We start from the raw sequence: 71,263 nt of genomic DNA on the forward strand, positions 1-71,263 counted from the left end.
TCGAAGTGGACAAAAACAAGTCTAAAGCCATTTTTGAAGCAACACATCCTGGATACAAGAAAAAAATTCCAACATTTTGATGTTCAGTAAACTTTCTAAAAGATTCATTACCAACTTGGCTGGGAAGATTGAAAGTTTTTCTCCCATATTGAGATTGAAGATAAAAGAGCATTTTATATGGAAAGGCTAACATAAGTGATCTTTTCATCAAATCAAAGGCTAATTGTCAAAATTGCCTCTTTTAGTTCCATCTAGGAAAGAGAAACCTCGACTCTTGTACATTTCTATCATAGAAGAATCTGTAAGATGTTTTGACAACATGAACTATATGTCTGCTGCAATTTTCCTAGAAATCTAGTCAAGTTATGAAATATATAAGTATCTTTAAATCAATGAGAGAATATCTTAAGAAGAACATTTCCTTAGGTAATTTTTTTCTTTTTTCTTTACTTATACTTCAAGGAATTCTAGGGTTAGAATACTTCCTTATTTGCTATTTAGTTGCACACCAAGTAAATTTAGATTTAGTTGGCTATTATAAATATCCCTTAAGGTAGATTTTTATTTTTATCAAGCAAATAAACAAATTAGCTATCTAGCAATTTTGTTATTTTCTTATATCGTAGGCATTTCTACATGGTATTAGAATAGTTCTAATCCTAAAAGAACTCTCTAACATGAATCAAATCTCGTATTGTAGAGCTTGTACTCTAAATATCACCATCAAAATTTTTTTCTCTTTTGTTCATCTGAAACTACATGGCAGAAACCAATTTCATTGTTCCAATCATACCAAACAACCCAATGCCACCAATTATTGTCCACAAAGACAATTCTGTGTTTCTTACCAATATCACACTAGATATGACAAATTACTTATTATAGTCTCAACTCATGGAGATGCGTATTGGCACTTGCAACAAAGCTGGATATCTCACCAAAGAAGCAAAACAACCTGCACCTAGAGATCTTAATCTTCAAACATGGATTATTGAAAATCACAAAGTAAAAAGCTAGCTTATTGACTCAATGAGTTTGTTGTTGATGTAGAGATTTATTCATTTCCCCACAACTAATGAGATATGGGAAGTTGTATTGAAAACCTTTTATGATAGATTGGCTGATACTGGTATTTTTGAATTTAACTTGAGATCTTTTTTTATCAAACAAAATGGTCAACCATTATCAACATACTATAATGAACTTATGGCTATTTTTCAAGAAATTGATCACAAGATATTCTCAAAGGAAAAAACAGTTAAAAATGTAGTCTAATTGCATTCTGAGATGCCTAAGCTTCAAGTTCATACTTTTTTAAGTGGACTTGATTCTGAATTTGATTAGGTCCATAGAGAAATCTTACTAAAAGATCTAAAATTTGATTTAGAGAGCATGTATGCATATGTCACAAAAGAATATCAACAAAGATAGAAAATAGGAGGCTTTCGTCTAAATCTTAAAAGCACAACTATGTTGGCCAACCAAACTTGATAAGGACCATCGTTTAGCTCTTTGAAGAATTGAAGGAATTAATTAGCTAAAAAATTTGACAGTCTTTTACGCACTAATTATGGTGAAACTGGTCCTTTGAAACAACGATGTTATGAAATCATTATCATCTTGAGTGATGGGACTTCACAAAGAAACCAAGAAAGAAAATTGCTAGGAAAGCCATGGTGACATCCATGGAAAAAGACCAATTGAAGCCTACAGTAAATGTTACGAATGAATATTTAGCTAGGCAAATTTAACTAATAGTGAAGACATGGCTTGAGGGACCATATGGTTATGGCCTCGAAGATTGAGACATCTTTTTTTCAGTTATCTTAAAAAGTCACAAACGCATCTATTTTTAGTTTTGAATGATTTGGATTTTTATTGTGACATTTACGAACTAGTTAACTGTTATTGCATTTTTTTTACCAAGTTTGAATAAAAGTTTAGAACGTTTTATGGTAACTCACTTTGACGTTTAGGGTTTTACAAAAATTCCTTTTATTTCTAAAGCTCGTTATTTTGTTACATTTATTGATGAATGCACTTGAATGACTAAGGTATCTCTGCTTCACAAGAAAAGTGATGAATGCACAGCATTTTAAGAATTTTATACTATTGTGGGCAATTAGTACCAAAAGCAAATTTGTGTTCTACAATTTGACAATGGACTACACTTGTAGATGCATCCTTTGACAAATTTTTAAGCCATCATGGGATTCGTCATCAGACTTCTTGTACCTATGCTCTGCAGCAGAATGGATTGACGAAGAGGAAGAATAGACATTTATTGGACATGGTTCATGCCACTTCTTTTGGTATGAACATGCCTTTGTTTTATTGAGAAGAAGTTGTAAAATTCGTTGCCTATCTTATTAATCGAATTCCTTCTTGAGTAATAGACTTTCGAATCCCCCAACAAAAAATGCAATCTTTACTTTCAATTCCCCACCTTCCTAATCTTGAACAATGAGTTTTCAGTTGCATTGTATATGTTCACATTCCAAAAACCTTGCAACATAAACTTGACCCATGTGCAAAACAATGTGTCTTTGTTGGTTATTTTGATTTTAAAAAAGGATATAGGTGATATGACCTTCAAACCCATAAATTACATGTAACCTTGGATTTTTCTTTCATGATTAAAGCCTTATAATTTAAAGGGAGTCTCTGGACTTTCTCTTCAGGGGAAGAACTCTAGTGAAGATAATGAGTTACAACAAAGTGGTGGAGACGAGAAGTTTATAGAGTTAGAATAAATGAATGAATGTTTTAGGAAAAGTGTTTAATAACATTGTGATAGTATTTTTGAAATCTAGAGTGAGTTGTTAGTTCTTCCTAAAAGTGAATCAGGTGTTTCTGACATAGAATCCTCAAAATTGCCCATGCTTTCTCCATTAACTAAAGAATCAACCTAGAATGTTCTCCGTTAGGTAATCTTGAATCCCATGTCTAATAAGTCCCATAAAGCACATGTTCCTACAGAAAATATAGTTCCTAAATATCCATAGAGAGCGAATAAGGCTAAAGAAACAACATAAACCTGATCCTAAAGCTAAGGTCATATACTTAATTAGCAATTGTGTTTCCTCCCATAAACTGTTCGAATCATATGCACTTAATAATTAGTTTCTTTCTCTACTTTTGTGTTTCTTTTATTTTCTTTAATTAGCTTGTAATGTATAGCTAGGGTTAAGATTAGACATGGGATAATGTATAACTCAAATCACCCTAAGCACATAGTCAATCTAGAACCTATTCAGAGCTTTATTTACCTTTACCTAGTATATCCATTTTCCATCAACCTTTGTCTTTTGTTTAACACTTCATTCTGTCTTCTCCTTTTTCTTTTTCTCAATTTCATACCCCTAAACTTATTTTTGTTTATTAGGTAATGGGATGAATACAATCATATCTTTGAACTTTTCATCTTTTTTTTTATCTTGACTACCTCTTTCACTATGTGGCTCCTAACACATCCTAAATTGACTTATGACCGTAAGAATGAGAAATGCAAGAATTGTTAGAAATATTAATATGACGGTCTAAGCTAAAAATTAAGTGATCAAATAAAGAAAGGTGTCATTAGACTCAAAGGGGGAAACTAAAGATAATTTATGTAAAGGAAGGCTATAAAAGGCTCAATCAATTCCAAATTAGCCTAAATCATCTCCTTAACTAAGTATAGCCTAGGATTTTGCCTCAAGAGAGAATCAAACAAATTCTAGAACTTAATGCATAATTCAAAATTTTCATATTCACATAAACCTTCTCTAAATAAGTACAATGAATCTAAGTAAAAGACCTGGTACTCAAAATGTAGAAATTTTAACCTAACAATAAAGCTTCGCATGAGAATTTTCATAACACTCAAATAATATTCACATGTTTCAAAGAATCAAGAAGGAATATAATTGAGTTCTCATCATTAGATAGGTAATTTAAACGAAATTGGCACAATTAAATCTAGTTTAATGCAAATGTACATGTATAAAAAAAATTTTAACAAAAATAAACTAACTTAAACTATCACAAAAACTAATAACAATAAAACCCTTCCCCAAACTTAAATTGCACATTGTCCTCAATGTGAAAAGCTAAAAAGAATGAGAAAAAGAAACTCCCCTATTAATGGTGACAGTGCATTGAAAACTCTAATTTTCTTTCACATTATCTTCATGTTTTCCAAACTTGTGGACTCAACAAACAAGCTAGAGAGAGGTTATTACTATGTATTTAAATAAAAAAACAAAAACTATCTAACAGAACAATTAAAACGAAAAAGATATAGCTTAGGTTGCCTCCCAAGAAGCGCTTCTTTATAGTCATTAACTTGACTATGATATCCCATTTTTGTTGTATATGAAAGTACATGAGGATATTTGGCAATCTAATTCACCTCCCAAGTAATGCTGGCGACATTGCCCATTCACTTTGAATGTTCTAGTAGCTTCACTACAAATATCTATTGCACCACATGAATAGACTTAACCAGCTTGTAAGGACCTGACCACTTTGATTTTTGTTTCCATGGAAGGAGCTTGACTGATTTGGTTGGTAACACTGATTGTCCCACTTTAAAATCAAGATTAATTGAAGGTAATGGATCATGCTTATCATAACACTATTTAGTTTTGAGCTTTAGTGGCGGTGACTCTGATTCAAGAATTGATGTTTGCTTACTTGTAAGTGGTGGAGTAGGATTACTTTGATATTTATCAGCTAAATCTACTCTATAGTAATGGGATATGGTTAAAGGACTCTTAGTTGCATTGAAAATAGTAAATTTCACTATCTCTTCTCTAACTTTCAAAGTTATTTTACCTTCCCTTACATCTATTAGTGCACCTGCAGTGGCTAAGAATGGACGTCCTAGTATGATCGGAACCTTTTGATCCTCCTCCATCTCGAGTACTATAAAGTCTACTGGAAAGAACAGTTTCCCAATTTTAAGCAAAACATCCTCTATCACCCTGCGGAGGTGCATTATCGTTCTGTCAGCTAGTTACAAGGTGACTGTAGTGGGTTAAATTTCCTTCAATCCAATTTTTTTAGCAACAGACAAAGACATAATTGAGACACTAGCATCTAAATCATGCAAAGATTTTAAAAAATTAAAATTACTAATTGAGCAAGAGATAGAAAAACTCTTTAGGTCTTTAAACTTTGGTGGAAGCTTATTCTGGATTATTGCACTACACTTTTCAGTGAGTGCAATTATCTCAAAGTCCTTCATTTTCCTCTTCTTTGTCAATATGTCCTTTAAAAACTTCACATATAATGGCATTTGCTCTAAAGCTTCTGCAAAAGGAATGTTGATGTGAAGCTTTTTGAATACCTCAATAAATTTTTGGAAATGGTTATCAAGTTTTTGTTTCTAAAGGCACTGAGGAAAGGGTGGTAGTGGTAAAGTTGCCTTTGCTTCCTTCTCTTGACTTTGCTTATCAGATATCTCAATCACCATTTTATTCTCAACAAGCTCATCTTGAAAATTAGCTTAGCTAACACTATGTTCAACCCTTTTTCCACTCCTCAAGGTGATTGCCATCTTTACCTTCTCTCCTTAGATTCACCTTTGTATCACTAGGCAATGTTCCTTGAGGTCGATTGTTTAATAAATTAGCAAGTTGACCAACTTGAGTCTCAAGGTTTCGAATTGATACTGCTTGCCTCTGAATGGGAGTTGTTTGACTTTGTTTAATGTTTTCATTTTGTGTCATGTATTGCCTTAGCAAATTTTCCACAGTTAGCTTTTTTTTTGAAATAGCTGCTTCGGCTTGCTGGTGAAATGTTGGAGGTGCATTTGGCCTTAGAGTTAAGGATGAACCTTGATTATTAGCTAGGAGAAATTGAATGACTCCTTAACCTTGGGTTGTAAGTGTTGGAATAGAGGTTATTTTGTTGTCTATTACCCATAAATTGCACTACCTCTATTGAGCTTGGACACTAATGACTTGCATGATTATCTCCATATAACTCACAAGCTGCAAAAGGACTTTACAAACTATTAGTACCAAAAGATTCAAGAGTTTTAGTTAAGGTTGCTATCTGAGCTGACAATGTTGTCATAACATCAACATCATGAATTTCAACTAGTCTCCTATGCATTGTCCACTCTGTTGGCCATTGGTAGTTGTTTGTAGCCATCTCCTCTAAAAAATCATATGCCTCATTGATCGAATTAGGCATTAAAGCTCTTTCCGTAGGAACATCAATTGTAGTTTGAACATGCCCACTCAAACCATTATAAAAAGTTTACACTTGAAGCCACTTTGAGAGCCCATGATGGGAATAACGCCTAAGCAATTCTTTGTATCTTTCCAAGCTTCATACAATGATTCTGAATCTTATTACATGAATGATTTGATGTCATTTCACATTTTGGCAGTCTTAATCGGAAAGAAGAATTGGGTAAGAAATTTCTGAGCAAGATCATCCCATGTTGTTATGGAACCAGTAAGAAGTGCATTTAGCCACACCTTCGCCTTAATAGAATTGCATCATCTGTGACACACTTGTGCTTGAATGTGTCATAAATCTCGAAGAAGTTTGCTATATGGCCATTGGGATCATCAGTTGGAAGACCCCCAAATTGAACCGATGTTTGAATCATGGTGAAGAAATCTGGCTTGATTTCAAAATTGTTATCTTGAATAGCTAGCCTTCAAATGCTCGACGAAATTCCTTGTACCAAAAGAATAGCATAATCCATTAAGCAACGATTGTCAGTTATTATGCATTCTTGGATTTGCTATCCACCTTGTTGATTAGCCATTATATTTATTGGAACAACACCTTATTGATTTTCTCATCAAAGTCTGCAAAATGTTCTTTCAATTTTTGGATCACATGGGATAGTCTCCAACCTATTTGCTTTTCTCATACCATGACTAAACTTAACTGCAAAACAAAAATAAAACTTAAATTAAGACTAATCTGTAAAATTTTAATATTAGCAAATAACAAAGAAAACAAAATTCTAGGTAGAGGCGTCAAAAACTTGTTGTCAATTTTGCACATGTAAGAATACATATCGAGCAAGTAATATAGTGATGAAGTAGAGTATTGTTCCCATGGAGATTTGTTTCTAAATTTTTACTAAGTACTAAAATCTTATAACAAATCAATCTTATTTAAGTAATTAAAATTTGTAGAAATTTAATTAAAATAAAATTAAAATAAATACTAAATTAGCTAACAATCTGAAGAAGTTGAGAAGAGCATATATTAAAGACCTAAGATTATGGGTTTATTCAACATTTCATCTGAGACCAGTTTTCTTGTTATTTAGATTTCTTGGGTATTTTTACTAACCTAGAATCCAAAGCTATGGACAAGTCTCCATCGAGTTGCTTGTACTAATACCTAACTTAATTAGTTCACTATATATATATATATATATATAAGAATCAATTAAATTAAGTTCATTAAGCAGTGTCCTAATGTGGCTATGTATGGCAATTGGTGTATGTCTACTTGAATTGTAAATCAGATCACATAAGTGACGTAAACATACACTATTCAAACCTTAGTCCAATTTAAAATCTCTTTTTCGAGTCTCAATTAGATTCATAAATCAATTAATTGTTGGCCAGACAATCAAAAGTATTAAGAATAAATTTGAATAAGCAAAACTACGCCCATTCATGATAATAAAAAAAAAACTAATATTCATACTACATGTTGAAATCCATCATGATTTAGCTCATAATAACTAATAGAAACAACATCCAAAGAAATTTAGCCATGAATCCAAGTCAAAGAAAATAAAAGAAACATAAAAGTAGAGGAAGAAACTAAGTATTAAAGCCTTATGATCTCAATTCTTTCTCAAATTCTCTTATTTTTTTGCTTTGTTCTTGGCTCCCAATCTTTAGAATAGTTGGTTTCTAGCTCCCCTTTAAAACCTTTGAAAAAGGTCCCTTAAATAGGCTCTAAGAAACCTAATTTTCAAAATCCCATCAAATTTTTATTTTTGGAAAATCACCCAGCATTACGGTCTTGATTTCTTGGAGTTGTGGCACTGCTTTTGTGCTACAGTATCGCTACAACACTACTTCTCTAGCATTGCAGTGCTCAACTCTCAGGAAAATTGTATGGTGAGCTTCTTTTCACCAATGTTGTAGCCTTGTTTTCCTAGTGCTATGGCAGTCTATCAACTTCAAACATAATTTTCACCTTGATTTGTTTTGAATTGGGCAGACTGATAGATATAAAAGTTTTATCCCTGTTTCTTAAATTTCCAATGGCTTAAAAATCACATCAATTGGACTTCTAGATTGAATGATATGCTCCAAATATCGCATCATGTTTAGTCCACGCATACTACTGTAGTGATCCGAATTAGACAAATATTTTTACCATGATCCAATTAAAATTGGGTGAAGTCGTGAACATAAAAATTGTAACCCTTTTCTTAGAATTCTATTGGTTTGAGAATCACCTCATTTGGAGTTTTTTAGATAGATATATGATCAAAAAAACAAAATATATACAAATAATGTCATCACCATACTTACACAAATTTTCATCAAATGAGCCTTTTTCATCAAATTTCTTATAAAAGCAGTAAGAGAAATTACCAATACTGCTCTTAAAGTAATTTAAAACAAAATAACATAAAATATAATAAAAATAAGTTAAATTAACTACTCACCACATAATCAAACTTAAACTAGAAAAACACTCAAAATACTAAAATTCAAACCTAAAATCTCAAAGATCTAACTATTTAAGGCCTCAAAATATGTCAAAATAAGTCTATATTATAGAGTTATCACAAATACTCAATTAGCAACTATGTGTCTGATAATTCTATTTTATAGAATTATTTTAGTACAATTTTGTTATTAAATATTAGCTAAGTCTTCAATTTTTAGTTATAATTTACTTATTTTTAGTTGTTTCCATAGTTTGTTTATTTTTAAGTGAGTTGTTTTAATTTTATGTTATTTCTTTTAATTTGATTGTTATTTTTTAGTTTTTATATTTTTCGTTGGAGCTAAAAGAATTAAGCTTAATTTTGGAAAGTAAGGTGTTGGTAAACCTAAAAGTCTGCTTGCATATGCTTCAATATTTTGGCCATATCTCATGCTACAGAACTTCAAATGATACGATTCTTAGACCATTGGAAGGCTAAGAGATAGAGTTATAACTTTTATGTACTTTACCCAGTTTTGCATTGAAGATAGAGAAAATCATGCTGAAAAATTATTGTATGTACTATACCAGGAATGAAAATATGTAAAGACTAACAATTGATTTTTTGGGCCGCTCAATACACTTTTAAGCCCAATTGAACTATAGGTCAACTTAGGGAATTATAGGTTAAGTCTATTAGTATGAATAGGATAGTTTTTTCAAAATAAGGGGAGACAATTTTTGGAGATTCGAGAAGCAAGAAGTTGAGGCTGAAACTTGGAGATCAAAGTGACAATTATTGTTTTGTTTTCTTCCTTGGCTTTTATTTTTCTCGTAACTTTCAATGGTTGAATTTATTATAATGTTATTTGTTTTTGCAATCATGAGTGGCTAATTTTCTTTTTCTAGGATTGCAATTGAATTCTCATGTAATCTAAACTTTTGATCTCTTTCTTGCTTATCTTTAATGGAACTTGAATTGTTTATTCTAATTTGTTCTTAATGCTTTTAATTGCTTGGTCACCAATTAAATTGATTTTGGAACCTAAACAAATTTAGGAAAGAGAGTTTAATGTAGACTAAAATTGAGATAGTATATGATCATATTAATTGATTTACTTATAGGATAGGGATATACCTATAAGCCATATGTAACCAGATTAGAGCCTAAACTTAATGAGTCTATTTTAATTTCAATTTACATAGGGATATAGTGTTTTGATTAAAATAAATATTTTTATAAGATGAGTCGAGAAACCCTTATAAATAAATTAGGACTCTAGGTTAGCAATTCAACCTATTGAAATAAGTTAAGAAATAAAGGTAAGATTTTGATGAAGTATGAGGGATATTGTAATCCTAGGCTTGTTTGATTTGATATTTATTTGAGGATTTATTATTTTGATTTTTCTTAGTTTAAATTTTGGTTAAGTATTTTTAGTTAATTAATTTAGTTATTTGATGTTGATTGTTTGGATAAGATTAATTTGTTATAATTTTAGTACTTAGTAAACTTTTAGATTAATTCTCTGTGGGATCGATACTCTGCTTGCTAATATACTGTCTATTCGATATAGATACTTATGTAGTAAAATTTTAACTGACAAGTTTTCCATAAACTATTAAAATCGTATGCACTTATTATTAATCAATTATCAGTGTATTTAGTCCTAGTAGTTTACAAGATGTATTAATAGATCTAAAATGGACAAAGACAATAAACGAAGAAATAAAGGCTTTTCAAAAGAATGCCTCTTGGGAATTGATTCCTTTACCTGAAAGAAAGAAGACGATTAGATGTAGATGGGTATTCATAGTGAAACTCAAAGCAGACGGTGGCATTGATAAATTTAAAGTAAGGTTAGTTGCAAAGGGATATACGTAGAAGTATAGGGTGGATTATTAAGAGACTTTTGCATCGGTAGGCAAGATTAATACAGTTCGCATTCCCCATATCTATAGCAATAATTCGAGATTGGACTTTACAACAATTTGATGTTAAAAATGCTTTCCTCAATGGAAATTTAGAGGAAGAGGTCTACATGGAGTTACTACCAAGACTTAAACATAGTTTTTTTATGCAGAAGGAAATTTTGTAAATTGAAGAAGTCTTTATATGGGCTAAAACAGTAACTTAAAGCTTGGTTTGGGAGGTTCACTTTTACAACGAAAGCATTTGGTTATAAGCAAAGTAACTCAAAGCATACTCTGTTTATAAAACACCAAAAAGGGGAAAGATAATATTTTTAATCATGTATGTTGATGATATGGTCTTAACAAGAGATGACTCATGCAAAATGAAAGCATTGCGATAATATTTGATTGCCAAATTCAAAATGAAAGATCTAAGGTAACTCAGATATTTTATAAGGATCAAGGTAAGATCAAACTAGGGGATTTTCCTTTTACAATGAAAATATGTGCTAGATCTTTTAACCAAAACTAGAGTGCTTGCTTGCAAACCAGTAGACACACCCATAGAAATGAATCATAAGCTTAGAATTGTTCTAGATCAAGTTTCAATAAACAAAGGTTGTTATTAGCAATTAGTTGAGAGATTAATTTATTTGTCACAGATAAGACCAAATATAGCTTATGCTGTAATGGTCATAAGTTAGTTTATGCATACACCAAGTGAAGAACATATGAATGTAGCATATCGAATCTTAAGATACTTGAAGAATGCTTTGGGCAAAGGTTTGTTGTTATAAAAAAATGTTGTCTCTAACATTGAAGGGTTTATGGATTTTGATTGGGCAAGTGATTAAACAACCAGAAGATTAACATTTGGTTATTTTACTTTCATGGAAGGTAATCTTATCACTTGGAGAAGCAAAGAACAGAAGGTTATGGCAAGATGAAGTGCAGAAGTTGAATTTTGAGGTATGGCTTATGGTGTGTGCGAATTATTATGGATTGAGAGTATATTAAAAAAGATTTAGGAATTGAATATGCAAAACTTATGAATCTTTATTACGATAATAAGGTAGTCATTGACATTGCACAGAATCCTTTAGACACGATTGCACCAAACATGTTAAAGTTGATCAAGATTTCATTAAGGAAAAACTCGACCAAAAAATTATACAATTCCCATTTGTTTAGTTTCAAAGTTAGTTAATTGATATTCTCATGAAAGCAGTTTCAAGGAAGGTGTTCCATGGTATAATCGACAAGTTGGGCATGATTGATATTTATGCTTCAACTTGAGGGGGAGTGTCAACATGAGCTGTATGTGTGGTGTAATTACTTTAAAAAACTGATCATGTTACAAAAATGTGAGTATCCTCAAATCAAGGATATAATATCTTTGGGAAAATATTTCCTTACGTGATCTTTTCTTTTTTTTTTCTTTACTTATACTCCAAAGAAGTCTAGTGTTAGAATACTTCCTTATTTGCTATTTACTTTAACTGAACATAAAGTAGGTTTATGTCTAGTTGGCTATTATAAATAACCCCCAAGCTATTTTTTATTTTTATCATGCAATCAAACAAATTAGCTCTCAAGCAATTTAGTTCTTTGCTTAGATTCTAGATATTTTCTACATGTTTGCTAGCACAAGAGATAAAAAAAGTGTAAGAAGAAGGTATGTATCACCTTAGTAAAATTTTGACTAACATAGAAGAAGGATATTAACTTTTGAAAAATTATGTCTAGCACTTTCTTTGCAATAATAAAACTAAGCATTAAACACTTTATTCTTCTGTGTATTTTATTTTAAGACATAGATGATTAATATACGTTGTCTAAACCCATTTTATGGGTGGAATTGGTAACTAGTGCTTGGCCTCTATTAGGTTCATGAAATATGTCTGATAAAAAGGCATAAAAAATCAATCATCGGTCAATTTATGGCTAACCATCCATGCATTAAGATAAAATTTGATGAAGCTCAAGGTTTAAATTTATTCATAGCTTTTCTTACTCTTGGAATTTGATTTATTATGGCTCTAGCACAATGGAATCTTCAACTGTAGGTATCATGACTTCACATCCCATTTCTAGGGATGTGATCGAGGCAAGAAATTATATGGGTATGATCAATTAGGACCAAGCAATCCTCTTACTCGTCATTCATACATTGTCCATATATATCAAGCATACATTATCATTTAAAATATCAACATTCAATCCTGAGTGGAGGAACCACCTAAACTTCTCATGAGGTAGCAATTAAGGACCACCTAAACCCTAAATCTTAAACTCCAAACCCTAAATCTTACCTAATGATATAGAGGTAAATTCGAGAAAGAAGGGTAAGGAACATGCCAAAGCCATTACCATGAGAAGTGGTAAGGAAGTTGAAAGTAACCTAAAGCAAGATGAATGAAAGTGAGACACAAATTGCAAGTTCTAGTGAGCAATGTCAAGAGAAGGAAGCTAAAAAAACTCTAGCACCACCACCTTTTCCAGCACTTTAAAAACCAACAAAAAGAGAACTAGTTTTGGAAATTTATGGAGGTGTTTCAAAAGTTTCACATCAACATCCCATTTGCTGAGGCTTTAGAGCAAATGCCTTCATATGTAAAATTTTTAAAAGATATCTTGTCCAAAAAGAGGCGATTGGGTGAATTTGATATAGTGGCACTCATAAAGGAATGCATCGCAATCATACAGAATAAGCTTCTTCAAGAGCTTAAGGACCTTGGTAGTTTTACTATCTTTTGCACCATTAGTGCATTATTTTTCGCTTAGGCCTTGAGTGATTTTGGAGTAAGTATTAATTTGATGCCTTTGTTTATCAAAAACAAGTTGGGTTTAGAGGAGATTAAGCCCACTACCGTGACTTAACAATTGGCAGATAGAACCTTTAGATATTCGAAAGGTAGAGTGGAAGATGTGCTTGTAAAAGTGGATAAATTCATCTTCCTAGCGAATTCCATAGTACTCAATATGGAGGAAGATAGAAAGGTTCTTATTATTCTTGAAAGACTTTTCTTACACATTGCTAGAATACTCATTAATTTGGAGAAAGGAGAGCTTTACTTTGTAAATGTAAGATTAGGAGGTAACATTTAACATTTTCAGAACTCTAAAGTTTACTAACGATCATGATAAGTATTTTGTAGTTAATGTGGTGGATAGGGTCAGAAGTGACGTTTTCAAGGAAAGTCATCCTATTGACCCACTTGAGGCATCATTGGTTGCTGAGTCTGAGACAAGTAATGAGGCTATCATAGAATGTGTGAATGTGTTAAATGCACCATCCCGCGTCTTGAAAACAAAATTTGAGTCTTTAGATTTCTCTTTTTCTTCATTCTCACTAGTGAAGCTTTCTATTGAAAACCTCTTAAGTTGAACCTTAAACCATTGTCGAATTTTCCATGGTATACATATCTTGGTGACTTGTTTACTTTTCCTATTTAACGAGGAGGAAGATAAGTTGTTGAAAGTTATAAGAAAGCACAAGAAAGCATTGGGGTGGACAATTACAAACATAAAAAAGGAGAAGTCCTTCAATATACATGTATAAAATTTTGTTGGAGGATAATCATAAAGCCACTATTAAGCATCAAAGAAGATGAAATATAATCATGAGGGAGGTGGTGAAGAAAAAGATCATTAACTGTTTAGATGCGAGCATTATTTATCCTATTTCAGATAGTGCGTTAGTAAATCTAGTGTAATGCATAGCAAAGAAAGGTAGGATTATGGTGGTTGCAATTGAAAACAATAAGCTTATTCCCACAAGGACACCAACATGATGGAGAGTTTGCTTGGATTACCAGAAGCTCAACAAAGCCATAAGGAAAGATCACTTTTGTTTACCATTTATTAATAAAATGTTGGATAAGCTAGTTGGTAAGGAGTACTATTCTTTCTTGGATGGGCATTCAAAATATAATGAAAATGCAATAGCTCCAGAGGATCAAGAAAAGACAACCATCATTTGTCTTTATGGCATTTTCACCTTTAGAATGATGCCATTTGGACTTTGCAATGCTCTAGCCGCATTCCAATGACGTATGATGGCAAGTTTTTTTAGATATGGTAGAGAAAACACTAAAGTTATTCATGGATGAGTATTTACTTTTGGAAGTAATTATGATGAGTGTTTGTTGAATCTTAACAAGGTTTTGAAAAGATGTGAAGAAACAAACCTGGTTCTAAATTGGGAAAAGTGCAATTGTATGCTATAAGAAGGTATCATTCTTGGTTACAAGGTTTCGAGCAAAGGATTAAGGTTGACAAAGCAAAGGTAGAGACAATCAAAAAGCTTCCATCCCTACTCTTGATAGAAGGTATAGAAGTTTCCTTGGATACATTGGTTGTTATCGACTATTCATCAAAGATTTTTCTAAAATTGCTAAGCCTTTATGTAATCTTTTAGAAAAAATATCCTTTTTAAATTTGATGATGCATGTTATGCTGCACTTATCATATTGAAAGAAAAATTAAAATCTGCACCTATTATTGTAGTTCTTGATTGGTCGCTTCCATTGGAGCCTATGTGTGATGTTAGCAACTATGTCGTAGGTCCAATACTAGGAAAAAGAAAAGATAAAGTTTTTCATTCTATATATTATGCTAGCAAAACCTTGAACAAAACTCAGATGCATTATATTACTACTGAAAATGAATTATTAACTGTTATGTTTGCATTTGACAAGTTTCGCTTATGCTTGATTAGCACTAAAGTTATTGTTTATACTGACCACTTTTTAATTAAGTATTTGATTACTATGAAAGATGTCAAGCCAAGGTTGATAAGATGGATTTTACTGTTACAAGAATTTGATTTGGAAATTAGAGACAAGAAAGGCTCATGAAATCAAGTAGAAAACCAACTATTGAGGTTGGAGAACGATAGCCAAAGTAAGGACTTAACTTTGATCAATGAGACCTTCCTTGATGAACAATTGTTATAAGTTGGTAAAAAGAATTTACCATGGTATGCTAACTATGTCAATTATTTAGTAAGTAAGCTTTTTCCTCCAAATTTAAATTTTCATAAAAAAAATTCTTCGTGATATTAAATTTTATATGTGGGATGAACCATTTTTGTTTAAGCAATGCACTGATAAAATGTTAAGAAAGTGCATTCTAAAGGAGGAAGTTGAATGTGTATTGAGGCATTATCACTCTTCATAGTATGAGGACCACTTTAGAGTAAGTAGAATGACAGCTAAAGTTTTTCAATCATGTTTATATTGGCCAACACTTTGTAGGAATGCTTACAATTTTGTTATACATTATGATAGGTGCCAAAGATAGGGGAACATTTCAAGAACACATGAGAAGTTGCTCAATGGCATTCTTGAAATGAAGATTTCGATATCTAGGGAATTGATATCATGGGACCATTTAGTTCTTTTTTCAACAATCCCTATGTCTTGGTGACTATTGACTATGTGCCGAAGTGGGTGGAAGCCTCAACTTTACCTACAAATGATGTTAAGGTTGTCCTAAAATTTCTGAAGAAAAACATTTTCACTAAATTTTGAACATTAAAGGATATAGTGAGTAACGAAGGGAGTCACTTTTGTAATAAATATTTTACAGCTTTTCTTGCAAATTATGGAGTGACACACAAAGTGGCCACAACTTATCACCTTTAGAAAAGTGGACAAGTTAAAGTGTCAAATTGAAAAATTAAGAGAATTTTAGAGAAAATGGTATCTACATCAAGGAAGGATTAGGCCAATAGACTTGATGATTCACTATGGGCATGTAGGGTCGCTTATACAACTCCAATAAGTATTTTCCCATATCAATTGGTATTTTGGAAAAGCATGTCACCTTCTAGTGGAGGTGGAGCATAGTGCCTTTTGAGCCATCAAGAAACTAAATTTTGACTTAGAAGCAACTAATGAAAAGCATTTGCTTCAATTAAATAAGATGGATGAACTCTGCTTAGATGCTTATAAAAATGCCAAAGTTTAGAAAGAAAAGACAAAGAGATAGCATGATCAAAAGATTGTTAAGCATCATTTAAAGACAAGTCAACATGTGTGTTGTTTAACTTGTGCCTAAAGCTATTTCCAGGCAAGTTCAAATCCAAATGTTCGAGGCCTTTTATTGTATCAAAGGTGTTTCCATATGGACCAAGAGAAATAATAGATGGGTTAAAAAATGAAATGTTGAAGATGAATGGGCACCAATTGAAGCATTATTGGAGACGCAACATTGATAGTCAACAATCTACCATTGATCTTTCCCATCCCAAATGAGCTTACAAGAGAGTCCAAGTAATGATTATAAAGAAAGCACTTCTTGAGAGGCAACCTAAATTTCTAAACTTATTTTATTTTTGTGTTTATTTTATTTAGCATATTTTGATTTTTATTTTACTGATAATTACTTTCATATTTTATGTTTTCTTCCATGAGTTTAATTTTCTTTCTATTTTGCAAGGTTTTTGTAATAAAAATAAAAATAAATTGAAACGACGTCTTGTCGCCAAATAGGGTAGCTTTACATGCTAGTTTAATGCCTGTCCCATATAAGGACTTAAGGCTAGAGCATATATCATTAAAAACATGATCAATTCAGTGCAATTTAGATTTCATTAGCATCAGTCATTCCTAGATCTCTCATAATTCTACAAAATTGATCTTCACTCAATGGATTTGTGAAAATGTTAGCCAATTGATGCAAGATGTCTACAAAATCTATTTCAATATCTCTTTTTAGCACGTGATCTCTAATGAAGTGATGTCTAATTTCTATGTTCTTTGTTCTAGAGTGTTAGACTAGATTTTTGGAGATATTTATGGCATTCATATTATCACAATAAATGGGAACGTATGCATAGCCATTCCAAAATCTTTTAATTGCTGCCTAATCCATAGTATTTGTGCACAACTACCTATTGATACATACTCAGCTTCAATAGTTGATAGAGCAATAGAATTTTGTTCTTGTAAGACCAAACACAAGCATGTTTCCAATTGACAAATACCACTAGTGCTTTTCTAATCAGTTTTGCTACTAGAAAAATCAACATCGAAATAGCTAAAAAGATTAAAATATGAACCTTTTGGATACCATAAGCCTAAGATTTGATCCAAGAGATATCTAAAAATTCTTTTCACTACATTCAATTGTGATTCCTTGGGACATGATTAGAATTTGCACATAGGCAAACACTAAATAAAATATTAGGTGTACTTGTAGTTAGATAAAGGAGTGAACCGATTATACCTCTATAGAGTTTTTGATCCACATTTTTCCCTTTATCATCTTTATCAAGCTTGGTGGAGGGGCTCATAGGAGGTTTAATCAATTTCATATTCATCATACCAAATTTTTTTAGCATTTATTTGGTATACTTTTATTGGTTGATGAATATTCCATCCTCACATCGTTTGATTTGTAGACCAAGGAAAAACTTTAGCTCTCCCATCATATTCATTTCAAATTCTTTCTACATTTTCTTAGCAAAATTCTCACACAACCTTTCATTAGTAGCACTAAATATTATATCATCAACATAAATCTGAACTATAATCAAATCAGTCTCAATTTTCTTGATGAACAAAGTATTATCTACACTCCCCCTAGAATATCCTTTTACAATTAGAAACTTAGACAATCTTTCATACCAAGCTTTAAGAGCTTGTTTTAATCCATATAGGGCTTTATGCAATTTATATACTTGATCAATTTTTTAAAAACTTCAGAACTAGGGGGCTATTCAACATATACCTCTTCTTGTATAAAGCCATTTAGGGATGCACTTTTAACATCCATTTAAAATAGTTTCAAGTTCATAAAGCATGCATAGGCAAGTAAGATTCTATTAGCTTCTAATCTAGCTATTAAGGCAAAGGTTTCATCATAATCAATATATTCTTCTTGATTGTACCTTTAAGCAACTACCCTTTGCTTGTTTCTTACCACATTTCCTAACTTATCCATCTTGTTCTTGAATACCCATTTTGTACCAATAATTAGATGGTTGGTTGGCCTTGGAACTACGATCTAAACCTTGTTCCTTTCAAATTGGCCTAGGTCTTCTTACATAACTATTGTTGAACTCTCTTCTTTTTCTGCTTCCTCAAAATTTTTTTGTTCTACTTGTGAGATGAATGTAAGATATTCACAAGCTTTTCTTAATCTTTTTCTAGTTTTGACACTTTTAAAGGGATCACCAATGATTAGTTCTTAAGGATAATTTCTTACAAATCTTTAGCTTCTAGGATGATTGTTGTGCTATTTTTCAATACTTTGTAAGTCTTGTAATGAAGGTTTTTCATCATCTTTCTCATTCGAGTTCTTTCCATGATCTTCTTTGTCATCCAAGCTCATCTTCTCTATTTTTTACTCAATGCCATCTACATCATCATCATCAAACACTATTTTTCTTTATGCAGCATTAGTTTTATAAAAAACAATGTGAATTGACTCTTCTATAACTAAAGTCCTTTTGTTAAATACTCTATATGCTTTTGAGTTCAATGCATAGCCTAAGAAAATTACTTTATCACTCATAGCATCAAACTTTCTCAAGGTGTGTTTTTCATTATTTAAAACAAAACATTTACATCCAAAACTCCTTAAATGAGAAATATTTGGTTTTCTTCTTTAGAAAAGCTCATAAAGGGTTTTAGAAATCATGGCTCTAATGAAAATTCTATTTAAAATGTAAGTTACAGCATTAATAGTTTCAGCCCAAAAATAATTTGACAAGTTATTTTCACAAAGCATTATTCTTGCCATTTTCATTACAAAAAATTTCAAATTGGTCATTTTCAAATTCACTAGCATGATCACTTCTAACATTAACAATGGTGAGGCATTTTTCATTTTGAACACTTTTACAATGCCTAACAAAAATTAGCAATGCATCATCTTTTATGACCAAGAAAATATACCTATGTATATCTAGAGTAATTATCTACAATAATAAAACCATATGACTTGCCTCTTAGATTAATAACAGTGATTGGTCCAAACAAGTCAACATATAAGAATTCAAGTGGCCTACAAGTTGATATGACTTTCTTATATTTAAATAAACTTCTAACTTCTTGCCTAAATTGACATACATTGCAAATCTTGTCATTTTTAAATGATATCTTTGAAAGTCTAATGATTAAGTCTTTTCTCAAGAGTTTTGAAATAATGTGCATACTAGTATGTCCTAATCTTCTATACCATAACCAATTATCACATACATCATTGCCAATAAAGTAAGATTCAATATACTTAATTTCATCAAGAAAATAACATAAATATTCTTAATTATTTTGCCAATGAATGATACTTTGTTAGTGTTAACATCAATCACTTGACATTCATGGGAATCAAAGCATACTCTAAAACCTCTATCACAAAGCTGACTAATGCTTAGTAAAGTATGTTTTAAACCTTTAGCAAATAAAACATGCTTGATTTGAGTATGAGATGTATTACTAATGGTTCCAATTTCTTAGATAATACCCTTGAAGTCATCACTAAAGGAAACATTACCACTCTTGTTTCTATCAAGCTTAGCAAACAAGTTCTTAGTACTGATCATGTGCCTTGAGTAACCACTGTCCAAATGCCAAGGCTACTTTTCCTTTAGTTGAGCTACAAAACATGATCTTTTTGTCCTTGCTCAACCTACAAAATAAATTTTCAGTTTTTTTTAAAAGTGCCCATACCTTGATGGATCTTTGGTGGTTAGCAATCACATGGGATACTTTAGGAACCCATGCAAATTTATATTTAAGAAAATTCTTACAATTATGATAATAATCATGTGATTTGTGACTTTTCTTACCACATACACAACAATGACATGAGAATGCATTAGCTTTCCTCCTAAGGTTAGTATTTCTTTTAAGATCTTCTTCAATTTTTAATTTCTCCTTCATTAAAACTTTAAGTGTAGTATTCATCTACTACATTTTGCGATTCGAAATTTTTACTTTCCAATTCTAACTTCAAGAGTTCAAAATCAATTTTGCACTGTTCAAGTTCAATTTAAAGCATATTCTTTTGATAAACGACAGAGTTATATTCATGGTTAATTTTTTTAACTTATTATCCAATAATATGGCCCTTTTCTTCATGGTTTTATACTTTAATGGAAGTTTTTCAAATTCAGCATATAAACAATCATATTCATCTTGAAGTTCATCATAAGAGGTATAACATGAGTTAGGACTTACCTCAATTTCTTCTTCTTTTCCCATCAAGCAAACGTTTGCTCTTTCTTTCAAATTTTCTTTTTCTTCTTATGAACTTGATGAATCACTATCAAATCATATGATGCTGCCGCCATTGCTTTTTTTGGTTTCTTCATTTTTTTTTAGACTTCTTATTTGAGTAATAGGCATATCATCTTTCTTGTTGAAATTACCCTTGTGCTTGTTTTTCCAAGTGAAACCATGATCCTCTTGTAATTTTTTCATCCAAACTTTCTGCCTTTTTGTCCCATTAACTTTTTAAATCTTTTGGCCATCATGGCTAATTCTCCATCATCATCACTTGATAGCCCTTCTAATTCCTCCTCAATAGTGTTAATCTTAAATGCTAAATTTTTCCTTTTTCTTTGGCTTATTTCTTTTCCTCCTCTTTGTCTTCTTTCATTTCAAGTTCATGTGTGAGGAATAAGTCACAAATTTTATCAAGTGTGACCACATTCAGATCTTTAGCCCCTTTAATGGCTATGACTTTAGGTTTTCAGCGCTTTGGGAGGCATCTAAGTAATCTCTTCACTAACTCATGTTCAGAATGGTTTTTCCAAGTTAATTAAGTTTGTTTGTAATATTGGTAAACCTATCGAACATAGTAAAAATGTCTTCACCCAGTTCCATTTTAAACATTTTATAGTTATGGGTGAGTAAGGCAATTTTGGACTTCTTAACTTGTGAAGTCCCTTCTTGGATGACTTTAAGTTTTTCTCAAATTTCCTTAACTATGGTATAGCCAGAAATTTTACGAAACTCAATATGAGTTAATGCACAATGGAGGGTATTAGTAGTTTTAAAGTTAGTTTGAACCTTTTTTACTTTAGCCTTAGTCCACTCAGCTCTTAGTTTGGGCATTCTGTCACTTGTGACCAAACTAGATGAAGTGGGAACATAAAGTCCTTTCGTAATTACATCCCACATTTCATAGTTAAAAGCTTTAATATATATAGACATCTGAGTACTTCAATAAGCATAATTTGATCCATCAAATAGAGGAGGCTTATGATTTTCAGTAACAATAGACTTTTGTAAAGTCATGTGAATCTCCTCTAAAGATGTTAAGCCTTAAATTTAAGGGTGTGACTTTGATAGTATTTGTTGGTCCCATTAGAGTGCTAGAGGGGGTGAATAGCAATTAAAAATTTTTAGATTAGCCCATTTCAAATTGTTGAGCTTCTAATCAATTGGAAGGAAAAAGATTTAATACTTGTGGTAGCTAGAAGACACCTAGTAAGGAAGGGTAGAGAGGAGTAGACAATACAAAAGTATTTATAGTGGTTTGGTCCTCCTGACCTACATCCACTACCTTGATCTGCCAATCAAGGATTTTTAATCCAATTTTAGTATACTAGTAGAATTAATAGCTTCCACCAAACTTTTACCAGGCAAGCTTCTAACCTAAACTTATATCCTTTACAATGATCTTTCAAAGTGCTTCCCACACTCTAAATTTCCAAGAAAGAAAAGAAAAAGACAAACAAATAAAATATTTACGAATCAGCAAAGATTACGAGTAAGCTAAAACACTTATTCTATAACACTTTTTTTGGACTTGAAATGAAGAACTAGAGTTTTTGGTGAAAGATACTTTGCTTTTTGCTCAAAATGGCTCTTGTTTTTTCAATCACCCTTCTTTAATTGTTGGAGCTTCCTTTTATACTTGGGGAGTCAGACTTTTTTTGTTGGGGATAGTTTTTAGCCGTTGAGGACAACTTTGATCCCATTGTAGTTGTTATTTTGTCCTCTAATGTTTAAATTCAAATAAATAAACAAAGTTCAGCTAACTGGTTATAGGCAGCTTAAACCGATTACAGCTTTTTTGCCTTGCACTGTTTTGCCTCTATGTACTCCGTGTTAACTAATTATAGAAGACTTTAATCGATTAATAGATCTTTGTCTTTAAGGTTCTTCTGCTTAGTAGCTTTTTCTAACTAATTAACTCTCCCCTTAACTGTTTAAAGGTTCACTTCCTTCAACATTAACCGATTAACACAAGCTCTAATCATTTAGAAAATCTTTGAATTTGAATTTCTCTAATTTGGCTCCTTTTAATGATCAGACCCAATTTGAATTTGGATTTTGGCATTTAGAATATCTTTAAGTCATTTAGAATATCTTTAAGTCTTATGCTCTAACCGATTAACCCCATGCCTTAACCGATTAGCGCACTTTTGTTTTCCTTTGTTTAACATCTTCTTAATCAGTTAAGCCTACTGTTAACTGATTAATAGTTTTCTGTTTTGCTTTAACTTGTAGACCAGCCATTCCTTAACTGATTAAGGTTTCTTGATAATTAATTATAAAAGCCCTTTATTCACTAACTCTTTTCATTTTTCTCATTTTAACTAATTAACTTATCTATTATATGATCCTATTTTTAATTTATCATTTTACTGAGGGAATTAATTTTTCCTTGCACATTTAAATAGTGAAGTTAGACATTAATGAATGAAAACTATTTGTTATCATCAAAAACATATAGAGTCAACAATATCTTAGTCATTCTTGTATTGACATTGGCTTTTGAGTTTGCTTTTGGTGTTGGTGGTAAAGTTCTTGATCAATTTTAGAGCTCACTTAAACTAAATGTTGTGAAGGTAATTTTATGTTGTAAAGATTGGCTATTGGGGGAAATTGGTAATACATTCTTTCATTTATTTTTGGTTATGTTTCTTGTATTTAAATGCATGATTAGAATAAGTTTAATTTATTTAAAATGTTTTTAATAAATATTCTTTTATATTGTAGCATATGTAGAAACAGATATGAACAATCTTATTGTGGATATCATGAATTTAGAAATTAGTAAGGAAGAAATGCCATCAACTGAATGCTCTAATACTATCAATGTCAATTAATCATCAATGAAAGATAATGCTTTAAACTAAATTTTACATTTTATTTAATTTTTTTTATTTTGATCTAATTTTATTAGAATATTGTTTCCATTTTATTATTATGTTTTGTGATGCCAGAATGATGTGGCATTGGAGAATGAGTTTTCAATTTTAGTTTGTTCATGGTTAATGATGTGGTTAATGATATGTATTTAATTATAGTTAAAAATTATGGATGATTTTAGAAATTATTAGTATTTTAAGATTAGATGTTAATGACGGATTTTATCATATTATATGATAATGAATTTTATGTATATTATTTATGTTGAATTTTATTATATTTGATGTTATTATTATTTTGTTTTGTTGTAATTGTTTTTATAATTATAGATTTTAAATTTAAACAATAAAATTATATTTAATTGTAAATATTTTTATTTAATTATGTTAAACTTGTTAAATGTGTTAATTATGGTATTAATTGTGTTGTGTTGTATATTGACACGTTTAATAAATGTGTTAATTGTGCTGTGTTATGTTACATTGTTATTAAACGTATACATATACGTGTTTCAGATTTAAGATACAAAGATTATTTGTGTCGTGTTCGTGTTTAACGTGTTTCGTGTCTAATTGTGTCTGACACATTTAAGATATAAAAACACTAATTATCAAGTCTAGATTGAACAATAGTATAATTGGATATTTTACAATTTTTAAAGACAAATCAATTTCGTTATCCTTAGCATCCTGCCATGGCTCAACATATCTTGGCTATTCATGTATCGACAATGGCTTCCAAATTTGCTTCTAGTGCTAGTGGTAGAGTTCTTGATAAATATCGAAGCTCACAAAAACCAAATGTTGTGAAGGCAATTTTATAATGGAAGGATTGATTATTTGAAAAAATTGGTAATGTATTCTTTCATTTATTTTTGGTTATGTTTCTTGTGTTTAAATGCATGATTAAAGTAAGTTTGATTTATTTACATGCTTTTAATTAACATTTTTTATATAGTAACATTTATAGAAACAGAAGTAAACACTCTTATTGCAATTGTTATGAATTTAGATATTAGTAAGGAAAAAATGGCATCAGCCGAATGCTCTAAATTTGTTGATGTCAATTAATTATCAATGAAAAGTAATAATTTAAACTAAATTTTAAATTTATTTAACTTTTTTTTATTTTGATCTAATTTTATTAATATATTATTTTTATTTCATTATTAGGTTTTGTAACATTAAAATGATGTGACATTGACGACGAGTTTTCGATTTTAGTTTGGGTGTTTTGAATTATTTATAGTTAATGATGTGGTTAATGATATATACTTAATTATAGTTGAAAATTATGGATGATTTTAAATGTTATTAGTATTTTAAAGTTAATGTTAATAACGTATTTTATTAATATGAACATGATAATTAATTTTATGTATGTTATTTATGTTAAATTTTATTATATTCGATATTATTATTATTTTATTAAAATTATTTTTATAATAATTGATTTTAAATTTAAAAAATAAAATTATATTTAATTATAAATATTTTAATTAAATCATATTAAACGTGTTAATAAAAAATTATATTTAATTGTGTCATATTGTATATTAACATGTTTAATAAACGTGTTAATTGTATCGTGTTACACGATTATTAAATATATTTATATATATTTTAAATATTAATATAAATAATTATTTATATTATATTTGTATTTAATTTTATTATATTTCATGTGTTAATCATATTAATGTAATTAGAATACAAAAACACGACTTATTTGCTTTATTCTGGCTTACCCACCCTAAGCCTGCTACCTATTTTGAAATTCGCTCTAGGATGTCGTACATGGTCCCCCATCCCTTGGGAGCCATGACTTGGCTGCGGGCTCAGCCCATCACATCTCTTTCAAGTTTATTTTTTGAAGGGTAAAAAAAAAAAAAGCGTCTGATATTTCTTCCTATCAAGTTGTTGGGTCCCACATTGTTCCACAAACATCGCCAAAAAGAACTTGACAGGCTGCAGAGCTCGCAACCGCACGTTACTCCAAAGCCAACCGACCATTATTTACCGCCCTTCCATTTCGAGTTTGCGAGAGCCGGACAGCCCCTTTCTCTTTTCGTTTCTTGTTTGGTTGGACTCTAATCTTACCTGGTCTTAGTTGTCCTTGGAGTTGGTAATTACATCCCAAAATCTAGGGCATTTTCGGAATTCAATTCCCCACTTAGTATAAAGAAAAACGTTTCGTTTTTCTTAATTACGTCCTTTTAATTACAAACAAATAAATAAGAAAAAGTAAACCGAGTTAAGACCACGGCCTAAGAAGGAGGGAAGAGAAGCAGAGGGACAAGAAAAGAATTAGAAAAGCGTAGAAAAGAAAACTAAATCATTAAACAAGGGCCGCTGCTTTCATAAGCAGAGCAGGCGGGAGGGCTTAATCTCTTCTTCAAGAAAATATTTGAAAGCTTTGTTGAAGAGGCTGAAGCTTCTCATTTTTCGATTCTTTTTATTTGGAATTCTTTTCTAGTGTAAATCGATTATTGTTATTATTATATTTATTATACTTAATTAGAAAAGACCAGTTCAATAGTTTTCTTCGTTAAGTGTTGGATTGAATGATCGTTGTTCAAAGCCTTGGTAGCAGTAGATCGAGAAGCAACCCGAGTTTCTGATCCGATCCATCTCGGTCACAAAATGGTACTTAATTGATAATACCTTTGTCGATTTTACTTGCATTTCATTCTTGTGGTTTTTTCTTTTTCAGTTTTCTTTCAAACTTTTTCTTGCTGATTTCTAGCTTTGGCCGGTCTTGATTTAATCTTATATGTTTTAAAGAAATTTGTATGGTTATTCTGAGGAGTTGTTGTTGTTGACTGATCTGGACTTTAGTTGAAGGTACTTGTTATTATGTTTTGATCTGTTACTTTTTGCGTTTGTTGAGATCCACCTTTTAAGGTTTTTAACTGTCTTGTTTTTGCTGTGGTTAGGTGAAATCGTTGGCTGTAAGGTTTCAATTACGAGCCATATTGCGATTGACTAGAATTTGAAGTAGTACATTTTGTTCTTTTTTGAAGTATGACTTGATTTTGAGTATGGTTTTATGAGTTTGTGCTGATAGTTGGTTAGAGAGGCGGCTTCAATATTGGGGATGTGATTGGTATGATATTTTATACATTTTAGTAACTAACTTTGCAGCATGAAAACAATTTGGCCTTTTTTGTTTATATTATATTAGAGCCATAAAATTGGAATTGCAGGTACTTAGGGCAACGTCGCACTTTGTATAATTACTGATATATAAATTTAGTGGAATTAATGGACTTCATGTCTCTAATGAAGTCTGAATGCCAACGTGTAAATCATAAATTCATCCCCTCAAAATCTTCTCAATTTGAAGGATTTTAAAGAAATGAAGGTTTGGAGGGTTTTGCAGGGGTCATGTACTCCTCCAAGACCCCTTCATTTCCACTACAATGTTTTCCAAACAAGAAATAGAGTGATATCCTCAATCCAAACTGAGTGTTTACCTCTGTTATTTTAGCTTTGATGAAGTTGGAATGGTGATTGTCTATCATGCTGCTTTTATGTGGGACCTGTTTACTGTTTTCTGCACTATTTTTATAATTCCTATTCGAAGTCTTTTTGAAATTGAAAAGCAAGGAGTGCTTGTATATGGGGTTTTACCATAATGTTTGAATCTTGACTGAAAAGTGTGTATAAGGGATAATTCTATTCAATTGGTGAATAATGGGCACTCTTGGCTTTTTTAGGCTACTACGGCTGGTCTTGTAGTTGGATCTCTTGTCTGGGTGGAGGATTCTGACATTGCTTGGATAGATGGTGAAGTTGTGGAGGTCAAAAGAGAGGATATTAAAGTTCTCTGCACTTCAGGGAAGACTGTGAGTTCCTTCTATAAAATTTAAATGGATTCTTTCATGTGCTTAAGAATCTCAGTTACTTCTATTTTTGTGAATGCTGATTCATAAATTGAGTATTTTCTTGCCACAATCATGTTTATGTGGCTTAAAATTCTCTTCCTCCCTTTTACATGTCATGGAAGTCCAGTATGATACTATAGGAATTCATTGAAGAGCATATGATGCTTGGATAAAATAGTTGCTGATTTTGACTTGCCTATTTTGTAACCTTTGAAACAGATTGTTGTTAAGGCTTCAAATGTCTATCCTAAAGATGCTGAGGCCCCACCATGTGGAGTTGATGATATGACAAAACTGGCTTACTTGCATGAACCTGGAGTTCTGCAAAATTTAAGATCAAGATATGATATGAATGAAATATATGTAAGATTCTGAGCAAATGTTCACCTTCTTTTAATTTGGAAGTTTTTTGTCTTTCCTTTATATATCTTTGGTGGAATGAATACATGTTTTGCTATGTGGTTTCTTGGATTGATGAATGTTGTCGACATCTTTATATTTCTCTGTGTTTTCACAATTTACTGATACAAGGAGGTGGTTGCCCCAAATGGTATTTCCAGACATATACAGGAAATATATTGATTGCTGTAAACCCATTCAGAAAACTACCTCATCTTTATGATAGCCATATGATGGCACAATATAAAGGGGCAGCCTTCGGTGAGTTGAGTCCACATCCCTTTGCTGTAGCAGATGCCGCATACAGGTATCCTGTTGTGCTGACCAGAAGTTGCTCATTTTATATGATTACTTGTTTTTGACAATGGAAAATTGCTGTTTCCATGAATGCAGACTAATGATCAATGAGGGGATAAGCCAGTCGATTTTGGTTAGTGGTGAAAGTGGGGCAGGTAAAACAGAAAGCACAAAGTTGCTCATGAGATATCTTGCTTACATGGGAGGGAGAGCTGCTGCTGAGGGAAGAACAGTTGAGCAGCAAGTTCTGGAGGTAAACAATGGCTATGAATTTTTTATTTGTATGACAAGAAATTTAATGTTGATCTTGTGAATCTATCATCCAACTAATTGTGATTAACATCATTTATTTTTGTTTTCCTCTAATCTGCAGTCTAACCCTGTTCTAGAAGCATTTGGTAATGCAAAGACTGTTAGAAACAATAACTCTAGGTGAGAATATTTATTATAATAAGTTTCCACCCTGCATGTACGGTAGATTCTCTGTTAGAATCATTGGTTTTATTATCTTTACATGCATGTTTTGAATGATGTAGTCGTTTTGGTAAGTTTGTGGAGATTCAATTTGACCCGAGGGGAAGGATTTCAGGAGCTGCAATCAGAACATATTTGCTAGAAAGATCACGTGTCTGTCAGGTGTCTGACCCTGAGAGAAACTATCACTGCTTCTACATGCTTTGTGCTGCACCACTGGAGGTAAGTGGTTTTTGATTGCTTAATGAAGCTGCTTTAAAACTTTCAAAAAAAAAAAAATGAAGCTGCTTTAAATGTTTGATACAATATGTGCTTGTATATTTTTTTTACCTCAGTAAACATTTGCCTACGTTAAATTTTAAAAATTTCTGGATTAGCTTATGACCAAAATGCATTGTCCAGAAAAGGATTTGTGTTCAGAAATTGAATAGTGAGGACAATGATCTTTCCTCCATTTCTACCTTTAGCTATGGATCCTTTTGTATATGTTTCTGTTTTTAATGCAAATGCTTGAAGTTAGGGTTGTAAATCTTCTTTATTACATCTCATATTCACTACATCTCCCTTTTCTGTTTGATTCTCTATCTTTCTCTTTGATTCTTTGTTGGTGCCATTCTCTTAGGCAATATAAGGACAAGTTACGAGCTGGAGAGTTTAACATGTCTTTACCAAATTGCATCGGTTAAAATGGGACCTTTTATCTGATCAATTGATTTTGGGCACAATTTCAGTTTTGGACTTATATTCTTCATTAATAACAGACTAAGAGTCGGTAGTTTGAGAATCTACTTGTGCGTTAGTTATCTGTTCTGAATGAAGTTGCTAAGAGGTTGCTGAGATAGCAATAGTATGGGATTGTGTGATAGCATCCTTGTGATGTGATTGCTGACATGAGTCTTACAAATAATTATTTATGATTTAATAGTAGTTTTTAATTTTCGAGTATAAAGTGTAAATCCTCGTTAATTATTTTTATTCTAAACAAATAATAGTTTAAAAGCTATGTTTGTGTATCATTTCTATTATTTTCCAAGTTTAAAGTCTTATGCTTTTGTCGTGGATTTCCTAGCACATCAGTGGTCTCAAGAGATGTTCGTAGCCTTGTTATAGATATGGTATAGAATATCAAAAATGAAGAAGTTCCTTGTTTCTCAAAAACCTTTTTGATTTTTGGTTTTTAGCATTTTGTTCAATTTCTTTGGGGATCAAAGAATAGGAAAATTTTGTCGGACGTATATATTTCCTCAGTTATGGATCAATGTGTTGTCTGTTGGTCATGTTTCTGTGACTGGAAATAGAGAACAATTTTTTCAAACATGGGGTTGTAACACTTAAGATCATCCATTCTCTTGCTTTTGGATGTCTGTCTCCCCTCAGCCCCCTTTTGTTTCTCCTTTTTACTTTTCAGGATATTCAGCGGTACAAATTGGGAAACCCAAGAACATTTCACTATCTGAACCAATCTAATTGCTATGAGTTGGATGGAGTTGATGATTGTAAGGAGTACATCGCAACGAGGAGGGCAATGGATATTGTTGGAATAAATTCTGATGAGCAGGTATATTAATGAAACATTATCTTCTGAGATGATCGTTAAGCATAACATTTTTTAAAATATCTTTGTCATCTTTTTGATTGTTGCATCTGCCCCTTGTCAGGATGCAATATTTCAAGTTGTGGCTGCAATTCTCCATCTTGGGAACATTGAATTTGCAAAAGGGAAGGAAATAGACTCATCAGTGCCCAAAGATGAAAAATCTTGGTTCCATCTAAGAACTGCTGCTGAGCTTCTCATGTAAGTGGACAATTTTACAGACTTGCACTAGCATTGACTGAAAGACATACTTCTTTGATATTTGTTAACCTTATATGCTCTTGTAAAAGAAGAAAGTGTGCATGTTTAACCCCAAGTTTTGTTCAGGTGTGATGAGAAGTTACTAGAAAATTCTCTGTGCAAGCGTGTAATTGTAACTCGTGATGAAACCATTACAAAATGGCTGGATCCAGAATCTGCTGCTCTCAGTAGAGATGCTTTGGCCAAAATTGTATACTCCAGGTTGTTTGACTGGTATGGTTCGCTCTTGCTGTCTCAGTATGGACATTCCAGAGTTGACTCTGCTTATTATTTTGATTTTGTTCAGTTTTAGACATGTATTTGAGAAATTGGGTTTCCTTTTCTAATTTTCACAGGATCGTGGATAAGATCAATAGTTCAATTGGTCAAGATCCTGACTCAAAGTTCTTAATTGGAGTGCTGGATATCTATGGATTTGAGAGTTTCAAGACAAACAGGTGCTTAACCGGTATGCCTGTTGTTTTCATAATTGACTAAAGTTGGTCTGAAACCAATGAATAAAAATGGAAGTTGTGTTGCAAAGGGGCACATTTAATCTTGTGGAAGTCATGTATTATTTGATACTAAAGAAGCAGTGATTTGAGGGGGTTTTTCCTTTCACCACATTTCCTGTTAAGGCATGGTAAAGTTGCCCTTGAATGTCTTGAATGTCAGGATTCTTCTCTTTTGATTTCAATTTGCTATGGAGCTCACCTGGTTTGCATTCACTCTTACAATAACTTGCTGAATGAATCTAATAATGAAATGTGAGAAATTTTTGCTTATTTGTGGAAATTTGGGAGGCAGAAAATGAAAGGGTTTCAGTTGATTGATTTTATAGTTTTTGGAAATGCATAGTCTCCCCATATATTTGGGCATTTTGTAGTATTATTTTTTTGTTGTAGAAGGGTCTTTTACAATCATATTTTACTTCTTAAGTAGTCAAAATAGTTGTGTCAAGAGTTTATTTATCTGTTAGTAATTAAGTAATTAACTATATGTTTCTGTTACCGTTTCATTCAAAATTTCAACTTCCCAATTGTCATGCAAATACTTATCTGACCTAAATTATTTTTACTTCTCAATTATATAATGAGTTTGGAAATAAGTAATTGCATGTACCACATCTTTCGCCCCATTGTTCCCAATTTCTGGGAAGATTTGTTGCTTTGAAAATTGTTGATGGTTTTGAAAGCGCATTACTGGAAAGGAGCATCTCAAATTGGCATGTTGTGGTTTCTGTGTTTGCTGCTTGTCTATTTTTTAGGCATACGTAGGTGTAGGGTGTTAAACATGTATGTTTTCTTTTTGGTGCTGTGGTATTTGCCAGAGCCTGCGTGTTCTTTTTTTTTCAGCAAAGGAATATATGTTTATCCTTTTTTTGTGTGGTAATTTTAACCATGCAATCATATGGATAGGTTGACTGGAGCTTTAAAGATCAGTTTCTAAGATAAATATCCTTTGTCTCTTTTTTTTATTTTGGCCTCATTGTTGCTTCATGTACCTATTGGCTCTTTGATGTTAAAAGTTCTGCTAACTGTAGAATTGAAAGGTTTTGAGGCCTATACTGTCCAATTCTGTAGGTTTGGCTGAACAATTTGAAATGAACTAGATTTTGGAGCTTGTTACTTGAAATCTCAGTTCTATTGTGTGTTTTACTTTGGGTTTCATATCCTTTTTCCTCATGTAAATGTCCTAGTTGTGTGAATATCATGTCTTTATCGAGTCTCAAACAGTCGATTCCTAATTTAATGTGGTGGAATGCTTAGATACATCAGGATAGTTTTAAGTGATGAGGTTTATATAGATATAGCAGCAGAGCTGCAGATAATCCTTTCAGGTATGTATATATATACATACATATAAATATACATATCATATATATATATATCTATATGTATGTAGATATGTATATATACAGATATGTACATATACATACATATCTATATGTATGTATTATATGTGTGTGTGTGTGTGTGTGTGTGTAATCAGGATTAGACCAGTCCACTGATCTCTGGTTGGTGAATTGAGTTTTCCTCATTTCACCATTTTTGGTGTAGCTTTGTCGCTGCTGCAGTCATCATGAGTGAAGATACTGGTATATTACCTTGCTAGTCTGTAGAGTTTGGCTGTGATAGGCAGAGTTCCATGGAGAGTTCACGGATAGTTCCAATCATGCTTCTTACTTGTGGAATTAACAATATATAAAGTTAATTGCGATTAAAAATAAGTGACACTATGACCCTTTTGGATGCTTGCTATTGGTTTCTTTCTATCTAATGTTTGATGTACCCCTTGCTTTGTAGTTTTGAGCAATTCTGCATTAACTTGACAAATGAGAAACTGCAGCAGCATTTCAACCAGGTTTGTTTCTGAAAGGCATAATTCTCTCATTATGCTTGGCATTTCACAGTTTCTATTTCATAGTTTGTGATGCATAAATTTCTGTCTCTGCAGCATGTTTTCAAAATGGAGCAAGAAGAGTATACGAAAGAAGAAATTAATTGGAGCTATATTGAGTTTGTTGATAATCAGGATGTTCTGGATCTCATTGAAAAGGTCTGTTGCATCTACCTCTCCAATTTATTTGGCTGCTTCCAGATTGTTTCAGTATTACATCATCTGTACTTCTAATAACCTTCCTATTAAAGCGAATCTGTGTGTATAGCTGTGGAGTTGGTTGTTTCATTGATTATACATCTCTATTAAAAAAATTTGTGATAAAGCATGCCCACTATTGAAGATAAAGCGGTAAGGCATCTTATGATGTGTTATTCTCATGAAAAATTAGAAGCATGGGAAGGAACCCTGATTGATGAGGATTTTGGTATAAAATGTTCATCCTGAAAACAGGAGAAAAAATTTGGAGGAAGAATGGTGGGAGAAGAGAAAGCTATAGAGAGGAGAAGATGGCTTAACTGTGAGCTGTTGAAATAGTTTTTAATAAGCCACCAGCCATAATCTTGGCATAATACTAAATTATTCAATTATAAATTGACTAAATGATATTAGTTGCTTCTCATTCTAATAAATCCAAGCTGAGTTTCTTGTGCAATTGCTGGAGAGAGCACTGCCTGTTTAAATTTCCGTGCGACAATAATATGTTTCTTAATATTTAACTGGAGTTTTGAATGTTGTAGTAGTATCAGTCATGAGATTGTAGGTATTGATTTATTAATAATTATTGGACCGATGTGGGAATTTCTGGTGGTAACTTCTTAAGCATTGTTTTGCCTGTAATTCAAGTTATCTCTTTTGCTTGAGAAACTGCCTTTCTTCTCCTGATGACTTGATTCTCTCTCTCATACATTCTTATGTGCTGTCTCATTTTTCTCTCTACATTTCCTCTGGTCACAAAGAAAATATTTTCTTGTGCTCAAAGAACTTTTTAATTGATTTGTTAAACATTCTTACCGATCATAGCCCTGGATGGGGGTGGATTTGACTAAACACATTGATGGACTAAACGTGTTAATATGGTCTACGCACTTCTGTTCTGATTATTTTATTTATTTTATGTTTTTCCTTTTTCCTGTTCTTGATTTCCAGAAACCAGGTGGCATAATTGCTCTTCTGGATGAGGCTTGGTAAGCTTTACTGTCATGGGCATTTACTTATATTGCCATTTTCAACATTGTACTAAAAAATTCTCAGTTTACTATATGTTAATAATTATATCTGACCGTTCTCATGGTGATGTTGGTGATAGTTTTCTTTTTTTCCTCTCTTGGTTTTTTACCTTTAAATTTTAAAGCATGTTTCCAAGATCAACACATGAAACATTTGCTCAGAAGCTGTACCAGACGTTTAAAAACCATAAGCGCTTCAGCAAGCCCAAATTGTCTCCTAGTGACTTCACAATTTCCCATTATGCTGGTGATGTAAGTTTGCTTTCTCTTTATAGTACATTGATGTCTTAGAATGAAACTAAGAAGTTAGAAGTGAACATTTTCTGCTTATGTACTCAAATAAAAATTTATGTATTTTCAGGTCACTTATCAAACTGAGTTGTTTCTGGACAAGAACAAAGATTATGTTGTTGCTGAACATCAGGCGCTTTTGGGTGCTTCCAAATGTTCTTTTGTCTCTGGTTTATTTCCTCCTTTGGCTGAGGAATCCTCCAAATCATCAAAATTCTCATCCATAGGTTCTCGATTTAAGGTGTGCTGGTATTTCTGTTTCTAAAAGGAATATTAGTACCCCTTTTTTCCCTAATTTCTTTTCTAGTCTGATTGGTTACAAAGTGGTCTTTTTTGTATTATACAGCAACAATTGCAAGCATTACTTGAAACTCTCAGTGCCACTGAGCCGCATTATATACGCTGTGTAAAGCCCAATAATCTTCTTAAGCCAGCAATATTTGAGAATAAAAACGTTCTACAACAACTACGTTGTGGGGTAAGAATGCTGATGTTTTATGAGGTTGAGCTTAAATTTATATTGGTATTTAATTAAAATTGCCTGTGTAGTTTATCCACATTGTTTGTCTCATTTCAGGGAGTCATGGAGGCAATCAGGATTAGTTGTGCCGGATATCCTACCAAAAAACCATTTGATGAATTTGTAGACCGATTTGGCCTCCTTGCACCTGATGTTTTGGACGGGAGGTAAAGTTATTTTTTTTTGTTGGCTCTCAAGACTTTTCTTAAAAAATGTATTCTGACTTGTTGCCTATAAATGTTAGTTCCGATGAGATTGCTGCTTGCAAGAAGCTTCTAGAGAAGGTGGGACTTCAAGGCTATCAGGTAAATTTCTGATGGGTATTCAAGCAATCTCCTCTGAGTCGATTGAGTTTACTTGCTATCAGTACTAGATTTCCTCTTGAATCATTAGGATTTATATTATGTGAAATCCCTTGTCATCAAGATGTCAATAAAAGCTACATACAGACATACAGCAGGCAGATATTTATGTTGTTTGGCCTTTGGCTTATACCCACCGGCAATAACACAGACTCTACTATACTCTTTTATGTTATGTTTGTGAGAAGATCTATAGAAAGAGCCTTAATGTGTTAATGGGTTAAAGTGCTCTAGTTTGGATTTCGTTAGGAAACAACACTGCAAGCTGGGCCTCGTGTACGCTTGAAATTTCTAGAAGCTAGCAACTGTAAGCCAAACAGGAAAACACTTCTCTTTTACAGAATCTAAGTTGTTGGATTCAAGCCACAAACTTGATGTTATAAGTAAATACTTGTACTTATTCTTATGCATTTTGATGCGTAATGTTAGAAACACTCTGTATTGGCTAATTTTATTAGCTTTTCTGTCTCTTGCTTGAGGATATGAGCATCATGTAGCATACACATGGAAAGAATACAACCATTCTTTCAGATGGGAGTTTGCTTCTTGCCTTTGCACAAATTTTTTATGCATCCATTCTTGTTTCATGATTGCTTATGACCCTAGAGATGTAATAACAGATGTATGTATTTACTCTTACGAATATTTACCTTGCTGTTTAAGGTGCTGTTTCCTCACATGTGCTACAAATCTGTGTTTTTGTTGGGTTTTAGGAAAGATTATGCTTATGTCAATTTATTTTTGGCAGATTGGTAAGACAAAGGTTTTTCTCAGGGCTGGTCAGATGGCAGAACTAGATACCTGTAGGAGTGAAGTCTTAGGAAGATCTGCCAGCATTATTCAGAGGAAAATTCGTTCTTATTTAGCTCGCAGAAGTTTTATTGTGCTTCATCAATCTGCATTACAGATACAATCAGCCTGCAGAGGTATTTGTTCTGCTATTGGTACATTTTGGGGGGGTTTGCAAATTAAATAAATTTTCTCCCTATTAAGGCATTTGTTATTTTGTGCACCCATTGATAGGTTTTGTCTGTGCTGATTTCAGGACAACTTGCTCGCAAAGTTTACGAAGGCATGAGAAGAGAAGCTGCCAGTTTGAGGATCCAGAGAGATTTGCGTATGCATCTTGCTAGGAAAGGTTATAAAGAATTGTGTTCATCTGCTGTTTCCATTCAGACAGGTATGCGAGGGATGGCTGTTCGCAATGAGCTGCGCGTCAGAAGGCAGACCAGAGCAGCAATTATAATTCAGGTATGTCAAGGTTTTTAAATTATTCTTATATCAGACTACATTTGCAATGATTTGTTAGAAAAATGCTATACCTTTTCAATTCTTCTTTTGAGTTGCTGGCCTGCCTTTAGTTTCATATTTGTTTCTTTCTTTAACTTGGAATGACTTTGATTGTACTCACCAGAGCCAAACTCGCAAGTACTTGGCCCGGTTGCATTATCTGAAGTTGAAAAAAGCGGCAATTGCTACACAATGTGCATGGAGAGGCAGACTTGCGCGCAAAGAACTGCGGAAGTTGAAGATGGTATTCCCATATTGATTTTTATTTTTCAAGCAGATCTTATATCATAAAATTAATTTGGATTTCTTTAGTCTTCTTCCATCTTTTAGATCTTGGACAATGGTTGGCAGAGTTTTGGGGGAAAATCCTTTGCATCTTTGCTAAGACATGGTTTTGGGGTTCTTCAAATTTGAGTTTGATTCTTCTTTGTGTATCTGAAACCTGGAGTCATCTAAAGCCAATTTAAAATTCCTTGCACTTAAGAAATCATTCTTATCAACAACCAAATGTATGTAATCCTCCTGGCTTACATAATAGAGGGAAAAGGAATAAACCAGACATTCTTATTCTGCTCTATCTGATAACTTTGTTTTCTGAAACAATTTAGTATTCTGAAACCACGAAGTTTGTTGATTTCTTTTATCACAAATGTATCACTCAGATTTTATGTTATTAATTTTATTGCTTGCAGGCTGCTAGGGAAACTGGAGCTCTGCAAGCTGCTAAGAACAAACTGGAAAAGCAAGTTGAGGAACTGACATGGAGATTACAGCTGGAGAAACGTATGAGGGTAAGCATGATAATGAATAAGCTAAAGCTAGTTTCTTTGTTCTATTGTGTGTAGCTGGCGAGGACCTTGTGAATCCAGTAGAGGTAAGAAGGTGCAGAACCGAGGCATTTTGTGTGCTTGCCATCTCCCATACCTTTTTGTTTTTTAATCAATGCCATGTTATTTGAGAATGGGTATTAAATTCTGTATGGATCATCTTGCTTTAAATTTTGTAGGTTATGGGGCTGCATTTGTGTTGGGACTTCTCATCTCAAATTAGTTCATTTGAATAAATAATATCTTCCTTTTGCTTTTATTGCAAGTGCTTCTTATGTGATCCGTGCTTGTAGATCCAGCTGCTTGGGCTAGGCTTTTAAGTTTTTTAAGTCCTAGCTTGCCCATCTTGAAGTTATTTTTTATTAAATAATGTATATTTACTTAAATTTAGTTCAAAATATGTTTTAAAATATTAAATATTAATATAAAATACTTCTAATGTTTTAATAATATTAGTGGGCCTATGGCTGGGTGTGGGCAATGTCTCCAAGGCCCAGGCCAGGCCCAAGTCCAGAGACACCTGTACCTGCATGCTGTTGTGCTTATTATTTTCTTCTCTTCATCTATGCATCCTTGTCTTTCTCTGCAGGTTGACCTGGAAGAGGCTAAAACGCAAGAAAATGCAAAATTACAGTCTGCTTTGCAAGATATGCAACTTCAGTTTAAAGAAACCAAAGAATTGCTTGCCAAGGAACGTGAGGCTGCCAAAAGGGCAGCTGAGGCGGTCCCTGTTATTCAGGAGGTTCCAGTGGTGGACCACACGATGCTTGAGAAGCTTACAAGTGAGAATGAAAAACTGAAGGTGAGGAGGCTGAGTCTAAGATCTATGTTTTGCACAAAGATACAGTGAACATATGATAATAGAGGACATCTTGGGGATTTCTAATCCTGATAGAACACTATTTTCATTATTATTTCTCTTGTGCTGATTATCTTCAGGCTATGGTGAGTTCGTTGGAAAAGAAAATTGATGAAACTGAGAAAAAGTTTGAAGAGACAAACAAGATCAGTAAAGAAAGGTTGAAACAAGCTTTGGATGCAGAATCAAAAATAGTTCAGTTGAAGACTGTTATGCACAGGTGATTTTGTGCCCTTACCAAGCAAAGATTTCATATAGATTCATATTGTTAACTAACAATGTGAATCTGGGATAGAGCTTATTTTCATGCATATTGGTGAAGCTGTGGCTATTCAATTCTTCTTTTCTTGTTTCCTCTGTCTCCTGGTCATCATTGTCTCTTTTGTTAGCAGGCTTGAAGAAAAAATTTCAGATATGGAATCTGTAAACCAAGTTCTGAGGCAGCAAACCCTTTTAAATTCACCTGTTAAGAAGATTTTAGAGCATCCACCAATTCCAGTTATTCCGGTAAAATTTAGTGTAAATTTATTGATCTTGCTGTCTTATTTATCATTATGTTGATATTTCTTGTTATCTTTTTGTTTTCTAAATTTGCAGAATTTGGAAAATGGTCACCATATGGATGAAGGGAACAAATCAAACGTATGTCACATTTTTTGATTGTTTTACTTGTGATCATTCACATTTAGTTTCTGGGGTGTAGTCATTGACAAGAGTTGTTACTGCAGGAACCACAGAGTGTGACTCCAGTGAAGAAGTTTGGCACTGAATCTGATGGCAAGTTGCGAAGATCCAATCTTGAACGTCAACATGTATGTGTTTGCTACAATTGGTTTTTGCATCTTCAAGCCTTCTTCTTTTTTATTTGCAGTGTGTCAGTTAGCTGTAGCTGTTTTCTGTAATTCTTTTGACAGGAGAATGTTGATGCACTTATCAATTGCGTTACAAAGGACATTGGATTCAGTCATGGAAAACCTGTTGCAGCATTTACCATATATAAATGTCTTCTCCACTGGAAATCTTTTGAAGCAGAAAGAACCAGTGTGTTTGATCGTCTCATTCAGATGATTGGTTCTGCAATTGAGGTAATAGGTTGTATCATAGTTATTGTTTATGGCATAATGGCAGCAGGCACTATCAGCTGCTTCATTTTCCTTTATTATTCGACCTTTTGCATGACTTTTGCTTTGCTGCTAATTTTTGAGTTTGGCTAATTTTTATTAATTCGTTATATTGATAATCCAATTTTGTAAATGCACTCCTAAAAAGTGAGTTACTGCCTTATAAAGTGAGTTACTGCTCCTTGTTCTGATAAGCATATGTGATGACTGTAGAAGATTTGTTCTGACTTAATTTCTTCCAATTTTGTTAGGTTGCCCCACTTTAATAATCGTAAAATAGTTGCTTTAGAAGATCTTATTTTCTTCTGTTTTTTATCTACTTTCTGGGAATCTTTTATGTTTTTCCTGTTTCTATATCCTATTTTAAAGCAAGTATGAAGGTGTCATTGATAATTGAAGGATGAAACTTTTCAATTGCTGTAGAATGAAGAAAACAATGGTCATATGGTTTATTGGTTGTCCAACACATCAGCATTATTGTTCTTGCTTCAAAAAAGTCTCAAGGCCGCTGGTTCAAGTGGTGCAACTCCAAGTCGGAAACCACCCCCTGCAACCTCTCTGTTTGGAAGGATGACGATGGTATTTGAAATTCTTTCCTTCTGCATAAATTATATCATTTTAAAGGAAGAACAAGAATGTTTTTACATCCTTTCTCTCTTAATTCAGGGTTTTCGATCGTCTCCCTCTTCCAACAACCTGGCTGCAGCTGCTGCACTTGCAGTAGTTCGACAAGTAGAGGCCAAATACCCAGCTTTGCTTTTTAAGCAGCAACTTGCAGCATATGTGGAAAAAATTTATGGAATCATTAGAGACAACTTGAAGAAAGAGCTATCATCTTTACTTTCTCTATGCATCCAGGTATCTTATGATTCAGTTAGTTTCTGTTCAACAATTTGAATTCATATTGTTAACTGTTTGGTGGAAAGCTATTGTTAAAGTTTATCTTGATCCCTTTGTGTGTTTTCTCTAATTTGTCATGCTGAATATTAGGCACCGAGAACATCTAAGGGAAGTGTACTAAGATCTGGGAGGTCCTTTGGCAAAGATTCTCCTTCAACTCACTGGCAGAGCATTATTGATAGCCTCAACACCCTCCTCTGCACATTGAAAGAAAATTTTGTAAGGAATCTGAGTTTTTTTTTCAACTTCATGAACTTTTAAGTGCTGTCGTTGATCTTGATTTCCAGTTAAATGTACAGAGTTCCTTACAGTAGCTTGGTTTTCAGGTGCCTCCAGTTCTTATCCAGAAGATCTTTACTCAAACATTTTCATACATTAATGTGCAGTTGTTTAATAGGTAATGTTTTGTTTTATTGTTGTTCCTTTTTTATTTTATGACAAAGGGATTGGTTATGTTGACATTTGTTATCATTTTTCAGCCTTCTTCTACGGCGTGAGTGTTGTACGTTTAGCAATGGAGAATACGTAAAGGCTGGGTTAGCTGAGTTAGAGCTCTGGTGCTGCCAGGCTAAAGAAGAGGTAACTTTCTTTTGGTTGTAATTTTCATCAGTGTTTGTTGTTATGTAATTTTCCTGCTCTATTTGCTTATTTTAAATGGCTAACATAAGGTGCATAGCAGTGCTGATAATGTTCCTTGCACTTGCCTTGAATTGCAGTATGCAGGATCATCTTGGGATGAACTTAAGCACATAAGACAGGCGGTTGGATTCTTGGTATGTCAGGGCACTCTGAGAATATAGATAATGTGATTGGTAGTTTTGTTTGTTTTTCATTGTTGAACTTTTTGGTATATTTAGTAATAAGTATCTTTGACTTGCTCAGTTATCTGGTTGAGTGTTGTGCAACTGACAATTTTGAGAAAGATTATTTAGCATTTGAAGTCCCTGAAATATTTCTTGGAATCCTTTTAGCTAGCACTCATTGGGTCCCATTGCATTGTTATGTTTGACACTGCACAAAGGTTAAGGAAACACAATCGTATTGTTTGTATGATAATGGTTCTCAAATGCCCATTAAAACAAATCCATAGGATGTGGAATTGAACGACAATATATGAAAGTGAGTACTTTTAATTTTTGACTTTCCAAATAATGACGATTTTGAAAAGCCAATGTTGGAATTGTGGGAGATATATAGACAGGGTTGACCGGTAGGTATGTTATTTCTTTCTGAATGCTTTTGATTGAAAGAGATGCAATTTGTTTGGTATAGGATGCTAGAAAGCACGGACTTCCTAATACCTTCATGTGAATGCTTTCTTTTGGATGTAGCATCTTTTAACTTTATTTCCTTGATTAGGTTTCTGGTGTCTGTGGTTTTAGATAACGTGCTTGTCTTTAACATACTGACATGAATTTGTTTGCTTGCACAGTTTGGCTCTTGGACTGTTTTTGGGTCTTGCTTTGAAAATCTATCTAATTATGTTCCCTTAACCCTTGAAATCATTGTTATTATAGAACTGTACCTGCCAAAATATAATGTTGTAAATAGTAGCTACATCATTTTCACTACCCGGGGAAAGCATATTGATGTTTCCAGGTTATCCCTAGGTTCTCGATAGCAGTAAATATAGTCATGCTTCTAATTTGAATTTTATTAATCCTGATAACAGGTTATACATCAGAAGTACAGAATTTCCTATGATGAAATTACAAATGATCTCTGCCCTGTAAGGCCTCCCTCTCTCTCTCTCTCTCTCTCTGCCGCAATTTTCTCATTCTCTGACATTAACTTTTGTTTTTTTCAGATTCTTAGTGTTCAGCAATTGTATAGAATATGTACGCTGTACTGGGATGACAACTACAATACTCGAAGTGTTTCTCCAACTGTAAGTTTGTGCAGCAAGATATTTTTAACTTTGTTGAGGAAGGTCATATGTCTTTGAACGTATAAGATTGATTGGCAACCTGCACTCTCTTTACAGGTTATTTCCAGCATGAGGGTTCTAATGACAGAGGATTCTAACGATGCTGTTGGCAGTTCCTTTTTATTGGATGACAATTCCAGGTAAATGTTCCTTTTATTTTTCTGATGTGCCATGTCTGCTACCATGAAAAGTAGATTTCTGATATGGCCTAAAGTAGAAATCCCATTCGGATTGGTTATGAGGATGAGAATGTTAATTAGGGAATAGTTGAACAATTCTATATTGCTGGTGTGATATGAAGAGGCTGAGTAGACTAATTGAGAACAAGTACAATTGGCATAAACAATTGTTGTGGTTGGGTGCATGTTCTTTAATAACAGCTTTGTTACATGCTGAGCATTGAAGATAACATGGTAGAAACAAACTAATCCTTCCCGTTTAATTACAGCATTCCCTTCTCTGTTGATGACCTTTCCAATTCACTGCAAGAGAAAGATTTCTTGGAAGTCAAACCAGCAGAGGAGCTTATTGCGAATCCAGCCTTTCAATTTTTACACGAGTAAGGCTTAGGAAGTGTAGATGTGCTCTCTCTCCCCTTTTTGGTGTCGATGTGGGCAGTGGAGACTTAAACACACTCTATTGTCAACTCAATGGTTGTTGTAAATTCAATTCATTACCCCCCTCTGCATATAAATATATATATATTTTTCTTTACCTCCATTGATTTGCCGCTGTAAAATGTTTTATTGGTTTATTCTTTTGACATTCAAGTTGTAATAGCTGTTGTTCAACAACGGGGGGCACGAATCTGTTTTGTTTGGTTGATCTGGGTTTTTTTTTTTTTTTTTCTCTATTGAATTTGTTTTTATTATTGGTTTATTCTTCTGCCATAAGGGGGCAGGTATTTTTATAGGGTGCAATGCAGAGTGTCATTTATAGTTGGTGGCTGAGACATGGATCCCTCTCCACCCAGTTTTTGTTGTATAAAAAGAAACCCAGTACGTATGTAGTTTTAAAGATCTATATGATGGTCGATTTTTTGCAGAGGAAATTTTGTTTCCATTTCCACTTCTTTTGCCTTTAATCCCTTTTTTACACTCTATGTTTGTTGTTGTTGTTGTTGTATGATGTATATCACTGCCTGTCTTTCAGTGCCAAAGAAGTAAAGGTTTGATGAAAATCACAGTGCATTTGTCGGAAGGAAATTACACAATCGGAAGGAAATTGGATGAGAATTTTGTTCACCTCACTTGTTTTTAGACGTGCATGCATACAGTTGTGTGAACTCAATCGTGAATTCAGTTGAGATATATATATATATGTATATATATATATATATGTATGTATGTATATATATATATATATGTATGTATGTATGTCTTGAGTTTACATGAAGTTCACAGCCATTGATGTAATGAGCCTCACAAATAACTCAAGAAACAAGATGTTTAAAACATGGGTCGGAATTTGTTCGAGGTAATAATTTAAGAGAAGATTTATTTTCTCCAATTAATTCATTGATTTGGAGGTCAAAGCTTAGTCGATGCAAAATCCAAAAGGATTTCTTTTTCTCATATTGGATGACAGCAAATGAAGTTGCTTTGAATTCAATTAAAAGGGTTACATAACCTTGTTAGTTCTTTGTATAGACTGTTTACCTTTAATTCATACTGACTGAATCACATATTACAAGTTTTGTAATTGGAAATCCTGAAATTAAAGGAACCTACCCTTCTCATCAGTCTGCTTTGTTTCGGATATGCGAAGAGAATCTAAAAGTTTCAAGTGTGAAAGCGCAAGGAAGCTGTGAGAAAGCAAGGAGAAAGAGGGAGAGAAACAGAGCGAGTTAGTAGTAGAAATTCACAAAGAATGAAAAAGACATATATATTGATTTCTAAATTTCAACCCAAACAAAGGGAGAGTCAATCCTCATCCTAACCGTTAGATTAATCAACGGTTACAACGAAATAATAACGATATCCAAAAAGAAGAAAACGATTTCAACTATCATTATCAAAGAGAAAGGACAAGCTGCAATGTGGACAAAACAGGAGGCCAAAACTAAGACCCAAAGCGTATATATACTAATAATAAATGAAAAGCGACATGTAGATGAACACAGAATTTTGTTTGAATTAGGAGGCTAAATACTTGTCTTGGCAATCCATGTGAATAGCCTGTGGGCTATGGGAATGGCGGAGCAGCTTCAGCTCCTGCACAAGGGAAAGTCTTACCCTTGTGCCTCTGGGGCCATGCTTTACACTTGAGCCTATAGGAGTTCCAGGACCACCCCCTTGTATTAATCCTTCCTACCACCACAACTGTTATTTCATTTAATTCCCCCTCCGGATCTTCTTGGTCCCACTCCACCCGCCATGTCAGCTGCCGACTTGTACAGCTGGCAATGGCAGGTCCCAAATTCGGATTAGGCCGGATGTACATAGAGGATAATCAAGGATACGATGGTTGGTCCATGACCTTGTGCACCTATACTATACACATCTGCTTCAGCTGCTGATTACTGATTGGACCCAACCCCATGCCATCCACATGCATCATACACCCCTCTGCCTATATTGGGTCCATTTCTTCACATCCAACACTTTTTTTGTCTTTTATTTTCTCTTGACAACAACCAACTTAGCTCTTCTGAAAGACTGCCGAGGGAAAGAAGAACTCATTTCAACATATGACGATACAGCCTCAGTCGATTCCTATTCCAACTCTCACTTTCATATCCACCTCTACGTACGGTCTTTTTTAGGTAATTATGGTTTCCAGTATATTTAGCTAACAAGGAAAATTACTTCATGCAAGGACATTTGGATTGTGCTGATGATAAGTTTATAGATTTGGACCCAGGGTTTCATGTACAACTTTCTAAATTGGGCACAAAGAAAGTATTCTCAAAGTTGGATCATAGATTGCGACCACTCGTAAGAGTCTATAGTATTACATAAAAACAACTCTACAACTGAACATTATTTGATCATATAATAAGTTAACCTTTTTATGCACTATAATAGTTATATAGGTATGATTGACATTGTGATTTGGGTATAATGTTGAAACAATAATAAACACAAGCGTTTATAGATGATTCACATCAAGTCAAAACTTGACAAATTAATATTAATTACATAAACCACCTATTAGATGTGACGAATTTAACATTTAAGTTTAATTTGAATGAAAATGAATTTGATCAAAATTATAAATTAAGTTAAAACAAAAAATTATATGATTAAAATTTGAGAAATTAATAATAGTAGGGTGCGCACACACAGAGCGAAGAAAAGTAAGCTGGGTAGGGAGCCGACGTGATTGTTACAATCAAAGTCGCAATCACAACATCAAATTATCCAAAACTTGTGTTTGATTGATTTTATGAAGGTGGTGTGGACCCAGGAGTGAGTTAGTTTCCTTCCTTCTCACATGGCGCACACCATTTGCCTTACCATGTTCGTCCAGGCAAATTAATACTGTGGCTACCGTTCAGTCTGTGGGCCTTCATTTTTGGCTCATAAATATTTATGGGATATTCATAAGGTCCTATGTCTTTGACTTATGAATATATAAACATATATATATTGTCAATTTGATTACAGTATTCACAATGTCACATCCAATACTTAGAAATCTCGAATTTAAATTTTAAGATAATTGAGATGTGATTGTATTTTAAAATTATATATATATGTATATAGTTAGTGTTAGTTTGGTTACAGTATTCACAATTAATGTGACATCCAACACTTAGAAATCTCGAATTTAAATTTTAAAATCATATATAGTGTATTTCGGATTTACGAAATTTTGAATATTTGATTTAACTTAAAAATCAAATATTCAACAAGCAAGCTAGTCTAGGGTACATGGATTTATCATTTTGATTGTATGGCCAAGTAAGCTAAGTCACTCTCCTTGCAGCATGTTGTTACTCATTTTGATAGAGTAAAACTCCAATTACTGTGAATTAAGGGAATTAAGCATATAGAACAAAGAAATGATAGGAACGTGTAGAATTATACAAGTTTAGAATTTAAGAGTGAGGAGTTGGTGGGGGCATGCATGAAGTATTCGTACAAGGCCATTGAAAGTGATGAAAAGGAGTTCATAATTAGGCAGGCTGATGTCAAATTAAGAAGAAAACCAAAGCTTGAAATGGACAAATATCAACTTTGTTTGAACTTCAAAGTTGCCATCAGCTTCATTAATTTTTTGTTGGCAAAATCTGCTGTTCTTTGTGGGATATTTGGTCATGTGTGAATTTGCAATAGCAATAAGGTGGGTTTCTACTTCCATCTCTTTTGCTGATTGCCACCCTCCTCCTGATTAAGAAACTGATGCAATGACAGCCCACTGAATGTTGGCCATTTGTCAATCAATGATTTTATTGGCTTTCGGACCATAATCTCTACCAAAAAAAAAACAAAAGGTGTTTCTCTGGAAAATTAGGTCATCTCTTTTTGGGGTATGCATGTTCCAACCATTTCTTGAAAATTAAATGAGAATACATGAATTTCTCTTTTCATTTTACCCTTTTCAATTAATTTATCAAGTTTTCAAGAATAAACGTTACCACGCAATTTCAAATTAAAAAAAATACAATATCTAAAAAACCTCTTGAGTTACTCAATAAAATTTAAATAAGTTTTTCTTCTTTTATCACGTTAAATCAAGAGTGCACATTTGTATTTTGAGTTAAATAAGTTTTTATAATTAATGGTTAATTAACTATTATTAATTAAAATGTTATTTTTCATTTTATATCATATGATACTGATGTGGTATGTTAACATATTATAAAAGATAATGACTTGATATGCGATATGATGATATGATCATATGACAATTTTACCTTTCATATCATCTTTATGTAATGTTAAATGGATTTAAAATAACTAGTGACATTTTGACAAATGACAATTAGTCGACTATTTTTATTTAATTTAAAATAAAAAATATAAGAACTTAATTGGATATAATAGAAGAATAAGAATTAATTATTTAAATACTTTTAAACAATTCAAAAGTTTTTTCAAATATTATACCAAAAAAAATGACTTTCATATGAAAAAAATGTTAGATTAATGAAAATAAATTTAGATAAATTCCCACTTCGATCCAAGTAGAGAGTTTGTCTACATTATCTGAAATATAATATATAGTGTCACCAATATATGAATTCACTATTTATATATATATATGAAAGAGTTGTTTAATTAGTTGGTCAAGAAGAGGGAATAATTGACTAAAGGCAGCACATGCAAGTTTGGTGCATCAAAATTTAAATAATTTAAGGAAAAAATCTCGTCAATTTGACTAATTTCAATGCCAACAGTCTCATGCAAGTCTCTTAATATTCCATACTTGCAAATTAAAAAAAAAAAAATACCATCTTCCATGTGGTCTTATGTTTTAATCTCACCCTGAAAATATACTCTATGCCCAAATTAACTTGTCTCATGATGAAACTTGAAGCGATTAATTCACGTTCTGGTTTCCATTACAATTCAACCCAGGGTCATGTTCTGCTAAGATCTTGATTCCCCACATATTAATTAATTTTCTAATATATTTTTGTCTGTTACAGTTATTATAGTTAAATTCTTGGTCAGTTAGACTATGAAGCTTTGAATGATTCCCCTTAGAAAACAAGAACAAGAACAAGATATATAGCTTGCTCATAGTCAAAATGTAGCAATTTGGGTCTTAAGCATCACTAGCTCAACAAATTTTCAAACCTAAACTATGTGATTTTCAAAAGATTAAGTTCAAATTACTAATAGAAATTGACTTAAACCCTTATATAGCTCTTAGTAATTATATTCATATCCAATATAAGATGAGGTATCGCACAAGAAAAAGTTTCCCTTGCTGCTTTCCATATTCAATTTCATTGAAATCTGGCAACATTCATAGTTTTTGGTGATGGGATATTCAACTACATATGTTTTAAGCAAAGAAATTTGCTTGTAGCAAAAGGAGTCAACAAAACGGTTGACTCGTACACATGTTCAAAAGGTTGTAACATGAAGCCCCTTTGACTTAATTTCTAGGGGGGGGGAAGCATATACAAGTAATTAAGTTTAATTACGACCATCACATGGACATGGAAGATGGCAATCAAATTTAATTTTGGGCGGTTTTGGATCATTCTTAAGCTACCATCAATCCTTGCCCTCAATTCTCTCTCTCAATACACTGACCGCCCTTTGATATATATATATATATATATAGTGCCTCCCATGTGCTACAAATAACACTACGTAAACGCCTTACAAACTTATAAAACGAATATTTATGGGGAATTTAATTCAAAACATTTCTTCTTCAATAATAACTAATCTCGTCTGCCAAAAAATAGGGTTAATTAATCATGTGTTGGAGGGGACCAAGAGCATGGAATATGCAGCTAGCTCGCTCGCCCTTCATCGACGACGAGGGAATGTGCATGAATCTTGTTGATGCTAACACAGCCACGTCGACATTTCGGTTTCTCCAGCATCTTACCTTAATTACCTGCTTTGGCTTCTGCCCCCAACAACCTTGAGATTCTCAAACACGATTTAGAGTTTAGATACTATATTTGCCTCTCCCCCTCTTTAATATTATCCACCTTGTGAGAATTTACTTGGAAATTGGACGTTAAACAATTCAATTTCCAGCTTATATTCTCCATGCTAGTTAAAGTGCTACACTAATAAAAACCAAGTTAAAGTGCTACAATAGCTTTGTGGTGGGGATAGTCAAGGAAGAAGTGGAAATTGGTATTAATTAAGAAACTTAACCATAATTAACAAACAATTAAGTTTACCGTAATGTGGGAAGAGCATATACTTTGACTTAATTAATTACTATATATAACATAAAAACTTCATGTGACATGCATGCATAGAATATATGGAGAGAAACCCCTTTTAAAGTGCTAATTAACTAATCCCATTTAAAAGGGGGGTCACCACATGTTCAACCCCTAATTTCAAACCCTAATTCCCATTTTTAAATTGAAACCTTCTCTCCATCCCAACTTGGAAAATCCAAATCCATGTGTGTTGGTTTTGGGGGTTTTGGAAGGAGGGGCGGCACCTAGAATTGACAGAAGCCTCACCATATAAAATAAGGTCAATTTTTTTTTTTAGCTTAGAGTTACAAATAACAAAAAAAAAAGAAAAAGAAAATGGGGCATCATTGCCACATGCAAAGTTTTGGTTGCGCAAGGTGCAATGCCCCTAACATGGTATCTGGATAACTTCGAGTCCTAAAACACAGAGAGAGATGACTTCAAATGTCATTCACCTCAGAAACTGTTTACCGACCTCATCAACCGAATATGGCCGTTGGGATTTGTTTCTTAACAAAAATTAAAAAAGAATTAGACATGAAGTCACAAGGGGGAATGAGGTCAGCCACTTTCAAATTAGTTCAATGATTTGGATCATCACATCAACAATGCAATATATATATCCCTCATTAATGCCTTTCTATTATTTACATACTCTTGTTTTGAGTTTTGACTATATGTTTTGGTTTATTAATTTATTAAGTAGTATCAGCTTTCATGTTCTCTTCCATGTGATTAACTAAAACAAAATATAGTTTTTTGAAGGTTATAATGTCAACTAATTCCTGCATAATTCTCAGTTTAGGTGGCTTTGCACTAATTTAATTTTAAGAGCTTCTCCATATTGTTTTGGATAACTGTTAGTCATAAGCTTATGCATATATTATGCCTGTTAGAACTTTCTATTAATTACAATTATTAAAACATTAACAAAGGGAAATATATATTTTTGCTATCCTAGCTAGAAAAATGATAGCTACAATGGATATAGTTGGTCCATATTTTGTGATGGTTTCCTTCTTTTTATTGGTATGGCCATATGTTTTAAACATTAAAGAACAAAAATCCTCTATGTAAAGGGCACACTCAAGGAAGGTTCTTATTTCTTACGCTTTTCAATACAAATAATATACGTCAATTATTCCAAAATTACTGATTTGGAAAAAATAAAATAAGTGTACACATTGAGAAAAGTATGCAATCTAATTACACATATGCAATGAAAGTTAAAATTTTCTCAAAAACAAACTCATATATATATTTCTTTTAATTAGAAGAAAGAATATTCAAATCATGCTCTTTAAACAGAAAATCATGTATTAATTAATGAGTTAAATGCTCAAATGGAAAGATCATACTTGATTTGTTTAGTATCTATAACGTTAACTCAAAGTAAGAAGATGACATATCTTCGAAACCTAGATATCAACTTCAAATAGGCTTAAAGACTTTGATTGTCAAAACCTTCGAGCACGAAGAGCAAGGGTTACCACTATTTGTTCAAATGTCCAATTTGAAATGGTGATCCGTACAAATGCAAGTGAAAAAATTTCCAAGGGGAAGGGGAGTCTAGGCCGAAATCTAGTGCTAGCTAGGGAATGTTCTTGTTATTGTTATGTGTCTAATAGGTAGTCTAAACACTCTTATTTTAGGCCATTACAATAATTCTAATGCTAGCAGGATTTACTTAATTTTTACACTATTTATAAAATAATTCCAATCAAATTGAACTTTTCAATTAAATCTTTGAAATTCTAAACTTCTCTACAATTAATTCCAATCTAATTCTCCATTTTAATTTCTCACATTGTTATTCTTAATGTGCGTGACCCATTAAGTTCTTAATATATTAATAATAAATATGAATTATAATTTTAAGTTGAAAAGAATTAGATGAATTTAATTTCTTTGCATTTATCATCAATTTTGAATTGATTAATTCTCATTTATAAATCAAAATTGACATCTAACAATATGTCATGATCATCAAAATATTAAGAAAAGTTAATGTGATTCAGCTCAACACCTCAGTGTATAGTTTTATCATGTAATTCAATCCTTTTATTAACTAGTCTCTAGGCAAGACATCGATCACGGTTCAATGTATACTCTATAATTTTTTCCATGTTAGCTCTTGAAGCTAGTCATTAACTCTTTATTTAACTCAAAAAACTCTTTTTCTGAATTTTTATTTTGCTTTGGCCAATGACTTCCTTGAGTTAATATATGTTAAGAAACAATGTGATATTCCTCTCAATATCAATTGGGATGATGAATTCTATATAGATTATGATTCATTTGTCTCAATATGCATCATGTTATAACCAAAATTCATCCCATACCATATCCTTTCCTAGTACTACATATGTTAGTATCAAAATATAGCACGCCATATACAAAACAACTTGATAATTTCAAATTTAAGGATTACTTGCGTAACTATCATATGAGAAATTTGTTTCCATAGGCATTTAAGTATGATATCAAATGAAAATTTTATAGTGGGTTATGTTCAGTGAACTAGTTCATGTAATAAATATCTACATGTTTGTTCAAGTATCCATATACATTAACTTATGTGATCAGTTGCTTTTTTTTACAAGTGAAGAATATAATTATGTGTCAATCTCTTGACTTTATCAATGTCACGTCTTGATAAAATATCGAATAGGAACATTTAAAAATAAAGCTACGATACAATAAGAAACACGTTACAATATTTTTGCAAAGCATTTTTATTTCACGAATTTTATCTTTATAAGTAAATAATAACTATTATAAATGAAATTATAAATAAAGGAAATCTTTATTGATAAATATAATACTTAATTAAAATAATAAAAATGTATCTATATACCCAACCAATTAGATATTGGGCATATATTAACTCTATCATTAAGATCCATGCTAAATCAATGCGTTTAGACATTTGACTTAATTTTATTAAGAATTTGATGAAAATGATTAATGAATCTTACATATCTAAATTTTCTTCCTACGTAAATTAGTTCAAGAAATACGTACACTTGTATTTTTCTTAAAAATAACATACTATTTGTCACATTATTGTCATGACATTAAATCATTACATTAGCAGCACCAATCTAGGACCTTGAATGTGAAATTATTAGATCAAAGAGATAATAATTTGATACTTATATTTGTATAAGTAAATCATTCATGTAAAAGTTGAATTCACTCTTCTTTCTATTTTCTCTTAAAGTTTGCATATGGTATGCATTAATTTAAATGAAAAAAAATACTTGAATATTTGATTTAATAGTTGGCGTTTTCCCTAATAAAAAAAATTAGGTTTGAATCTCTCCATCTCTCAATATAAAAATAATAATAATAATGAAGAAAATGATACCCAATCTTTTATATTGAAGTGATTAATTTACCAAAGAGAAGTGCTATATATCTTTCATGCTAGATTTTGCTGCAAGATGCAAGCAAGATGAGAGACAACTAGAAGCATGTAAATTAAATATGTCAGAATAGCTAGATATATGGTTTTGGTCTTGTTCAATAGAAAGAAAACTGACAGAGCATATTCATGTCACAAACCTACAATGAACATGCATATTCGAGCATCTTACAGCACAAACCCTTCTTCCTCAAAGATTTTATTCTTTGGAACAGGGTGTAATATTCATGTAAATTCTTGGGATTAAAAGCACAAAAACTAAGCTAAAATTCATGTATTCCTTCCCTCTCAAATAAATAGCAAATAGGCAATTAAGCGTTTCATATATAATTGATGGAAAACTAGCTAAGCTGATTCCATGCCAATTTGCTCTAAACAAATGTTTGGTGACAATGTTGGCATCATCAATATGCCTTTGACAAAAATCCCATACAAAAGAATTGCTCATATTATTGTTTTGGTGCCAATCATTTTTACTAAGATTTGTGTTCTTCTCATATCCAAAATGAATCCAAACACATGCAAGAAATATTTTAACAGGAATTAATTAGTGCTACATTACTATTGTCCTGTTGCTAGTGTATGAGTGAGAGATTTAGTGGGTCAAATGAGATAAAACATGAGAAGGGTTTCCTGTTTTTGGAGCAAGAAGATCTTCTAAATCTTTCTAAGCTTCCAATGGCTGCTTAATGGAAATTAAATAATTTAAAAATGAAAAGGTTTTCTGATGTTCTCATATAGATTTGTTGATGAAATTTTTTTCTTCTTGTTTAATTGGGGTTTCTCATTTATTCTTTGGGAGCTCTCATGTTGCCATGTGCCCCCATATTCTTTTTACCTTGTACTTTATTTTATGTATATGCATGCAATTGAAATGGTGAGATTAATCAATTCTCACTTTGATTTTTCTGCCATTTGACTATTAGTCTTTCGTTAAAATAATTAGCTAAGACCAAACACTTCCAATTTAATTAACCCAAGTTAATTATTTGATAATCTAATTCACTGTAAACCCTAGATCAAATTGTCGGAAGTAGAATTCAATAAAGATGCTTCTTCTTTTTTTTATTTAGATTTCGTTTAGTTTTGTTGGTACTATTGTTATTTGCTTCTTCAAAAAAATTTTATTATTAACTAAATTATCTTTTTGGTCACTGAACTTTTCAATTATTTTTTTTTGGGTTTAATTACTCAATTTTAAAAAATAACATTTTGGTTTACCAACATTAATAGGTGTTGTCATTTTGAACTCATCTATTAAAAGATAATAGACCACATCATCTGCTCTTGTTATGTGAACATGTCCAAATGGCAAGAAATTTTTCCAAAGTTTTTATTTCCTTTCTCTTAAAATTCTTCATTTTTAATTTTTTTAATGGTTGAGTGACAAAAATAGTAATACTTATAAATTTTCGTGATCAAAATGTTACTTCTAAAAATTAAGTGAACCAAAACAGAAAGTCTCCAAAAATTAAGTGACAAAAAAAGTAATTCATTTTTCTCATAAATTGTTTCTTGAAAAGCTACCTTTAATACTTTTCCAATAATTATATATTTTTTGTAAATATGGATAAATACAATATTAATGAAAATTGGGAAAGTGTGGAATATTTAACTCTTGAACCTCAATTCTCTTTTAGTGAATTTACAAGAATAAATGTTTTTAAATTCTGTTTGGTACGTTGATATTTTTGTAATAGTAAATTTACAAGAATAAAAGTTACCTTTATACTTTCCTAATTGTTGGGTGGGCAAGTAAGTGGGTTATTTTTTATACAAAGATGAATAATAATAGGGAGGGTATAAAAAGTTTCAAGTAGTGGCTGCCATGAGTATGCATCCTCTATAGTTTATATACGGAATCTGAGAGGGAGAGAGAGCTGAAAAGTTCTAATTATTGAAAATTATGGAAATAGAACTTGCAATCTTTTGGGGCCCTCGCTTAATCATGAATTGAACCTAACCTTGGAACTTAATTAATTATTTAATAACTTGTGCAACTAAGTAAAGATATACGTTTTCTCATTTGGTTGACCCAAGAAAAGAAATCTGAAAGACGTGTGGACGGACGCTACCAAATTAACTTTGTAAAAATTAATTAGAAAAATACAAAATATAATGAATAATGACAACAAAGAAAGATTTTTCCTTAATTCAACTGGTAGCTCTATACTTGCATTGACCTTATCTTCAATTTGAGTACTGTCCTCATCTTGTTATGTTTTACAGCAAAATATATATTATAATGAGTACTCCATTGACAACTAACTATCACCTCCTAATTGGATGCTAATCAATAACTTGTAATTGAGCTCAATCTCTCTCGCATATACAATTCCCTGTGATGAATAAAAGGAGATTATATATGTAATGCTACAAAATTATAAAGGAATGATGAAGAAAAATAGTAGTGAAGAATATTGTATGATGAAGCAAGTAGATAAAGATGATAGCTAGGTAGCTATTGCATGTAATTGGATTCATGATCACCTTTGACTACATATATATAATGTGCTCGACCCTTAACGCTGATTCTAAACTAAATATGTTTGTTGCTAAATAAATAGTACAGCCAAAAGTAAAGAGTGCACACATACATATATATTATAGTACTAACTATTGTTGTTTTTCATAGAAACTCTTTAACTTTCTGCTTAGTTAAGTTGGCAATTGAGGTTCCAGCTAGGTGCAAGAGTAGTGTAAACTTGGTGAGAAGCCAGTTCAGTGACTATATATATATATATATATGCCAATGATTTTGCCTTTCTTGAACTTTTCATTACGCGTGACTGAAACTATAATTATAGATTTTAGCAAAAGCATTTTGGGGGTTAATATATAATCTAGATAGGGTTGGCACTATTTATATATAAAGATGTTCTACCCGAAACGCGCTAACTTCCCCTACCAAAGTGTATACACCGCCGACTGCTCACAAAAGTTATCGAATGAAACCTCTGTGATCTTGCTATAAAGGAATCGAAATTCTTTCTTTTCTTTTCCTTTTTCTTTAAAAGAGAAAAGAAACCCATCAATCCCATCCTAAAAGTAGAAAACGCTGCCTGGTGGTGGAGCAATGCAAGGCTGGTCACTTGGTGTGTGGGAGGCTCTGGGGATAACAAAAATAAACATATCCCTATCAGATATCATGCATGGGATATGAGTAAGTTTTATCTCTCTTTCATATCTCTTTGTATGCTTGCATTTGGAGGCTTGTTTTTAGTTGTTTATATTAAGTTGTCTTGAAGGGGGAAATGGATAGCAAAAGGTGGGAACGGTGATTCTGCTCATTCTCCGAAATGATTTTAAAATGGTTAACCTTAGAAACGCCAAGCTCATAGCTCTCAATCTTTTCATGAAAAGGAGAGACTACATGGAATTCAAGGTCCTCAATGCACATGCAGCCCTCTGTCCTTCGGTGCCCCTTCCCTCTCATGAATTTGGTTTTTACTTATCAACACCATTAAGTGGGTGGGGCTGCCCTAGCTTAGCTACCTCCAACTCCAAATTTTTCATATAATCATAAACTTGTACTTTGACAGGCCTATTCCAGGAAAGTACAAACAACCCCTAAAACCTAAGCATTCAACTAATCACCATCATAATCAGCATAAAAAGTTCACAAAAAAAAAAGAGCTCTGACACCCTCACTTTACAAGGCAGGCGTGCGTGTCAAACTCACAAGCATTCACCGAAAGCAACAATGCTCATCGGCCTTCCACGTACCTTGAATGAAAACATAATTAGGTTTTGGTTTGATCATAACAAAGGTGTGTATTCATGCTTTGAACCTATATTATCCTAGTACTTCACAATCTTTTCCATGCATAAAGAATATTCCCTCGAACCTACATATTTTTATCCAATTTCGAAGTTTTTTCCTCATTGCTCGAGGTCTGCGAGATATACAATGCATTATATATTATTGATTTCAAACCATTTTCTCTTAAGTAATTCTTTAACAGAATAAAAATCATAAAAGTTCATGAAAGCTAAACTATTTCAAAGGTGTAAGTTTGAAGTCAGATAAACCCTAGCTATCTAATACCAAGCAAAAAAGACTATAACAAATATATATATATATAATGATATGTTTTGGCATCTCACAGTTCCTCTCCCCATCTTATTTTTTGCAACCTTTATCGACCATGCAAAACGTAAGCCTAGAAACACAAACAGTTAAACAAACGTGGCGTGAGTGTGTATAATTTGGCTAATAGCACAGATTTTTTTTAATGGGGATTGGAAAAGTGGTGTGAAAGTTAGTAAACAAATTGCATAGGGACAGGAAACGGGGTCGACAAATGGCGCAAGGGTGGTGTGGAGGACGGTTGGCAGAATGGGCCTTCGGGGTCGAAACAGCCTTACAAGTCGCAATCCCAAGGCTATGGAGGGGCTGTGTGGGACTGAGGGCCAAAGATTGTGACACTGAGGTCCCTACCCTATTCGCAACTTGGCTCACACACTCCTCGTGGGAACATCGCCTGCATCCTAGTCAGCATCCTCTCTCTGCCACTGGGCCTTCCACTTCCACGGATTTTTTTGTATATTCCCCAAACCGTTTTTATTTATAATTTATTATTGATTATTTATTATTATTAACATTTTCGGCTTTCGGAAACTCCTTAATGGGTCCATAGAATCAGATGAGGATGTTGTGTCACTTTCATTGCTCCCTAATTCTCCCTCTAATCCCTCTCCTTCATCTTTGATTACTGCCTTTTACCTCAAATAAGACAGCATAAACCGCCCTTAATTTCTGCATTGAAGGACTCTTTTTTTCTTTCTTTGTAGCGGTTGAATTCCTTCTTAATGATTAAGTGTGTCTTTTTAAAACGAACAAATTTGCCAAGCATCAAATGGCATCGTCCCAATCATCTTCTCTTCATTCTTAAATGTATTTCTTTTTCTTTTTCTTTTTTTTAAAAAAACTAACAACAGCATTGCAATCATCCCAATCATCTTTTGCACATATTTGCCATGATGTATATCAACAGTTGTGCTAATTGATTGTGAGAGTGCATTTAAAATACTTTTCTTTTTTATATATATGTTATATAATAATCCTATCAAAAATTCACTTACTATTAAGTTGATGGAACATACAATTATTGACATACAATAATATGGAATCTCAAGCTTGGTGGGAAATCTACATGCACATTTTGATGTTGGACATCTAAATCATTGAAACTCTATGTTGTCATTGGTAACCCAAGTATTCTTCCCCCGCAATATTTGCTCATTGTATACCCAGCTACTTGGTATAATAATTCTAAATAAAAACAAAAACAACAATAGTAGTTATTATTATTAAAAGGAAAAGCATTGATCACATCTTCTTTATAGCACAAAAACGTTCTAAAGGAAAGAATAAAATAAATCCCCCAAAAAATGCTAATATTTTAAACAAGTATAATGCATGAGATCTATTAAAATACTAGATAAATTAAGAAAAGGTAGCCATTGGCTTATGATTTGAAACTGGCCCTTTCAAACGCATTAACTCTTGAATGCTATCACAAGGTCCTTTCACACCACCTCCCCTATTTAAGCATCCCCCTACCCTCTCCTCCCTCCAAACCAAGAGCATCCAACTCTCTTCTCAACAAACATCATCTTCTTCTTTTGCTGTCCCGTTTGTGTTCTCCTATATAGACGCATATTTTCAAAAAACGAACTCACTCTTCCACATCCTTCACTCAAACCTATACCACACCAAACAGAGAATTCCCGATTTCTCCCTCAGAACAATGGAGAACCTGTTCCGCCTTGTTGACCAAGATCAACATTTCTTTCAACGTAAATGGACTTTGGTCAATGGTCCGGTCATAGTTGGCGCCGGACCCTCAGGGCTTGCCACAGCTGCTTGCCTAAGAGAACAAGGGGTGCCCTTTGTAGTTCTTGAAAGAGCTGAATGCATTGCATCTTTGTGGCAAAAACGCACCTATGACAGGCTAAAGCTTCACCTTCCCAAACACTTCTGCCAACTCCCCAAACTACCTTTCCCTGAGGAATTCCCTGAGTACCCAACAAAGAGACAGTTCATTGAGTACCTTGAATCATATGCTAAGCATTTTGATATCAACCCAAAATTCAATGAGTGTGTGCAGTCGGCTAGATATGACGAGACCAGTGGCTTCTGGAGGGTCAAGACCGTCGTTTCAAGTGGCTCAAGCAAGACTGAGTTTGAGTACATTTGCCGCTGGCTTGTGGTGGCCACAGGCGAAAATGCCGAGTGTGTGGTGCCTGATATCCAAGGATTGGCTGAGTTTGGTGGTGAAGTTATCCATGCTTGTGACTACAAGTCTGGCGAAAAATTCAAGGGACAGAAAGTACTAGTTGTCGGCTGTGGCAACTCTGGCATGGAAGTTTCTCTTGATCTTTGTAACCACAATGCTTCACCCTCAATCGTGGTTCGCAGCTCGGTAAGTCACCAACACATGCCTTAATTATCAGATATATTCTTTAAAGAGAAATATAACCATGAGATCAAATTCTAATCTCTTTTCCTTTTAAAAGGTTCATGTCTTGCCAAGGGAAATTTTTGGGAAATCGACATTTGAATTAGCTATGGTGTTGTTGAAATGGCTGCCCCTTCGGCTTGTTGACAAGCTTATGTTGATCTTGGCCTGGTTGGTGCTCGGAAACATTGAAATGTACGGGTTGAAAAGGCCATCAATGGGTCCATTGGAACTCAAGAACACCAAAGGAAAAACCCCTGTATTGGACATTGGTGCATTGGAGAAAATTAGATCAGGTGACATTAATGTTGTTCCTGGAATCAAGCGTTTCTCACGTGGACAAGTTGAGCTTGTTAATGGTGAGAAACTTGATATCGACTCAGTTGTTCTGGCCACCGGATACCGCAGCAATGTTCCCTCCTGGCTTCAGGTGAGAAAATGCTCTAAACTCCTCTGTTGAGCTTTTGAACTTTTTGTAATGTGAAGGAATATCTTTTTTACTGAAAAATGTCAGACTATGATTTGTCCTATTTCCTTAAACAACAAATTTTTTTTATCATTTTTTTTTTAAAGTGGGGAAGAAGAAGGAACTGTTTTAAGAACCTTCTACAGACTTTTATTGTAAAATTTTCCATCTTTGACCAACATAGAGTTTTTGGGACAAATGAACTAATCTTGTTTTGGTTCCATGATGAACAGGAAGGTGAATTCTTCTCCAAGAATGGATTCCCAAAGGCTCCCTTCCCACATGGCTGGAAAGGCAGTGCTGGACTCTATGCAGTTGGGTTCACGAGGAGAGGGCTCTCTGGTGCTTCCTCCGATGCCATGAGGATTGCACAAGACATTGGCAAGGTCTGGAAAGATGAAACTAAGCGCCAGAAAAAGAGAACCATGGCTTGCCATAGACGATGCATTTCACAGTTTTAAATTTGTAATCGTCAGAAAAACCAAAAAAAAAAAAGTGTTTCAGCAGCAGCTAGGAAAATTACCTTTGTTCTTTTGTTTTCCTATGGTGTAAAAAATAAAAAATTACTGTACAATACACCAAAAACAAAAAAAGGAAAAGAAACAAAACTGATAGTACAGTCTGACAGAGCCCTCACCGAAGGCCCAATTTTGATTTCTTTGGGCATTTTGTATACTGAGGATGATGAGGCTTTTCTTCTTCTTCTTCTTCTTTTCATACAGTGTTTGTACCATAATTAATTCAGTAATCAAGTTAAAAGGATACAGCTTCCTTTCTCTATATTCCATCATTGCTTTGCCCCTTTTTGTTGATTGGTTTCAAGATTGTATTCAGAGTACTGTTATGCAAAAAGTTCAATCAACAAATTCATGACTTTGACATAGCAAAAGCCTCAAATCTCAACCGATAAAAAGTTTCCCCTAAACCTGTTACTCCCTTGATTCTTCCTTATTCAGCTGAATCTCTCCCTTGACTTAAGTTTCACAATTTAATTGATCAAATCTTAGATTAGGAACAGTTTTTTCCCTACCACTGTCTCTTGGAAGGTACATGACACATGCTTAGAAATAACCATCAAACTATTGTGTCAAGGTAAGGGCCACTGATTCAATGTTTCAGATTTGCAAGTTGCCCCATAAACGTCTATCATCATAGATGGGTAGGACCCATGATCATGAGGGACGATGGAACCCAGCTCCCACCATACCCACCACCTCCTTGTTTTCTTTTGAGGATAGCCAAACTCTAAGATGGGCTACACATCACTATTCCCTTAAATATTATTATCTTTTTCATTGACCAACTTACTGAATAATCTAGGCTTAAAAGTCTGATGCCTTGCACATGGATGGAGCCTTGAAGCTTTCATGGGTAATTACAGTTAGATCTTTTCTGTAAAGTATATTCCATAACTTGACAAGTGAGAGCTAATTCATGAGTTTATGTGGTAATGAGCTGTTCAAATAAATCAGGGCACTGTTGTACAACACGCCATGGACTCATGGCTGGGAGTTTTATGAGTACAAAAATAAACTTAAACTGGTGGCATCCACCGGAATCAAACCGGAAACCTAGATCAGTATGTTAGACTGACGTGATAACCAACTACACAAGTGTGCTGAGTTTAGACCAGTTCTAGGGTTAATTTTACTTTTGTTTTTTCAATGACCAATATTTCTTCTGCGAAAGCTTATCACCGACATAGAACTCACAAAGTCCTTCCATCCACAGAACAGCACCACAATTTGGGAAGTCAAACACATGGACATTGCTTTCACTGAAACAAAAAAGTCCAAATTCCCTAGCTCTGAGCCTCTGACTCTATCCTTACAATCATACTTCCAACGCCATTAATCACTAATAAAACTTGGAAAATTTGAAATTCTAATAATATCTTATGCATTGCTAACTCAAGTTGCTAGGTGGAGACGAAAATCGCAATAGCTCTATCTTAGATTTAAGTTGTAGCATTGTCTGCTTTTAGATTGCGTTCGATTTGATTGCATGCAGTTTCTTGATTGGTGGCTTGGTGTAGTAAAAGAAATGCAATTGCCTTGACACTGACTCGAGCTTTTGGAAATGTTCTTGCTTGCTAGCATTGTACTGTATACAGTCTCTTGGAAAGCATCCGAATCCGATGACTGGACGGTTTAAAACAAAATGGACAGGAGTTATTGCAGCCGATGACTTCGTGCTTAGCGGCTAAGAGAAGGGGACCTCTCAGCAAAGAGACTTTTAGAATTCAAGAAATAGCTCACCTATCGAAAGGAGCAACTCGAGATTCGACACAGCATAGGTCCAAGACTTAAAAGCCCACAAAAAGTTAATGTCCATTGACTCCATTAAGTTGGAAACTCAAAACCAAGTACAGGCCATGGCCCCTTTCTCTTCACATTCCCAAATAGAACGTAGAGACAGCCCGCATTGGTTTTCAATGGCACTGATTCAGAAATTACAACAGGGCTTTGAATTCAATGACCCATCCGTTCCCAGCATTACCATGCCCTTCACTGCTGCAAACTGATCAGTTTTTCCCCAACCCCTGACTGCACTGAACAGCTGAAAACATCTGTCATTTTCCCTGGTTTAGCTACATGTTTCTGAACCCCTATAATTTCGACATCACTGATAACCATAGTAATGCATGTCTCTAGTCCCTTATAATTTGGACATCACTGCTAGGAATAGTGAAATAACACATGGGATGGCTACCTCTTTTCCTTGCCAAAATCCCTCTACAGGGGACCCATCATCTTCATCTTGTACAAAACCATAATCTGCTAGTCAGAATTTGTTTCTTCACATGGCTGTGTCGACTAGAGTCTCCGGGCGGTGTGGACCTAAACGATGTAATGAACATTGCTCAGAACATGCAATTTATAGGGGGACTCTAGGGTTTCTAGATACTACTAAATTATTCAACTCCTTTACAGCCTGACCTGTTTTCTAAATAATACAATCTTGCAATTCCAGACTCTAGAGAGTGGAGAGAATACAAACAATTGCAGTAGGCTGCAAGTACAGTTGGACTGGATGACCATGTCTGATGGCATTGGCATTAAATTCATCGTTTCCTAAAAGTCTAGGAGGATTCCTTATACGTGCCCTGAGCAATTTGTCTTGGTGCCTAAAGGAAAAAAAATGAAAAAGACTCCTAATATAATAGGATTCCCTGAACAATTCTTATATATAGCTAAATCTCCAAATTTCACTAGAAACTCCCGTTTATGCGCCTAAGGTACGGCCTGAGCCTTCTGAATTTCGTAGCAGGCAACTCTTTTGATTACTTGTCAATTCACTCTTAAAAGTTGATAATATATCATGGAGGAGGTGTCCTGATTTTCTTAAGATTCTAGTGAAATTAACGACTTAAAACCTTGAGTTTGCGACTATGACCATGACAAGAGCGTCCAGCTCAGCTGAGTTGAAAGATCAGAAACTGATATTCCAAGGGAGTAAATTAATGATTGCCTTACAAGAACACAACAAGGATTCGGTTTTATGACTATGTTGGATTGACAAATAAACTTGGGAACAGCCCGACCAAGTCACAACCCCAAGATTGACATGCCAAGTTGTCACAGCCCACCTGCTTTATCCTATCCAGGGACTGAGATAGGACACAGGACAGGCACATTTTATTTCCATCAAGAGTTAGTGGAAACCTATACAGTTTTAAGTACAATGCTAGTGCAACTTAGACCATTTAATGCAGCCTAGCTAACTATGTCCTCGAAACTGACTTGACAGGCTTATCAGGACATGATAATATGTTGTGTTTCTTGTTAGATTATCAATCAGGAAAACTCTCAAAAGTTTCGGATAAAACAAAACTGGATAAAAGCTACAAACAAGATATGATATCTCCAATGGCGTAGTAACGAATTTTTTTGGGTTGTGTCCATATCAATTTTATCAAATACATTTTCTTCAACATACACAATCAAACAAACAATTACTTATCAAACTATTTCCCATAACGTTACTTATTAAATTATTAGCTTTAGGGGGTTTTAGGTAATGTCATTAAATCTTTTGAAACATTGGGCTAATATTAAAATTGAGTCATAAGTACGCTAAATTTCTTCCTATTTCAATATTGAAAGCCACCTAAAGGTTGAAGTTGAAAAAATTCAATTCTACAAAGCCATGACAAATTCTCACACCATGATGATTGATGAGTTAAGGACATTTACATTGTGTCCCCCAAGTAAATAGCCATAAGCAAAGTCAATCTGTAAGTTGAGATCTAACTTGTGTAGTTTCTCGATAAAGTATATCATAGCATAAAGTGATGTCAAGACTCAAATCCAGAGGTCATGACGGGCGCACGAGTTCAGTAGACAACACTCGCGATACCCAAGCAAACCTCAGAACATCATAACACTAATATATAGAACATATATTCTAGAATGGTTTACAAATCCAAGGGCATATTAATTTTATAAACACTACTTCAAGTACTTTAACACTTGCCCCATGGCATGTTTAATACAACCATATTTTATCATAGCATTCACATAGCCATGACTTGGCTAGCATATCTGGTCCATCCTGTACATCAAATGATAGAAACAAGTGACAACATGGTATCTACATATTTCAAAACATAATGAATATAAAAAACCCGAAATATAGTTTAGTTTGAAAGCCAAAACTCAAAACTAGAACATGCTTGAATCGACTCAACAGAGTGAACATATCAGCTAAGATGCCTACTAGATGCCAAAAGTCAATCTACAGAATGAGCGTTACTTACGCACTTCCCACACGGAAATCCCCATCGAGTTATTTATCTGCACAAGGCCATAATTTGATTGAGGTGAGTCCTTTCAGAACTCAGTGAATGGGAGTGGGGGGGATCAAGCCATAAACGAAAGAGTTATTAATAACATAGATAAGTTCATAGACATGTGATATAATGCATCATAATGCAAGTAGAAATGTGGTCACAACATCTCCAATCAAACTAGATCATATGTGAATTATTCTAGCATCTCATATCGCATACTCGAATTATCAAAGTATAACACCCTTGACTTTACTTATGGGTTATGGAAATATATTAACTACATTATTGGAAGAGTTAATTTGAATTTTGATGTATATGCTTAAAGGTTTGAGAATATGCCTATATGTATGGAGAATGATCTTAGAATTTATTGTGTATTTGAGGATTTGGAAGCTATGTTGAATACATAAATTATATGAAAGCATGCCCCATGGCACTTAGGCAAAATCTTAGAGAAATGTTTGATAAATCTTGAATTTTTAAGTTTAGATAAAGATTTGATTTTATGTTTGAGTATATGTTTAAGGAATTTTAAGTTATATGAATGTTTGAAATGTGGATATTGGATGGAAATGAATTAGGTGCCTAAAGGAGTGAGTTTAGGGACTGAAAGGAGTGAAAATCCAAACTCTGGGCAAGATCTATTGAGAGATTGATAGATGATAACTCTATTATATAGTGTTATCTTGCCATATTTTGAGTGATAAAATGGCTAAGTCTTTGAGTTTAGGTTGAGTTACAAGTAGCTTTCTTTGTTTCTTTAATTAGTTAACTCATGATTGAGCTAGTTATTTCAATTCATTTTAGTTCTTTGTAAGGTAAAAATGCCTATTTTTAGCTATGGTTGATTTAATTCCTATGTTTTTAAGGTCCTCAAAAGAGAAGGGGTCAAGTGGTAATGAATTGCACAAGTTGGCCATGTGCAGACTTCACCAAACATGTAGTGGCATTTCGGATATAACTCAACCTACAAAAGTTTAATTAATGTGATTCTTAGACTATTGGAAAGATAAGAGGAAAGACTATAACTTTCATTTTGTTGCTGTGCCTAGATCTAATCCAAGCATGGTCAAAATTGTTTTAGAAATGGCTTAACCTTAGCAGCTCTGCACTAGATAGCTTGAAGGAAGAAAACATGGAAACAACAACCCCAGCGCTGCAGCGTTGTCTAGTGAAGCAAGGCAAAATGTTCAAGTTAGAGAGCTTCTCACTACAGCGAGAATGCCAGTTGGTTACAATGAGAAACATGGCAAATGAAATCAGAAGGATTTTTGATGCAGTGAAAATCCATTCTCACTGCAACGAAAATAAAGGTGTTTGTAATGCCAAGTTAGAAGAAAATTCACTGTAGCAAAATTCCATTCTTGCTGTAACGAGAATACGTCAGTTAATGAATATTCTTACATGAGTTTCTAGGTCAAGCTGAAAAAGAAAGGGGTATAAATAGATATTTTTGCACTAAGAAAGACGAGATTCGGAGAGACCATTGTGGGCAAAAGGAGGCAAGAACAAAAACAGAAAAAGAAAAGGAATCAAGGGCTAGAGGATCAAAAAGCTACAACAAAACATTTTCTCACTTTAGATTTGATTCTCTCTATCTTTTTAACTCTTTTTGTAGAACAATATTTTTATTTGCTGAAATGTGTATTTTTCTCTTGAACATGTTGAGCTAAAGTTTTTAATCTAGGATTATGGTGGATGCCATTGTGTAGTTGGAATACTTTGGATTCATTTTTTACTTGCTTTAATGAGAATATCAATGTTTATTCAAATTTATGTTTATTATCTTATTCGTTGCTTGATTACCAGCAAGTTGAGTATGGGGTTTTAGATGATGCCTGACAAAGATAACCTAAAAGGACCTAAATTTGAGTAATGTATGTTCATTCTATGTTAAGAAATTAAGTGGGTGATTATTTAATAGGATAGACATATACTTATTAATCATACATAGTCAATATAGGTCCTAAACTTAGTGAACTTAAGTTTAATTAATTTTCTATAGACATATTGATAGTTAATGAAGCTAAGCAATTATGTGATGACTCGGCAGAGTATTATGCATGCTCAAGGAACCTAGACTAACATTGATTCTCATAAAAAGTAGGTAGTTAATTGATCTTGTATCCTTACAAAGTAATAGCTAAAACCATAGTCCTAGGCTTTAATTACATTGTTTCCCCACTACACATTTAACTGGCAATCCTTAGGTTAATTTAGACTTTTAGGGTAAATTTTATTTCATTTTAACAACTTGTTCGTTTTGTTGCTTGGATAAAACTTAGCTTGTTATAATTTTAGTAATTAGTAACAAATAGTAAACCAACTCCTCAAGGGATCGATAAACTCTACTTATCACTATATTATTTGTTGCGCCCGTGTGTATTTGCGCATAGTCTTTGATTGTATTTTGTAATTAATTTCGAGCACAATCCATATCGTACAAAAAAAAGATTTATTTTACACAACAATAGATGCATGATAAGATGTACAAGGAAAACAAGTTGGATAAACATTTATCGATAGATGGACCTTAACTATTGATAAATGTCCACTCGGGCATTATATGAAATGATCTAGACGGAATTATTGATAAATAGCTATATGAATCTGATGGAAACCAAATTGAGAAGCATCTATCAATAGATTTGTAGAATCTATCAATAGATAGCTAAATGGGGAAAATGTGAAAGTGTCCAATGTACCATCTAATGATGGACTTGACAAATTTATCGGTAGATGAAGATCAATGCTCAAATATTTTAGTGGGCTCTATCAATAAATGCCTTCCATCTATTGATAGATCAGCCCAAAAATGCCAAAATAAAAAGGGGAATGGGCTATTTGCCAATTTGAAAATAAAAGGAAAACTTTCTCTCTCTACCCCTCCAAAACCCCAATCCTTAAGAGGATTTTGGAGCTTGTTTGGAGTAAATTTGAGCTTGAAAAAACCATTCTAGAGGTAAGATTAAGCTTTTTCACCAATTGATTTTGGATTTCAACAGTTTATAATTTTGAAACCCATGTGTTCCAACTTTGGTGATTTTCCCTCTAGGCTTTTTTGGAAATTTAGAGCTAAGATTTCGGTGAGCCAACATTAAAAGCAAGGATTTAAGCTTCTAAACTTAAGATTTGAAACCTTGGTTTTATAACTATGAGTGGTTGGAATAAAGCCTGGTTTGAAAGGCTAGAAACTTTTGAAAATTGGGAAATAATTATTATTTTGAATTGTTCAAAGAGAAATTAAAGCTATTAATGCATTGGTGAGCTAGAAAATGGTTGGAGGCTAGAAAGATGAGCTTGGCTATGGGGGTGCCTTTAATTGTCAGTTTGAGTGGGTTTATTTGTTTGAATAAAATGCATGTAGCGCATTACGAATTGAATAATAAGCTACCATGGTACGTGTATGATGTATATGTATGTAAATGCCTAGATGGATATGCCCATCCTAGTCCCAATGAAGTTCTAGAGGGAGGAGGGGTTAATAACACTTTTAAGAAATTTGAAGGAAACTTTTAAGGTTGAAAAATATTTGAAGGATTTTGAAAAAGAGAGTTTTAAACGTATAAAGGTAGAAAATCACCAAGTAAAGAGAGGGTAAAGAGAAGTGGACAAAACATAAATATTTATATTAGTTCGGTCTCCTTAATCTACATCTACTACTTTAATCTTCGCCAATTAAGGATTTTCAACCCAACTTCACTAAACCAATGGAATTGACTGTTTCCACCAAGTTTTTACAAGGTAAGCTTCTAACTCAAGCTTAAAACACTTATAAGATTTTCCAAGCTTTCTTGAGCTTAGTCTACCCCTTAGAGTGACTCTCACAATCTAAGTAAAAATAAATAGAGAAAAGATGAAGTATAATTGATCACTGAGTTGCTCTAAAATATATAAAGTTAAGCTTAAACACTTTTTCAAAAGGTGGGAGTGAAATACAAGTGTTAAGATTTTTGTTTTCTAAGCTTAAAATTACTTTGGATATCTTCTCTTTACCATTTTTTACCATTTAAACCTCTATTTATATTTAGAGGACAATTTCTAGCTATTAGAAACAATTTGGAGCATAAATAGTTGTTATTTTTTCTTCTAGCAACTCTTTTCAAATTGTTGGCAATGACTTTTTAATTGATTAAAAATGAGCGTTAATTGGTTAAAGCTTTTTTGTCTAGTAATCTCTTTCACTGTGTTAACCGATTAAAGGAGGCTTTAACCGATTAAAAACATTTTGTTTTCAAATTTCTCCAATCAGTAGTCTTTTTTTAATTGATTAATCTTCCTTTTAACTAATTAAGGCATTTCATCCTTCAATTTTAACTAATTGAAATAAGCATTAATTGATTAAAATATGTTCAAATTTGAATTCTTTCATTTGGTACCCTTCAACAATCAACTTTGTTTTGAATTTGAATTTTAATGCTTTTTAGATACTTCAAGTTTGACCCTTAATCAATTAACCTCTTTGGTTAACTGATTAATTATTAGTGTGTGCCCTACAAGCCAATCTTTGGTCATATGGGAATTACATTTTTTGTTATTCATGTATGATATTTTATTAATTTATAATAATTATAAGGTAGTTCTTTATCCATAAGTTTGTGATTTAATTACTTCTTGTACTTATGTAGATAAAGCCCATGGAACTATATATGCTTTGCAAAAGAATTGTAATGAGATACAATTATGAGATCCTTATGCATCAAAGCATTATTCCTAAAAGTTTCTAATCATTGTATTATTGAGACCGGGCATCAATAATGCTCAAAGATCAACACATGCTATGTTCTATTCTTATGAAGTAAGCAACTGCTCTAATAGGTTGAAGTGTAGAGATACTTGAAATTAGCATGTGGGTATTTCCATGAGAGAGCGAGTTCACTAAACATGAGCCACCATGGAAAGTGCATTTGGTACCTCACTTAAGTGTCCATGCAATACTTCTCATGTGTTAGTTGTGTAACTACTCCCTAAACTTGAGAGACCAAGTTGTCTTGTATGTGGAGTATTATGCTTTGATTTTGTCCTTACGAGTGCCTAACTAAGAATGCCAAAATAAGATGTTTTTGGGTATAGTATGAAGTATATGAAAGCAAATGATTGGTCAAGATAGGAATCATCACCCCAAGTGATTTAAGTGAAAATATCTCATTAGTTCTTGGTTGACATTAGCTTAATCAAATCCTTGGCCAAAATGATTAGGACATTGTGAAATGAGTTTCATAAGTCTTCATAAAGTTAACGATCTCACTACAAGAGCAAATATGAAAGTCAATAAGAGTAAACACTGCATTAAGCTTTTATCATCTTTGAGATATATGATAAGGAAATGAATTACAATAATAAATTGTATACTAAAAGGTTATCAAAGAATCTTTTGACTCTCCTAACAATTGGATGCTCATGATGTATTGTTAGATGCCAATCTTGGTTTATAGAATTGAATTAGTTAATTTAAAATTGAATATGATTGATTTAAATTAATTAATTAATAAAATTATAATTCAATTCCATTTTCAACATGTTAGAAACTTAACGAGTCATACACAAAGGTTGCAATTTGGATAAAATTAAGAGTGTAATGATATAAGTTAACCTTAAATCAAATTCTAGGTTTTAACTATTAAAGACCTAAATAAAAAAGTTTAATTATGTATTAGTTAAATATTATAATTATTATAATATTAAGGACTTTGTTTGTAGATTTTAATAAGTCTAATAATAAAATTATATCTAGCATATGATTAACAATTATAATAAGACATAGTTTTAATTTTATGTTCATGTGAATTGATTAATGTGGATGATTATGGACTAGGACTAATATGATTGTGGATGTGTGGTTAAATAAGATCTGTGCAACCTGCCTTTTTGTTAAATTTCAGGGATTATAAAATTTTCTCTTCACTTAACTCCCTTCATATTTACCATGAAATTTCTTTAATAAAATGTAATTAGCTACATATAAGTATAGAATTAAGATTAGTTTAGGAGTTATTTTACAATTCAAAGATAAAGACCTAAGGGTGCCATGAAGATACAAGGAGAAAGTGTAACACCCCATACCCTCGTATAAGAGCCAATATGATCTCATTGACGAGATAGAGGGTTGATGGATGTAAATTTTAGTGCGAAAGAGCGGTGATAGGCGAAAAAAATATTTTAGAATAAAATATTCTATACGCGAGGACATGATAATTAAATAGTAATGTTTTACCGAGGATGAATTAGTGAGATAAAAAGGTAATTCGGAAGTGAATTGGTACAAGTGAGACATTTTGAAACTCGAGGAGTCAAGTGAAGGATTTTGAAATAAAATATTATTTTATTAATAAAATAATATTAAAATATTATTATTTTATCTGTGGTTGAGATTAGTAATGAAGAAGGAGTATATGATTAATCTAAGTGGGGGAGACGGAGTAAGAAAGAATTTCGAAGAAAAATGACATAAGTGGGGCTCGCTTGCCTTTATTAAATAAAGCTAGTGTGGGTAAGTATATATGTAAATATTATGGTGAGACCTTAATGAGGTGCAAACCTTATATTATATTTGTACATTTATAAAGGAAGGAAAATAGAAGAAAAATTGAAGTTTAAAACATGTTGGAAGGACTAAATTGTGAAGGATGAAAAGTTCGAAGAGTCACAAGGGAAATAAAGAAAAGTTTGAGGACTTATTTGTAAATTACAATATTTGAAGTTAAATGGATATTAACTAATCAAGGAAAGTTAGGTTATCTGGAATATGAGATGTACATGTGAAAGTTACTATTACATGCAAACTATGGTGTGCCAAAAAGAAGAAGTTAGTGGGGAACATGTGAGACCCACGCCATGTGAAGAAAAAGAAAAAGATAAAGTTAAAGGTTATTTGCATGTAATTTGATTGATGCATTTAGTGGTCAAATGAGGAAAGTGAAATATACGTTGCAAGAGACTTGATTGGTTGGATAAATGGCCAAATAAAATATAAAAGAAAGTTGTGCAT

At 33.0% G+C, this 71,263-nt stretch overlaps 2 protein-coding genes across 2 annotated transcripts; both read left to right on the plus strand.

Annotated features, from left to right (window-relative positions):
* Nucleotides 1–25,867: 25,867 nt before the first annotated feature.
* LOC110413507 (myosin-6-like) lies at nt 25,868–43,119 on the plus strand. The gene is made up of 39 exons (XM_021424346.2): nt 25,868–26,308; nt 27,382–27,510; nt 27,769–27,912; nt 28,110–28,255; nt 28,342–28,498; nt 28,619–28,677; nt 28,782–28,941; nt 30,128–30,277; nt 30,378–30,514; nt 30,641–30,787; nt 30,910–31,011; nt 32,860–32,917; nt 33,011–33,112; nt 34,103–34,140; nt 34,308–34,434; nt 34,544–34,714; nt 34,820–34,951; nt 35,051–35,160; nt 35,238–35,298; nt 36,104–36,281; nt 36,401–36,606; nt 36,770–36,889; nt 37,338–37,436; nt 38,062–38,274; nt 38,412–38,551; nt 38,724–38,838; nt 38,929–38,973; nt 39,060–39,143; nt 39,246–39,416; nt 39,876–40,031; nt 40,119–40,310; nt 40,443–40,571; nt 40,679–40,749; nt 40,832–40,931; nt 41,069–41,125; nt 42,025–42,081; nt 42,160–42,240; nt 42,337–42,419; nt 42,728–43,119. Exons 1-39 carry the CDS (start codon nt 26,306–26,308, stop codon nt 42,840–42,842), a joined length of 4,545 nt encoding a protein of 1,514 aa, XP_021280021.1. The 5' UTR covers nt 25,868–26,305; the 3' UTR covers nt 42,843–43,119.
* A 15,026-nt stretch (nt 43,120–58,145) lies between these two features.
* YUC8 (Flavin-binding monooxygenase family protein) lies at nt 58,146–60,222 on the plus strand. The gene is made up of 3 exons (XM_021424701.2): nt 58,146–58,981; nt 59,076–59,447; nt 59,717–60,222. The coding sequence occupies exons 1-3, from the start codon at nt 58,307–58,309 to the stop codon at nt 59,942–59,944; spliced, it is 1,275 nt and encodes a 424-aa protein (XP_021280376.1). The 5' UTR covers nt 58,146–58,306; the 3' UTR covers nt 59,945–60,222.
* Nucleotides 60,223–71,263: the final 11,041 nt, after the last annotated feature.

The sequence above is a fragment of the Theobroma umbraticum genome, unplaced genomic scaffold, assembly GCF_002168275.2.
Source record: "Theobroma umbraticum cultivar Fairchild unplaced genomic scaffold, ASM216827v3 scaffold_4.1, whole genome shotgun sequence".
In the NCBI taxonomy this organism is placed as follows: Eukaryota; Viridiplantae; Streptophyta; class Magnoliopsida; order Malvales; family Malvaceae; genus Theobroma; species Theobroma umbraticum.

Bases quoted from the DNA above. Each gene is read 5' to 3' on its own strand.
- LOC110413507 (XM_021424346.2), top strand. The intron at 27,511-27,768 runs GTGAGTTCCTTC...CCTTTGAAACAG, and splicing joins TCTGCACTTCAGGGAAGACT to ATTGTTGTTAAGGCTTCAAA. The intron at 28,942-30,127 runs GTAAGTGGTTTT...TTTACTTTTCAG, and splicing joins TTTGTGCTGCACCACTGGAG to GATATTCAGCGGTACAAATT.
- YUC8 (XM_021424701.2), top strand. From the start codon at position 58,307: ATGGAGAACCTGTTCCGCCTTGTTGACCAAGATCAACATTTCTTTCAA. The intron at 58,982-59,075 runs GTAAGTCACCAA...TCCTTTTAAAAG, and splicing joins CAATCGTGGTTCGCAGCTCG to GTTCATGTCTTGCCAAGGGA. The intron at 59,448-59,716 runs GTGAGAAAATGC...CATGATGAACAG, and splicing joins ATGTTCCCTCCTGGCTTCAG to GAAGGTGAATTCTTCTCCAA.